Source organism: Rhinichthys klamathensis, unplaced genomic scaffold (genome assembly GCF_029890125.1).
Source record: "Rhinichthys klamathensis goyatoka isolate OS25496 unplaced genomic scaffold, OSU_Roscu_1.1 h1tg000501l_1, whole genome shotgun sequence".
Classification (NCBI taxonomy): Eukaryota; Metazoa; Chordata; class Actinopteri; order Cypriniformes; family Leuciscidae; genus Rhinichthys; species Rhinichthys klamathensis.
The window spans coordinates 155,419-227,507 of NW_026606982.1; the positions used below are offsets into that span (position 1 = coordinate 155,419).

Sequence of the window (72,089 nt, forward strand, 5' to 3'; positions counted from 1 at the left end):
TGACATTTCTGCAAATGTCCCCTGCAAAATTGTTCTGCAAAAAAAATATTATGTGTTATATTAGCTATGTGATATGCAAGTATCGACATACTGTAGCTGTTGCATCTGTTGCAAATATACATAGACCTTCAATTAAACATACGTATGTACACAGGCATTCATACACACACACAGAAACAGACGCACTGTGTCAAGATTTCCTTTTCTGTTTCCTCCACACATAATTACAAACAATTCTTGAGTTAATTAAATTGAAAAATGGATAGCATGAGTATCTTTCTACATTGATTGGCTGGGAAAATCCCTGTTCTGTGTTCCAGTGTGTGTGTGTGTGTGATATCTGTAGTGTCATGCCTGCTTCTAATATGAGTTCTGGTAAAGTCATCACTGCTGATACATGATATCACTTAATCTCAGCCACATGTGTGTGTGTCACCCTCCATAAACTCGAGTCTAACGTGTGTACGTGTGTGTGTTTGAATGGACCGGAGAGATTTATTAAAGTGTTCTTCCTTCTGTCTGAGCCTTAGATGCTCTTCTCTGGCGTTTGTGCTTTAGATTCTCCTGCCGGGAGAAACTATCTCTAATGAGGACACTGTGCCAGTGGGAGCCAAATATGGGATGGACCTGTTGTGCACATCCGAGACCATTCAAGTTCAAGGTTATATAAAAAAACACACACATATATATATATACATATTTTAACAAGGTAATTTAAACAAGTAGCAAAATTAATTTGAGTGTTGACTGAACATAAAATGTCATGTTGGGATGACTTAATGTCACATGCTGTCATCATGTAAAGTCACCATGAAATCAAAATTGACAATGATTTATCTGTGTTTATCATTATTATATATTTTTTTATGTGTGCTCGTAATCTTTAATCAAAATAAGTTAACCCCAATCTTGCAGTGACATCTCTTCTCTGATGATGTGTTTACTGGCGAAAGAGCGGGGCAACCTGTCACTCACATCAGATCACAGCAAATAGCAAACCACAACGGTCCAACAAATCCAAACAATTCCCAATGGACAAAATCAAGTCCCGGCCTACATTTTTTTTTTCTTGTTCGAGAAGCCGTTTGCCTTGAATATACGTCACAATAAAATACTATCCGTTTTTCAAGAATATGTCACAGTAGGTGAGAAAAGACTTCTGTTTCATGCCGACTTTTAAGAGTTGAAATTTGCATGGTTTTAATGGTTCAACTCTTATTGTCTTGAACTATTGCAACACCATATGAATCATCACATGAACTCATGAGACAAAGAAACATGAATACATTATAATGCAACAATCTCAGCGCTTGATGTGACCTATTGGGGTGACCTATTCACCCCAATGACTTTCATTGTATTGACAAAAACAGTTGAAAACATGTTTGTTCTGTAGCAGAAAGTCAGTCATGCAGGTTTGGAACAAAACGAGCCTGAGTAAATGATGACAGAATAAGAAGTATTTAGAAATATTGTTTATTCAAAAAATTTTTGTCCAAACTTTACTGAAAATTTTAATTAATTAATGAATCTAAATAAATTGATTTTATTATCGATTTAAAATATGACTGAATCTGTCAGAGCAGCAGCCTTGTGTTGCACAACTGTGCCTCCGGCGACCTGAGTTTGAGTCCCACCTTGAGATATATATGCATATATAGCTCCATGAACTGAGAATAACATAAGGGAGACTTACAAAATGTACAGAGTGGTGGGTCCCCAGGACCGGAGTTGACAACCATTGGGTTACTCTAAAAACAAACTCAATTAAAGGGATTGATCAGATACAATTGCAGGTTATCACTTTTTTTCAGTGCAGAAATAGATTGTGTTTGTATACAGCTATTTTTGTAGCATTAAGTCAATTCTAAACGAGTGATAAAGTGTGATAAAGTCAGTAAAAATGAATATGTGGATGGAAAAAGAGGGAAAAAATGAAGTGGGTTAAGCTATAAAGCAAACCTTACTTTTCATATCTCCACGTCTCTCTGTCTTCCTTTCCATTCACAAACTTAATCTTGTTCTTTCTCTTTTGAAGCCTGTGAAGTCTGGACATCATCCATGCACCCATTCCCTCACGCTGCCTACACATGTTCCCTTTTGGTTCTGATCTCTCGTATGTGTGCGTGTTTGTGTGTGCATGTGTTTGTAATTCATAAGGTCAGAGGGTAGCCCATAAATTCGCAGTGTGACTTTGAAAGTGGATTAAGGCAGACTAGTTAAACCACTGTGAACTTTAAAACAGGACGACTGATTCATTTTAAAATTCCACACATTCGGCTGCTGCAGATAAAGTCATAATGATCAACTTCTAACAATCTGAACACTTATAAAACTATTGCTGTGTATAAATAACACCTGTTCATTACTGTACTTGTCTGCTGCAATTACTATATATATATAATATTCATCAGCTTTTATATGTCATTGCATGTTCCCAGATATTTTATATACTTTAATTAAAGTTTTAATATCAAGCTTTGAGTTGTAGTGTTCACAGGTTTCTAGCTCGTTTGGAATCAAAAATGGATTCAGTGAGTTAACTCAAGAACCGCTCTGACGGTAGTCGGATTCACACTGGTTTAAAAGAACAGTCTCAAAAGAACGATTCGTCTGAGAATGAACTTGAACTAATTGTCATCAAATTTACAAAAGGAGCCACATGGATGCTTTGATTTAATAGACCTGTATCATACGCTGATGTTTAAATTGAAAAGTTTAAAGGAAAGTACTTGTCTTAAGTGTGTGTAGCAGTGATACTCAACTTTAGCCAGTTCAGTAACTGGTTAGTTGACAAACATCTTTTGTTTGCAATTTTCAAAACGCCTTCTGAAAATGCTTGAGTGTTGGGTTCTTTGTTTCATGGGGTTGCTTTGAATTTGATATGTTCAATTGTAACATTACTGCCACAAAGCAGACAGAGAATCTTCCCACACATCTTCCCACAAAGTTAGTAATCCTGTCTGAATGTTCGGTATTCATACTCAAATCTTCGCTTCAATTCATCCCCTGCATGTTGACAACCATTACCTAAATTATGTAAAGTTAGTGGATTGGTATGTAAAGTGACATGATTTGCAATGAAAGTTGATATTAAAGATAAGAAAAAACAAACAATTCTAGTGAAGAAGTGAAACTGAGCCACTGTCATTGACTTCTGACAGTTTCATATTTTACACAGAAATAACTGAATTATTGAATCAAACTAATTAATTATAATATCCACAAGAGATGTGCAAACACCTCAAAGTTTGAGAGATAATATCAAAGCTCATGAACGGTTTGCACAGTATAGTTTTAAATCAGTTGAAATACATTTCTTTTAAGGAAGATAAAATGTTCAGGCAAACACGCACAGAACACACTCTGCGGCAGCAGTGGTTTTCTCTCCCATGGACATTTTTAATTAAAGATGTCATTGTGATAAAATGCTCTGATGTCACATTTTCATGCCTTTATGTCAACAAAATATTTACGCCTCTCTGCTCTCAGCAGTATTTTAGTTCCTCAAAGACTCTTCAAACTGTTTTTCTTACTAGTCTTCCAGACTTTATAATCTGCAATATTCTTGCTCACTGACTCGTTTTTTAAGTTAGTCATTTCCAGAATTTTTATTTTTTTTGGTGTAGTTGTTGATGTTGGCAAAAAAAACAAACAAAAAAAAACTTAGATTAGACAGACCAGAAATATGTTTATTCACACAAGCAGTAGTTTAGGGTCAGTGATTTTAGGACACGTATAAACCTCGACTGTCTCAGCTTCACAGAAAATAAACCTTGCTCTTTAGACAGCAGCTGCCTATAGGAAAGGACAGATGGAGGGGAAATAGAAGGTGTTTGTGATTGATGCAAAAGGATGAGACACAAGTGACATTTCAGTCTCAGCCATTCGTGTGTGTGTGTGTGTGTGGCCTGGTAACCCTTCATTATGGGAACAAAATGTCCCCACAAAGATGGCAATATCCGAAATCCTTTGTCCTTGTGGAGACATTTTTTTGTCCCCATTAGGAAAACAGCTTATAAATCATACTATATGATGTTTTTTGTAAATGTAAAAATGCAGAAAGTTTTAGGTCTAGGGTTAAGTGATTGAATAAACAGTCTGTATCGTATAATAATCATTATGTCTATGGAATGTCCCCATAAAACATGGAAACCCAACATTGAAGGTCCACATTTAAAGTATGTGATTCAAAATCTAATTAATTAGAATTTTAAACAATTATAAAACGTGAAAATGTTATCATGTATGCATAAAAAAACATTTTGCTTCTGCACTATTTCTAGATCACTAATCAAATACAAACATTTGTGACATGAACCATGTGAGAGAGCACTGAAGCACAATATGCTTTTTGGATCATTCTCAAGTCATGCTGGAGAATGTGATCATCAGGTTTGAGTTCATGCTTTAAAGCAAAAGAAGAACAGATAAATTCAGAAATGTTCATTTTTAAATTAAATTAAAAATGCAACAATAAAAGCATTTTTGTGAGTGTACTTTTTAAACCTCACTGTAGAAAAGTCTGCTTTCATCTCTCTTGCTCTTTTTTGTGTTTTTCTGTGTTTTGTTTTGAGGGCAAATGTGTCCTTTGGCGAGGCTATTTGGTTCTTATCAACAGCTTTAGTAGCACCAGAACTGACAATCCCAAATTTAACACCATATTCATGAACAGTATGTATATTTGTAAGTGTGAGGGGTGAGAAAGAGATGTCTGTAGCTGTCATTGATATTTTGGGACTGAGAGTGCTAGAAAAAAAGGCTTTATCAGAGGACAGACCTCTCTGTGACCGCTGTAGCTTGATAAAAGGCACAGCATCCGTTCCAGTTCATGTCATGTGTCTTGGAAAGAAAAGAGGCAGAATCAAGCAACTGTAAAATCATATAAGGACAATATTTCCTATTAGCTATCGTCTGTCCACTATAAATAGGGAGATCTATAATACAAGCTATCAGTTAGCATTCCCATTCATCATTGGTGAAATCTTTCATCTTTGCTCATGGACACTGGATACAACTGTTGAGCTAATCACCTCAGCCATAAATGCCATGTGACTGATCACTCTGAAACCACAGGAAAATTACAAAAGCAAAAAAATCCACCTCAGTGCAACTACTTTAACTCTCTCTTTCTCCTTCTGTTCCCAGCAATCTCTCTCTCAGGCCCTGTTTACACCTGGTATCAAAAACAGTTTTGGTCGATCCAATCACAAGTGGACGACACAAAATTATGGAACCTTGTTTCCGCCACAGAATTTAAAAAAAGGTAATTGGGGCTTTTTATCTCACAATTCTGACTTTTTATCGCAATTGCGGGGTTACATCTTGCAATTCTGACTTTATAACATGCTATTTCGAGTTATAATGTCAGAATTGCATTATATAATGTCACATTTATGAGTTATAAAGTCAGAATTGTGAGATATAAACTTGCAATTCTGAAAAAAAAGTCAGAATTGTGAGAGATAAACTTGCAATTCTGAGAAAAAAAGTCAGAATTGTGAGATATAAACTCACAATTTCGAGAAAAAAAGAGTCAGAATCGACATTTGACCGGATTGCTTTCGTAGTGTAAATGCTCATGTGGTTGAATGCATTCGTATTTAGCGTCGTAAATGCTACAATATGTAATTTTGGGTTACTAGGGGTTACTAACTTCTTCCAATAACAAAGGCGTAGGTTGATGAAGCATAAGCGGAATTATGGAACTTGTCGTCATGCTGATGGATCTAACAATGTTTATGGATGAGTGAATACATTATTGTTTTTTAACATGACTATGAAGCAGGGCGCGATTGCTAATGAGAGACAGATATCAGCGAGCCTCGCGGATATAAAGGAATAACATTTCATTCTACCGAACTACCCGCAAGTGCTGAATTAATACTCACACTGGTCAGTTTATTAGACAAATGAAACTTGGGAGGTAACGCAGTGCTGTTTCGCTTTACATTGATTAGTTTTATGTACATTTGCTCACCTGTCTAATAAAGTGCATGCAAGAGTGGCGTCTCTGTCAAGTCGAATTTGTCACGGACGTGGAGCTCTCGGCATCTCGAGAACGCCACGCTGATATTGATCCTCGTTTTAGTTCTCCTTTTGTCCCAAAGTCTGCTTGCCACGGTCCATAATGTTTGACCGAAACAACAACAGCGTGAGCGTGCCTCTAGACGTAATGCAGTTGTCGACGTCTGTCGCCATGGTTACTATGGCAGTACGAGCGGAAACCAGGGAATTGTAAGTACACAACTGCAGGAAATATATCACACTGTGCAAGTGATTTTTGGATATTTTATTCCAAAAACCTTACATTTGTAGCTTTAATTCCAGGTGCAAACGGGGCCTTAGATCGAAAGATCTGAAAAACCCCTACATTTACCCGCCCATAAACCCTCCCCTCGAAGAAATCAGGACAGAAGTGGTCTAAGTGGACAAAAGAGACGGATTAAAACGCCACACTATAAAAAATGCTGGGTTGGTTTAACCCAATTTGGGGTCAAATATGGACAAACCCAAACGTTGGGTTAAAAATGTAATTTAAAATTTTAACCCAACTGCTGAGTTAGTCCATATTTGACCCAAAGTTGAGTTGAAACTATACCCAGCATTTTTTAGAGTGCAGGTGTAAACGGGAATGTGCCTCCCTCATGTACTTGTTATCCAAAACACATTTTAATACCAGGTGTAGACAGCACTCTAAATAATGCTGGGTTGTTTTAACCCAAATTTGGGTAAAATATGGACAAACCCAAATGTTGGGTTAAAAATTTATTTTCAAATTTTAACCCAACTTCAACTTTCACTTTCAACTGTTAATGTTTTAATTGCATTTTTAACCCAACATTTGGGTTTGTCCATATTTGACCAAATTTGGGTTGAAACAACCCAGCATTTTTTAGAGTGAGGGCCTAATTGGATGAAAATATGCTCATGCAATTTACATACGGACGCGAAAGGAGACAATGGAAAAACACACGGAGAGCATAAGGCTTATGGCTGTTTCTAGATGCTGCTTCATAATTAAAACCTCTGTGTTTCTCACAGACACATTTATGGCTTTAAAGGCTTTATTTGTGATGCTCAGATTATACCATGGCATATAACAGACTTATACTACGCCCTCTCTCTCACAGTCTTGTGTGATTTTAGCCCTCCAGGTCATCAGGTCGCTGTTGGTCGCTAGAAGGCATCATTAGTGAGCTGCACAACTGGCCACAATGTAAAAAAAAAGTGATCATTAATAAGAAGTGCTGCTAGTAAAAAATAATGTGTCATACTAATTAGACATGAAATCAGTTTTCTTGCTGCTAAAAAATGAACAGAGGAAAGTGTTTGTATATAAATTACAGCAGTGGATAATATATCATGAACAACATGAATCAAATATTCAAATATTTTTAATAAGACTCCAAGGCAAATGTTCTCTCAAAAGTCAGTTCTCTAATATAAGTGTCTGAGATGTTTAAAGAAATATGTTATCATCAGATTATGTAAGTGTTGTTTTAGTATAAATGATATACTATTATAGTTATATTTTGTATTTTCATTTGAATGAATTTTGTTGTGTTTTGTCATTTTTGTTTTTGTTGTTTAATATCTATAGTTTAATTAGGTTTTAGTTTTAGTTATTTTAGTATTTCAACTTAAATGTTGCCTTGGCAACTAGCTGAAATAAAATAAGCTTAAGTTATTTATATATTTTTTACATATTTGTTTATTTTATTTCAAGTAATTCAAGTTATTTTATTGTTTTAATGGTAAAAATGCTTTAATAAAATAACCCTGGATTATGTTAAGAAAATTCCTGAGTATTGCGTGTTGATTGTGTGTTGGGTTGAAATGCCACGTGTTTCCCGTAGCGTAACCGTAGGGTTGAGCAGCGTGAGTACTCTGTGCTGTCTGAGGACATGGTAAAGATTAAATGTTAACAGTCAGATCAAAGATGACAAGCTGTGGTGGAACATGTACTGAGTACTAAGTCTAAATTACATGAAACAAAAGGATAAAAGGCTCATTTCAGGATTTCTAAATAGATTCTCATAACATGATGTGAGCAGCATTACAAGACAGACGGCATCATCACCTTTCCCATGAGCAGGGGTTGTTTTGAAGTGTAGTTCATCAGAACTCGTGCATGAGAGCTGCCAAACAGAGACCATTGTGGAAAAAAAAACATTATTTCAATGTATCAGGTGATGACTATAGCCCGAATTTCCGTCAAACCCATCAGGGAGAGTCTCATCACGTTCAATTATTATTATTATTATTTTCAGTCTTTGGTTAGACATCTCAATTATTGTTGGGGGTAATATTTTTCAAATATGTTGACTTTTTCACGCAACAAGTAAACCAATACTGTACTTGTTAAATTTACACTATAATATCAGAGTTTGAAGTTGGTTACTTTTTTCTTTATACATTTCTTTATTGAAAAAGAATGTTTTACAAATGTTTAAAAGAAATGTATTATTAGTGCACCCTGAGATATGTTTTGATTTTATTATTATTATATTATAAATTATTATTATTATATTAAATGGTTTATATATATATATATATATATATATATATATATATATATTATTGCATTATATTGTTAATACATTATGCTGCATTCAAACGATTTGAACATTAAAAATGCCCAAAAATAGCAGTTTTAATTTAAAAAAAAAGGGGTCAAGCATGGGTTATTTTATTTTTTTTACCTTGAAATTTATTCAGAACATCAAAATGTAATCTTCTGGTGTAGCCAAGTATGGTGTCCCATACTTGAAATTTGTGCTCGGCATTTCAGCCATCCAAGTGCACACACACAGACACACAGCAGTGAGTCTTGAACACACACCATGAACACACACCCGGAGCAGTGGGCAACCATTTATTTGTTTTGTTTTTTGCTGCGGCGCCCGAGGAGCGATTGGGGGTTAGGTGCCTTGCTCAAGGGCACCTCAGTTGTGGGCAATGAGTAACTGCACTCTTCGGGTTACAAGTCCGACTCTCTAACCATTAGGCCACAACTGCCCCATCATGACTTTAATATAATAACAAACATAATTCTTACTTTGCTTGTTTGTTAACGCTAGGGATTTTAACATATTTTATCATATCTTCTGCTCAATGTTCTTATTGTATAATGGCTTCAGGCACTCATATCCCAAAACACAATATTCTGTTGATTGGTGTTTTTTTTTTTTTAATTATGTATGCCCAAAAAAAAGTGTCGGAACAGAAAAATTGTCAGAAAATTTGTAATTTCATCTCATTTGCTCCAGCAGTTTCCGTGGTTGTAAAGCATGTGTTAACAGCTGCCTTATATGAGGAACATAACATGCACCTCCTCACCCAATATATTCTGTTGGTGATACCTAAAAGTTACAGGCCAAAAAGCCGGCGGAGTTAATGTTCCTAGCGCCTTGACCTCTTATTACTGTTTTAAAGTTTATTGGCCGCCACTCCACCACTATACAACCTCTTACGACCTCCCATAACGTTCATGAATGTTGTGGATTGAGCTTAAACATCATCTGCAGGACAGATGATTTGTACCTGAGTCGGACACTCCAGCAACACATCAGCCAAGTTAACATTAGCAGCTCTCTGGCTAATTTGCCTTGAAACACAACTTTAATATGCTTACCACATGCTTAATGCTATTTATCTCCACAGATAGGGCTAGCACACATGTACCATTCATCATCTTAATTGTGATTAATATTCAAATATCCTGGAGTGCTAAATGAGCTCCTTGGTGCAGAGTTTTCTCTTTAAATAAATTTCACTAGTTTGCCAATTAATATAATGCATAGGAGGAGAATAGGGATAGAGGAAATGAATGAGGTTCGTAGTCCGCAAGGGACTAAAGTAGAACCTAGTTTGACACAGAAGCAAAAGTAGAATTCATATCACATACAGCAAAGATATCCAAAGCCAAGATAGTTTGACTTTTGTTGTTGTTGTTGTTGTTGTTGTTGCTTTGTTTTGTTAGATTTTGTTTCATTCCGTTCTGTTGAATTCATATCACATACAGCAAACTTCACCACAGCCAAGAGAGTTTGACATTATTTTATGCAATTTAATTTAATGCATATTTTTATGTATTAAACAGATGTGTGATGGTTAAAACATGTAACTTTCCATTATGTCTTGTATTTATAGGGGAAAACTTATTGACGGTGGTTGTTTTGGCAGAGTTGCCAACAAATTTAATTTCATACATCATCATTACTTGTGCATATTCTTGGCATGTTGTTTCTAGACAAAACAACATAAATAATTTCATCAGCTGGTTGGAACAGATGAAAATGGAAAGACTAAACTATCATGTGCTGATGAAAACCAATATGATTATTGTGCTGCCTGTGCATGAAGTGTGTTTTTTTGTTGTTGTTTTTTATATATATTTTTTGAGTATTTTCCATCCCTAAGTGACTTTTATCTGCATTCAGATATGTGCTAAAGAGCCTTTGCTGTTTTTCGAGTTCAACAATGAAGGAATGACGTACTTAACTATATTTCTTGTTGTATATATCAAGTAAATAGTCAAAAAATGTGTTACTTTGGCTGATGAGTTGTGCTCTGACATCAGTTTGTTGTTTTCGCTCTCCTTTTATCTTTTGATGGGTGAATAGAAAGAGAGAACACAAAGTTTGTTTTAGTCAGAGCAGATCTGTATGACAGTCTTAAGCTATTCCTGGAAAACAAGAAATGCGATCATCTCGTACAAAAACACACAGAAATCAGGCAATGGCAAGCGATGCATATTTTAAGAATATAATATCAGGTTTTTATAAACAAGATTAGCCATTGTCCAAATGAAATCTGCTGAAACAGTGATTTCACTTCGCTGGGTTCACTTTGACACGCCTGGCAGTCTGATTGTATCCACAGAGATCTCTGTGTGTGTGTGTGTAACACATTGACATAACGGCGAGTTGGTTTATACAGTCATATAAATAATCTTATCTAACTTCATACACACACCTCATCAAAACTCTAAACACTCATGGTCTCCCAAGATGATACCACGATGAGCTTATAAGTCTGGCTGTCAGCAATGCCGCCTGGGTCTCATATACAGCGAATAACAGCATTAACATAAATGGACTGATGATTGGTGAATTTCAGGGTGTTCTGCTGAGAATTTGGTCCTTTGGTGCAGATTTGTCAAAAGGTTTCCACAGAAAACAGGATGCAGTGGCGGTTCATGAACTCATCTGTTTAAGGGCACTATTTCAGAAATGAAATCTAAATGACTGCAGTTCATCGGCCTTTCAAAAATTTGTAGAAGTCCACTTCACAACATGGCAATCATAATAAAAGGCCTGACCCGTAGAGCACCTCTCTTTGAGAGAGAGAGAGAGAGAGAGAGATGATTCATATGGGATAAGATTAATTTGGAACAGGGTTTGGTCATGTTTCACATCCTGAATAAATCTTTAGTTTTTCATAAGTTGCACAAATCTTGTTGATTTATAAGAACCATTTTTTTCTTGCTTGTTTTCAGGCCTCTCGGAATCTTTCCATTTGCCATAAACCTAAAAAAAAAAAAAGACAACAACTGAATCTTTAGTCCACATAAAACCTTAATTTATATATTCTTAATGTTTTGTGTAATCCTGCTACAGTGCATTTGGAAAGTCATTCCTGAATTAGAGTTTCAAGTTTGTTCACCACCACCATTATGAAATGCAGAGAGCAGAACGTCAGAGTCCGGCCAAGGCTTTTAGTCAGTCAGACTCCAAGAACATTATAAGTCATTCTGTTTCAGTCTTTTATTTTTGGATTATAAATGATAATATTTATGTATATTTATGCATTTTTGCTTTTTAATTTCGTAACAAGTATAAATGCTCTAATTATCAGGCACACCTTATTTTAACCTCAACAAATCCTTTTTGGAAGACACTCAAAAAAAAAAATGAATGCAGTGCAGTCGGTTGCTGTTTAAATAAACAAACTCATAAACTCTCTCATTAGAGAGATGCTCTGGACAGTTCATGACCTCTCATCTGTTTTATATGCTGTTGGATATGCTGTATATGCAGGTTTAGGGGCTAGCAGGCAGTGTGTGTGTGTGTGTGTGTGTGTGTGAGAGAGAGAGAGAGAGACAGTGAGCATGTGGTGTGGTATTTAGGTCACATTTCCAGCAGGCTGGTTTTCCAGCGTCAGACAGAATTTAAGAGTGAGGTTCTGCAAGTTCTGGACGAGTGTTTCAGCCTCAGAGTGAGCAAGTAAAGCAGGTTCCTCATTTTTGCTATCATGTCCGTGCGGCTTCATCATAAATCCATTAAGATTTAATAGGCAGTGGAGCAAGCTACTCCCAGATGAACCTCTGCGACTACGGCCTCACTTTTCATACAGTCACCATCCTTTAAAACTCAGGAAAGATGTTTCACACAGACACACACAAAAATATAACTGCCTTCTCAGATACACACCCTTTAGACAATTAAAATGATTTACAGTTTAGAAATTACTTTTGGCGTGATACCAATAACATTTCAGAGACATGTTTGTGCACTTGTGTAAGAAAGAAATAAAAACATATACATCTATAATCTTGGTAAGTATTTTGACACAAATAAAGTACAGGCTTAATTATAATTACATATACATGAAATATATGTTAACAACATTTGGTGCACTGAATTATAAATGGCAAAACCAGGTATTCAGGGGAAAAAAATTGAGAGACAGATAAGAGAGAGAGAGAGAGTGGCTACTCTACTGACATAGACAAATGAGAGGACATGAATGAAACCACCCTGAAACTTCCCCCCTACAGATCACTGGGAATTAGAGTGAGTTAGGGGGCAGAAAGAGCAGAGAGACAGTGAGAGAAAGAGAATTCTCCTGCTGCTCCCGCTAAAAGTGTCCTACACATATGGAGGAAACAGTGATTTAGAGAAGGAAAGACTTGTTTCTACAGAGCTCGTTAAAAAATAATTAACAATTAAACCAAGTAAAATAGAGGAAGAGAATGAAATAACTGTATAATCCCTCGACCTCCATCTCTGTCTGTCTCTTACTCTCCGGGCATCAATCTCTCCTTTGCAAGGTAGCAGACGTTATAGTTCAATATTTATCTTATTCCCCGACTGCGGCTCTAATTCACATATGAACCTTTCACAGAGAGACCAACGAACATCAGAGTGGGGGAAATCGTCAAATTTATATGTGTGTGTGCGTGTATATATATATATGTATAAATGTATGTATGTGTGTGTGTGTGTAATATTTCACATTATTACAGTTTTTTACTGTATTTTTGATCTCTCTATAATATGGTATTGATCAACAACAAAAATTTAGGATTTATTGACGAATAGAAAGTTCAAAAGAACATTTATTTAAAATAGAAATCATTATAAAAGTCTGTTTCTTTTGATAAGTTTAACGCATCTTTCTGAATAAAAGTGCTGTACACTAAATAAAAATAATAAAAACGATACTGTATAATATAATTTATACATTTCATATAGATTTTTTTAAACAGACTTTGTATAATACTTAATATATAATAAATATATAATGAATGTGTGTTAAAAAAAAATGAGGCCTTCTTATTATGCAATCACATTTGGCTAAAAATGGTTTAAACATTTCAAATGGTCAACCAACCAAAGTAAGCACTTTTTTGGATAGTATTTTGAGTATTTTGAAATGTGAAATGATGAGGATGCGGGAACTTGTCTGGAAACAGGAGGATGCCATTTCTTAGGATAATAATCAAGTGTGTTCTGATGGCAGCGGCAGGGAGCAGTTCAGTGTTCAAGTCTGATTGGATTACTGACGAGACGAGGGATCTCAGGCTTGATTGTTTCTCTTCATCTAACGCTGCATCATCAAACAGATGATAAAATAAAATCAGTCTTTCACAGATTTACGTATATCTTCCCTTCTCTTTCTTTCACTGTTTCCAAGTCTTTCCACTGATGTCTAACTTCACCCGTTGAACTCCCTCCTCCGGTTCTCTCGGTAGATTCTCTCTCTCCCTCCCTCTGGGGTCTGTAATAGTAGCAGATAGAAGCTTGCAGAGCCCACGGCATTTACCCAGAATGCACTTGGGGTGAGTGGGCAGTAAATCTAATATCAGTCTTGTGCAGATTGATCACCTGTCACATGACTAGCCTAATACTCTCTAAGTCTCTCCTTGTGTCTCAGTCTCGCACACACAAAACTTTAGTGATATTTTAGTGAATATAGTAAATTGTTTGTCATTCCTAAATACAATTATACAGTATCTCTGTTGCTGACCTATAGTTTGGCATGTTTATACATCTGTAAGAACTACTTCACCCCAATAGTCAAAATAGCTGTATGGCGCGTTTTGTATTGCAGTTAGCATTAGCATAGTATTTAGCTCTGTACTTCTCAACCTAGGCTCATTGAAAATTGAGTGCTGGAGGGATGACGTATTTTTGTAGGCCAAAACCCAGAAATAAGTTAGCATTTTAGCATTTCCAGTTCCATTGTCCCGAAGCCAATGTTTTTTTTGTGTTTTTTTTAATGGGTTTTTGGTTAAATGGCTGAAATTAGGTCTGTGGTTAACACAATCTCGAGATATTTTCACGTTTTATTCTAAGACATGAAACACCAGTAATACCCCACTTGTGATTTTTTAAAAAGATTTTACGTGTCGAAAAAAGTTGCTAACAGTTGGCTAAATGGGACTACAGACGTTGTTGGAGACATTAAACGTCATCACACTCAACAAAATCCTCAATGCATTACTCCGCTTTCACAGCCTCGTTTAGTTTATAATCGCACTCTTGCAAACTAGTTTAACTTGCACTTTCTGGGATTTTTTCTTTTTTTTTAACAAAGACTGAAAGAGTTGTCGGAAGCTTGGTGGTGGTGACATAGAAGTTGAACGACCCTGGTGTAGTTCATTCATAGTCTTAAGGTTAGCTTTTTATTCCTGGCGATTGTATTTCAGCTTCAAAATTCATTAAAGTTGTGTTTGTAAAATTATCTTGATGGACAAAACGTGCAAGAATCATAAACTTTTGTTGATCAGAGAGCTTATGTTTTGCGATAATTCAAAAGCCTATGGAAAAATCCTATTGGGGATTTTGTCGAGGGACCCATTGTGATGCTAACATCCAGGTTGGCCTACAAAATACATCATCACTGCAGCACTCTATACATGCCTACCCATGTTTTTGCAAAACTTCAAAAACGTACCTATAGAGGATTCTGGTTCATATCCAGCTGAAATGAACATTAGAGGTAGTAAAACGGCAACAACTTTTATTCCTTTTCAAACAAATTATGATTATGGAGGCAGATTATAAATCAATTAAGACATATTTGCATGTATTGCTACTTGTGCAATACTGTGGCCCTGTCCCAAATGGCACCCTAAGCACTCGCGGTCTTATACGAGTCCTACGGCTTGGCAAAAGTGCGCATCGAGGGTGCATATTGACCGCGAAGGGGGTGCTCGTGGACTTAACGGACACGAGCTCGTGGCAGCCATTGTAAGTCCTCAAGACCGAAAGTGCATATAAAGTGTGCCATTTGGGACAGGGTCTTATCACCTCAAAACGCTTTTACCACTGTGCATGATTTGTAAACTGATATATTTTGACATTTGTATCACATAACCAGCTCCATATATATGGTTGTGTATACGTTTTTTTGCTAGCTCAACTGATACAGTACTGCGCTTCTGATGCAGACATGATAAAAGAGCTCAAAAACATGTAAAAGCCATTTAAAATGGTATGGTTACTTTAGAAACTGTGTTTTATCTCACATTTGCTTTTGTTAATACTATTTGTTAAGTTAAGACTTGAGTTTAGGGTAGGCAGTACAAGTTGCCATGATAAATGTTGAAAAGTTGCCATAAAACGGAAGTTGCAATAGTCTTTTCTTCCATATTGTGATATCCCAGTGAAACGACTTCTCAAACAAGAAGCTTTGGGACTTGATTTTGTCCGTCAGGATCAGGAATCGATTGGATCGTTGGATTGTGGTTTGCTATTGCTGTGATCTGATGTGAGTGACAGGTTGTCCCGTCCTCGCGCCAGTAAACACTTCATCAGAGATGTTGTAGCAAGAGTTAGTTTTAAGTAAAGATAACGGCACATGATTTAAAAAAAATAAATAATGATGTTCACAGTTAAATCATTTATGATAAACACTGTAATATCCCATAATAAAAAAAGAATTGTTCATTTTGATTTCATGGGGACTTTGACCTTTTAGCGCCACTCACCGGACATTATTTTCACACTGCCGGGATATGTACAACAACCAACATAATAAAACAAGGCCAGATTCACGTTCATCTGTTCCGGGTAAAACTGAATGTGCTTTTAGAGCGACTAATTGGACATTTCAATTGAAACGTGCAAGAAGCAATGCAATATCAGTTTGCAAAAATGTCACCACATGCATATATTTCCAATGAGCCTGGGTTGGTATTTCTGCTCTTTGAAAAAGTTCACTTTTGGCAAAAGTCTTCTGATGATCTCATAATCTTAAAATCCCTTTCAAAAGTCAACATTTTATGGCCAAACAAAAATGAATGTGCATGATAAATCAGAAATATTGTCAAAAGTTTTAATATAGCATAACGCAAACCTGCATCAAGATAGCAGACAGCAGAATACTTCCACAAATACCGTTAGACATGAGACAGAATGCTTTTGCAGTCCAGCCACTCAATGAAACTTTAATGCGCTGAAGTCAAACAAGAGTGTTTGTGAGTGAGTCTTGAGTGGCCGGGTACAGATACCCAGAGGCATTATTAAATATTTGTGACACAGAGAACGTCACTCGCTGAGACAGCTTGTTATGTTTGAAAAAGCAGCACAGTTTGTGTTTGTGTGTATTCAAGACAGAAAGACCGATATATAGCATGAGTACATCGGACAGAAAATGACTGCTGCAAAAACACATGCAAATTCATTCATTCTCTCTCATTGTGTCTCACATAGACAAGAGGTCACAAACACAAGAGACAAGCAGCTTCCATAGGAAAAAACTTTATTTATCCTTTTAAAATGCTTTCTGAGGGCTGAGACTTTGCTTTAGTGTCATATATCGGGGAACTCTGAGGACACTGTGAATTCTACCAAAAAAAAAAAAAAAAAAAAAAACAGTCGCCACGGGGGCGTCAGCACTGCCAACACATACATCAAAACTTAAATCAATAATACTGAAATCTGCAACAAAATCTTAGTAAAAGAAAATTATAACAATAATAATGTAGTTCACTGAATAATAATAAAAAAAAATCAGCAACAGCAGGAGGAAACATTGTGCAGCACAAGCTTTTTTCTGAACATTTTTTGTGGGAGTCGCGGTTGGCCTAAGGCCTCAGCACTGCACTGACCCGCGCTATGAACAAGTAAATTTTGTGAAAGAGTGGATGAACTGTGTGTGATGGGGATGAATCTAGGCCAGGGAAAAGGTTTTCTCATTAGATTTGTCTCTCTCATAATATTGTGTTAATCCTCACAGGGTCAAAAGGCACCACCAATCTGTCTCTTTGCTGGGGGAGGGAGGGGTGTGTATGTTTGCGTGAATAAGTTCTCCACAAATAAGTTCAACTTCATTGGGAGAAATGCTATTTACAGATGTCTGAATGATCCACACAACATCACAGGTGTCTAACCGCAGCATTAGGGAGGAATCAAAGCCTCAAGTCTATTCCGGTAAACAAGATGGCTGACTTTTTTTCACTCTATTATTGTGGTACAGACAAACGTCAAAGAAGTGTATTCCTTACAGCTGCTAAGAGTGCCGCGAACCAAATGTGTAAGCTAAGCTGCAAAAAGCCTGCAGCAAAAGACAGTCAGTCACTGAATAAGTTCCCACCACAGCAGTGCTGATCCATAAACTACACAAACTATTCATAGCTTTTGCTGTTAAATAATGTACAGAGATGCCAAAATTGGGGTAACTGTTTCTTATGCACTGCAAAAAAAAAAAAAAGTAAAATATCTAAAAACTGATTTTTTTTTTTTTTTTTTTTGCAGTGCAATACTTCGACTTGTTCGCTTTCACAAGCTGACTGGTCAGTACACCCCTGCATTTCAATGGTAAAAACAAAGCCATGAATTTCAAAAAGTGCTCTTCTAATGTCAATCGTAAAGACCTGATCTGCCATAAACACTCAGACAAACATACATAAATATTCAGTTTAGTTGCACAAGCTGTTGCTGGTTTAAAAAAATTGTTTAATGTAGTTTGCTGGTGCTTGCCCTGTATCTAATGGTGTTTATATATACTGTATGTATATTGTGTGCTATAAGAATGGTATGTCAGTCTGTAAGTGTGTGTGTGAGTGTGTATTTAAGCATTTCTTGAGTAATAACTGTCTCTCTCACCTCTTTTCCTCCTCCTTGAACCAGGTCATGGAATATTTGACCTGGTTCAATCACAGCATTTGTAAAAATGAAACAAAACAAAACAAAAATACCATCATTCCCTTGTGTAATAGGGAGGATAAAGTGTGTGTATGTGCGTGTGTGTATGTGAAGGGACTTGCATGTCTTTATGCTTCTTTAGGCTGACCTTTTAAAACCCGTTCTACAGGGACCTCTAAGTCTCCTTAATCAAAAACCAACCGAAACGAAAAAACAATTTAAAATAAAAGAGAAAACCATGAGACAGGAAACATTTTACTTACAAAATGTCTTTTTTTTTTTTCAAAAAGACTATTTACAAAAGCTTTTGCACTTTCAAAAATCCTAATTATATTTTAATTAACAGGGTCTATAATAAAATGGAACTTTATATTCAACATTTTTTCCCAACATACATTATTTACATAATCTCGGGCTTTAGAAACTAAATTAAGAGGAATTGACAACAAAAGACAAAAGCAATAAACCCTAATCGAAATATAATTTCAAAAATCTATTTTACGAGAAAGCTACAGAGAAATATCGGGCTTCCTCTGATTGGCTGCGCTGGAGGCCAGATGCAAATGCTGCTAATTTTAAATTAGCATAGGCGTAAACACACCTGCCGCCACTGTTTACTATTTATCATTTCACGTGCAGTCCATATAAAAATAGATCTAGCACTAGATTTTCCAGGATTCGTAGATGATTACGGGTTTTTTTTTCTGCGTGTGTTTGTATGCAAACAGGGATATTTTATGTGCATATCTGAGAGGATGGAGAGGTGAAGGCATAATTTCACATGTATGTCGATGGATTTTTGGCTTCTGCATGGTACTCCACATACACACGGTCATACTGGTTAGAGTCCACGTCTACATCCAAACAGCGAGACATGAATTATACACACACAAAAAAAGACGTTAGTGAACTAAATTATGCAAAGATATGCGTTAGCATGTTTTGTGACTGAAAAGAGGTCATAGGCTCATGGTGTAGAGGCAAATCACTTAAGATTTTTTTTGACCTACAAACCTTTGGAAATAAAAAATAATGGCGAAATACAAATATTAGCACTTCACGCATCACTGACAACGGATATCTACTTGTCTTCGGCTGAGAGGAGAGAGGATTTCAACTGAACTGTTTCTTAAATGAACAAAAAGCAGACTGGGAGTTCTGGAAGGTCTGACACTGGTGTTTACATATTAAATTCCCTATTTCACTCACTCACTTTTCCACCGAGAGGCTGTTTGTTACTGACCCATGAACACCAAAGTGTATGTATGAGTGTCAGTGTGTTTTTGTTCAATTGCCTCTACAGCATGTACAATGAATGAGTGTCTGGAGAGACGCTAGGAAATGAGATGAGAGGACATACTGAGTGTGTGAAAAAGAGATCGGCATTAGTAACAGTGCTTAAGACATTTCTTTGAGCGAGACTGTGAAAGCTGCAAGAATTGGATTGATACTGATAAAAACAAAACACTGATGGAGTGAGAGATGAAAAAGAGGCAAAAACTAAGCAAAGGGTTGTAAAGGTACAAAAACCACACACGAATGAGAGCTTCCTGCTTTGTGATGTCACTGTAGTGTCCTTCTGTGATTGGTTGTCGGCTGTTCTTCAGCAGTGAAGTCCGTGCCTGAGTGCCACGCAACTTGGGGAGGTTTTCTACCATTTCACGCACATCGAGAGCGACCGGCACACACACATACACACAGTGTAGTGTTCGGAAAAGGGATGGAGGGAAGGAAATCTGAGAGGAATATCATCCACGTAGTCTTTTTCATTCCTCCTTTCCACTTCTCCCTCTCCATCCTCTTGCACGCGGAGCAGACGGGGTTAGGTAATGAAAAAAAGAGTCAGAATACCTTACAAAAACAGGTTCTTATTGCGGTTGCTTCGCTCTCGTTCTCGTTCTCTCAGACTTTGTAGTAGATATTGGCAGGGCTCTGGGGTGGCATTTCCTGCACTATGTAGACGGGGTGCCCATAGTCACCACTCACTTTTTCATAGTGTGGACAGTAGTTATTCTCTGATGTCCGCAGGGGGATGATGATGTCACTGGGTTCTGAGCCAGCCTGGGCGGATCCTTTGGGCGTGGCCAGAGTGCTGAGTGACAGGGCAGTCCCGCCCCTGGGCTGCGAGTGCTTGCGGGTTCTTTTGCGAAGCTTGAGGAGCAAGACGATGAGGATGATGATGATGAGGAGGAAGATGACACAGCCGGCTCCAATGGCAGCAAAGAGAGCTGGTTTAGAGCCAAAAATGCCTTCCACTGAACCAGGACTGTTATCCTGGTTTCTCGTGTCTGAGAGGGAAAAAGAAAGACACGTTATGAATGGTGCACACTCGTTTTTCTTTTTCATTGTAATTTATTGTTAAAGATTATGTTAGCAACACACACACTGATTATCAGTGTTTAGAGTCGCGCTCTGTTGTCAGAGGCAAAGATAACAGACAATGGCTGTAGAAACAAAACTTTGTGTTTGTTAGCAATGGCACTGAGCAACTATTAAAGTGAATAAAACTGTTGCTGTGTTTATTGTTGCGCTCTCAGCTGAAACAGCTACCGATGTCTCCTGAAGCTAAATAGGCGTTATGAATACACATTTTTGCTTGACAATAAAATCCACGTTGTCAAGTATATTTAACAGCAGTATGAAGCTAAACAACACACACCCAGACTGGAATAATCCTTCCAAACGGTAGTCCAGCATGTACAAAACTGTTAGCACTGCAAACTTGCCTTGCATTTACAATGTCTTACAAACAAAATTTAAGAAGAATTCATGGATTAATAGTAGGGATGGTTCACGATGGTCAACTTGTCATTCTTAGTAAGGTTAAATCTCTACACTACCGGTCAAATGTTTGGGGTCAGTATGATTTTTTTAATGTTTTTAAAATAAGTATTTTAATCCTTACCACAGCTGCATTTATTTGATCGAAAATACTAAGTCAAAACAGCAATATTATTACAATTATTTTAAAATGTAATTTATTTCTGTGATGTCAAAGCTGATTTTTCAGCATCATCACTCCAGTCTTGTGTCAAGTGTCACATGATCCTTCAGAAATCATTCTAATATCCGGATTTGTTGCTCAAGAAACATTTCTTATTATTATCAATGTTGAAAACAGTTGTGCTGCTTAATATTTTTGTAGAAATAAAAAAAATGAAACGGCTGAATCTTTCACAATAATATCAATAACATGCTAATAGAAAATAGATAGTGAATTTACATATTATGCCGACTTTAACTGTAACAAATGTGCCATAAAACCCTTGCATTCTGGTTTATTTTGTTTGTCTAGCTATTTTTTTAAATCTTATGTAAGCATGTCCAAATGGAGTCATTTGATCCTGAACCTCACTTAATTATACCAATTAGTCGACTAGTTGTTCAGATAACCCGCCGACTAGCCAATTTTGAGATGTAATAGCAGTTAATGTCTGAGTGTCCTCTCGGAGCAGAAGAACCTGACCTCAAGAATCTGTGTGGTGTGATCACTGCAGAGATGCAGCATGAGTCCCTCTGTTCTTTCTTAATGATTCTGTCTCTGTTTCTCTCTTTCTTTCTTTCTCTCCTAATGAAGTTTAGACCTCCCGTAGGTTAATGGCTGCTAGGACGTGATAAAGACATGCTACATTAACTCCTGTCTCTCTCTTGCACACACACACCTGCCTGAGGGAGGCAGTAGCTCTGCATTGCTGTATTTCATCTGCTGGTTTTCTTGGTGAAATTTACTGTGGTAGACCTTCACTGCTGAACTTAGATCAGTTTGTCCTCTGAATACCCAATGTCATTTGTAGGAAAACCCCCATCATGTTCCCAAACCAAGTGACGTAAACACAGATGATTTGTGTTTCCTCACCTCTGTCGGGCATTATGGATCCGTTCCCATCTATGTCTCTCTCTCTGCCTCGGTCTATCTTGCGGGAAGGGCTGGTTGTGGGGTCCTTGATCTCATTGTCCTGGTCCCGGTCTGGGAGGTCCGTTAAATCTGGATCTGGTGCATTTGGATCTGAAACATAAAATCACATACATAACAAATTAAGAACAAAAAACATTCAAGGAAATCAATTTCAGTACAGCATATGTTTGAATGTATTCCTTTAGATTTTAAAATGTCCAGTTTCTGGTGACGAGACAGGCGCCTTAGAGTAGAGTACAAATCCTAGAGTCAGAAACTAACTTGCTAACTTGGATCACGTTCAACTACAATCTAATTGGTGGTTAATGAGTCAGCTGACTTAATCATTCACCAAATGGGGCTTAAATAACTTTACCTTTGGACATGCTGAAGATAAAGAAGGTGTGTGTGTGTGTGTGTGTGTGTGACTCACCTTGGCCCACTTTCATGATGATCTTCATAGATCTCGTGCTACAAACTCCACCTTCTCTGTTTTCCAACCCTTCCTGTGTTCCATTAGAAGTTGCTGGAGAGAGAGAGAGAGAGAGAGAGAGAGAGAGAGAGAGAGAGAGAGAGAGACAGAGAGGGGTTTAGTGATTGTTGGGGTGAATTAGGTTTACATTTTTAGGACGTTTGATTGGAGTTCTTGCTGCAAACCAAAGCAGGAAAAAGAAACCCTAATTTACCTCTATAAATCACACGCAAAACACAAGCACATGCAAACACATATACACACATAGTCTTTGGCTAAGGAAATGCTCATTCTGCCCTTAAATCAGACATTGCAACTTAATATTACCTTAGAAACATCCAAAAACAAACTAACGTTTGTGTGTGTGTCTCAGAATATGGACAAGATGAAAAAAGCTCAGTGTATTCTCCTGTTACTAGTCCCTATGATAGTAATCTGATCCCATGGGAATGCACAAACACACACACACACACAGAGAGAGAGAGAGAGAGAGCAATGCAGTAAGAAAAGCCATGTGTATGAATTTTCTCTTTTTCTTTCGTAGGCCCAAAAGCCTCAACGATTTCTACAGAATGATCCTTGTGAGTTTGAAAAATATGCCACAATGCAGTGAGGGCCCTGTTGCGTCTCTGCTATGTGTCTGAGAAAGAGGTAAGTTTGAGAAAGTGAGTTAGCTCTGAAAAAGAGACACACGGATATATACAAAATGCACAAACACACACTCCCATTATGTAGTTAAATAAACCGATATTGTCACAGCGGGTAATCCACCATCATTCAATTTAACCCCCAATTACACTCGCACAAGGTCACGCGCACACACATACACATTATTAGCTTCTATTAGTTTGTGCTCATTAAGAGGTGTGAGTGAGAAGTGTGTACTTGTGTAAGTGTAAGCACTAATGAAGAACTACAGAACAGGTAACATAAGAAAATATGCTTATTCACTAAAATGCGCACTCATTTACAGCTATCACACAGACTAAGAGTTCCTCACTGGCTTTGTCACTTACAATTAGGAATGTTTTTTTCCGGAAAAGTTTTTGCACTTCAAACAAGAAGATCATTTTAATTTAGGAGCGTTTCCTCATTGATTGCTCAAGTTAATCAAGGAATAATATAAAGACAAAAGGTGTGTCTCATTTCACACACTCGTGCATTTTGTAGTAACAGTGTACGTACTGTGTTCGCACCGAATAACGGAGTAAGGCGTAGTTCACTACGAGTATCTGTTTTAAAACATTCTAAAGCTAACAGAAATATATCATGTGCATTAAACATAATTTCCTTCAAATGGAACAGCAAATAAGGTCCTCGCTCAGACTACAACTAAAAGAGTCGAAAATACAAAACAGAAAAAAGCTGTGACTATAATTTAAAATTTAGCCACTTACGACAGCCAAAAATGACAAATTACATCTGAGCGAACTGTAATATCCATTTTGCTAACTAATGACTCTTATGAACCAGTTTGCTTTTAAAAAGATCTTGCTTGTGAGTAAGCAGATTGATCAGAATCACTAGTTCTGTGTGCATCGCTGAGAGTCGTTACGGATATTGCAATGAACTCCCTCACTGAACTGTAAATTATTTTTCAGTTATGGCTGATTTGAAATGAACCATGAACCATTACTAGTAATTAAACATACATTTTCACAAAAAAGTTTTGTAGATGACATGTTTTTTCAAACAGACATAAATATTTTTTCAAAACAGAGTGATATTTATAATGGAACGCATATAATCAGGTGACTGCATTAATGACAGGTTCTGTGATTTGTCAGCTAAAAAAAGCTTAAATATTTTATTCCCTAAAAATGTTAGGCTCCCTCTTTGTTTTTTTGTTTTTTTTGGATCCCGCGAATACCGACTTTCTTGCTTTCAATTTCAACATTATCATCACTTAAAGAGCAAGAATCTAGTTATCATTCTTTGGACCAGTATTGGCTTCATGAAACTTGTAGCAGAAGTATGTATCCTTGTTAGGAAAGAGCTGCGAGAGACTCCAGTGAGGGAGAAAGGCCAGGGCACAGTGATTGTGAATGGTCCTTTGTGGGCGTGTATGGGGGAGGGGTGATGTGTGTGGTTGCTAGGAGCTGCTATGATGTCATGCAGATTGAGATGTATGGCAGTAGGCAGAGTGCCAGTCTCCTTACGGTAGCGCCATGCCAACCTGTCACCGTGCCAACCACGGAATAGCATCACACGGTGCTGCTCTACGCACACACACACACACACACACACACCACCCTGACTCCAGCACACTCTCACTTCAGGCTAAAACACAACAGACATTCCAGACAGGCAGGGTAATCCCACCCTGTGTACTGTTAGCAATGGGATGGACTGGCTATGAAGCATTTTTTGCGGCCACATTCTGTTGTCACTACATCACTGCTGGATTTTAACTGTTCAGAACGTTTTGGTCTTAATAGTTTCCTGCCTCTGTGCACAAAAAAAAGAAAGAAATTTCTGCATGGATTGAATAGACTCTTCATTTCTAGACAGACTCATGTCGAACTGAATTCCAAGAAGTGCAAAATCATTACTGAGAACACAGCAGGTATTTCTAAAAAAGAATATACCGTAAACACAACACACAAACACATAAATCCCAGATGACCATGCTGGGAGATTAACATGATTTAGATTTAAAACAAGGTGTAAACACACATTAAAAAATGTGAAGGGGTTGGGGATTTACCATCTGCCTCTCTGTGTGTGTGTGTGTGTGTGTGTGTGTGTGTGTGTGTGTGTGTGTGTGTGTGTGTGTGTGTGTGTATCAGTGTTTGTTTGTAGCTGTAAGCTCATTCTTCTGCCATCATGGAGCCATCTCATGCCTGCCTCATCTTTTCTCAAACATGCACACAATCCCTGAAGTAGAAAAACACAGTATTATTAAAGTATTTTTGGCCAAGATTTTCATTTCATAGTTTTGCAATGAGTTATAGTGATAGTCCAATATATCCACCAGGCTGATTAAATGGCTGATACATTATAAAATATAATAATTATATATATATATATATACTGTCAAATATTGTAATGTTTATATAATATGTGTATATATATATACACACATACACACACACATATTATATAAACAAACTTTTATGTTACTTATATATGTGATCGATTTGACAACAGTAATATATATTAGTATAATATATATATTATATAAAGCAAAAATTAAAACGGTAAGAGGAAATGAGAAGGAAATAATAATAATACATTTTGTAATAATGTTATTATTATTTTATTATCATTATCATTATCCAAGTCTTTTAAATCATTGTATGGAATTGTCTTATTATTATGATTATCATTCATAATATTAATAATAATAAATAATTCAAAACAGTGGCTTAAGATACTTGGAAAATCATAGTTAATCTCCCTATTTCCAAAATACTAAAGATTCTAACATTCAGGACTGAAGAATAGTTCAGTTTCAAAGGAAGCGTTGAATATTCAGCAGCATGTCTCGGGTTTTTGTACCATATTTTCGAATATGATCATCCAGCTGTTAAATGATGGAGTTTTGGTTCCTTGCCACTGTCGCCTTGCTTTTGGCTTGCTTAGTTGGGGATATTTAATATTCAACAATATTATTGAACTGTGTTGTACTACTTTCATGTTATCACTGTGAAGCTGCTTTGATGCAATCTGTATTGTGAAAAGCGCTATATAAATAAATGTGACTTGACTTGACTTGTTAAATCAACACGACAGGCCCTGATTGAGCTGACGTTCTCCCATCACGTCTCACAGAATGAGAGAATCCAGACCTCAATGAACACTTCAAATGTTCACAACCACAGCTGAGTCAGGCTTTCAAAGCGAATATTTTTAAGCAGTAACATTTTACGTTTCAGTCGGCAGAGCCCAGTGCTGTTTCCCTCGAGTCTCTGATTGATGAGTAACTGAAACAAAGAGCAGAAGGAAAAGACGCCTCGCTGAGTGAGTTAGCCACAGTAGCCAACAGCTCCGGGCTGAACCTTCAGGGAAAAGACCACTGCGCTCACAGAAAGATCTGAAAAACAGCTTTGTGCGAGACAAACAGACAACGTATAATGTAGATGCTAAAGGTTTTCAATCTTTTGGTGGGTGAGCATGTGTGTTTGTCTGTGAGATTTGGGTCAGTGTTCATTCTAATGCAGTCGACATAACACAGATAGCCAGTGACAGGTCACTCCACATGCACACACACACACACACACACACACACACACACACACACACACACACGTACACAACTCATCAGATCAGACACAGCTAGATTAGATCTTCTTTTGCTTCCAAAAGCTCATCCAATCAGATCGCTGCACTGCTCCAGCAGTCGCATAACGGCCGACCTTTAAATCCGCAGGACGAGCAGCTCATTGGGAGAGTGTGTGTGTGTGTTGTGGAAGAAAATTAAAATGCAATAATCATCCAACCTCACCGACTTCCCTGTGCTTGTACATCCACATACAGACAGAAGTACTCAATCCGATTAAAAAAAAAATTCATAGGTTCAGTGTTTGTTTGAGTGGGCACATCATAATGGTGTGTGTGCGTGTTTTAGGGGTCATTGTTTGTTACCTTCAACAAAGCCTATATTGTTCCAGTAGAAAATCCTTCAAAATGAACCAACACACTCGTGAGGTTTGAGGAAGGGAGGAATGAAACAAGAGGAGGCTCGGCCTGCTGTTCCCCCCTCTCTCTCTCTCTCTCTCTCTCTGCATGGATCACTGGACTGATGGAATTCAACACTTCTATCATGTAACCACTCACTCTTTTCTTTTGTTTCAGCTCCTTTCTTTTTTCTTTCTTTCTGCTTGTTTTTTTTGTTTATTTGATCCCTTCTTTCTGTTTATTTTTTCCTTTCTTCCCTTTTTTTACATTTCTGTTTCCTCCTCCTCTTCCATCATTCTTTCTGTTTTTCCCCTCCACTTTCTTCCTTTCTTTCTTTCTGTTTATATCTTCATGTTCCTTCCTTTCTTATATTTCTTGTTTCTTTGTTTTGTTGGTTCCTTCCTGCTTGTTTCTTTCTGTCCATGTCTTTCTGCATTTCTTGGGCTTCTTTCCTCCATTACTTCCTGCTTCTTTCTTTATATTTCTTTGTTTCCATCCCTCTGTTTCTTTCTCTTTATATTTCCTTACTGTTTCTTTCTTTCATTTCTTTGCTCTTTCGCTCTTTCTTTCTTTAGTAAACACTGCCACCCATTCACTCAAATTACCTGTAAGTGAAGAAAATGACCAGCACATTCTGTTACTGATCGAAGATGGCTATCTGTGTTCTCGCAAATTAGCCCATTTCAAAACACCAGCACAAACCATTATGCCTATTATATTCAGACTATATTAAAAGCATTTCTGGGTAAAGCGTTTTGTGATTAATGAAGCAGAGGGGAAAGCAGAGTGTGTGTGTGTGTGTGTTCTCGAAGGCAGTAATCCAGATCTCCCAGAATTCAACATGTACAGGAGCACGTTTCATTCAGATCCTGGCCTTGAAGACCTGCTTGCCCTCGTCATATTTTATCCTGTGTGTGTTAGAGAGAGAACAGAGACTGTGCACAATGGGAATGTAATTAAACGTCAATTAGTCTCTGTTCTAATGTGGCTCACACACTCGCTATCTCTAACACACACCCAGACAAACACTCATTATGTGCGTTAGCTCCATGGGTAGTGTGTGACCCATCATGCATCACTGACCTTCATCGCCCACTGGGACATCCGCATGGGCATCACTACAGCGACAGTGGCCATTACTACAGCAACCACATCCATACACACACTGATCGTAAGACAGAGCGACATCACACACACACACAGCAGAAATCTTGCTCGGTTTGGTGCACCTGGTGCCCGATGTCCCATAAGACAAAGAAAGATGAACTCCCTGTCTTATATTGCTTTCTTTCTCAGTCTCTTTCCTTTTCGCTCTCATTCGCTTCTGCCTCAAAGGGGAGAAAAAGTTGTTTAGCTGACTATGTCTTTTTGTACTAGTACTTACTTGCCAAAGAGGTCAGATATACCACAAGCACAGAACTGAATATTCAGCCAGTGTTTGTCTGCAAGGCACCACAGATTTAGAGTGTGTTTGTGTGTTACTCTTGTGTATGAAGATTTCAAAATGAATGCTTACAATAAGAGCTCACTATAATTTAAAAAGCAGTTTATGATTCAGTTGACCTTACATTTGCACGTCAACAATGCCTATTCAGAGTTCTGAAACTTGGCCCTCTCAGTCACGGTGAAGTAACACACAGAGGAAGCAGGATAGATACTATTATTCCAAACACCAGAATACCTAATGATAAGAGTAAAATGTGGGAAAGTCTGCCAAACCGTGTGCTATTTCTGGCTGTGTATAGCACCCGCCACTCTGAAGAACAGAAGATCTTTGATACAGAAGATCTCAACGTTAGAAACGGGCACCTGAAGTTAAGTTTTAGCAAGATCCCTGTTAAAAATTGTAAGCTAAAAAATATATTGGACTACAAAGCAACCCACACAAGTCTTAAAGTCCCCATGAAATCAAAATTGACCATACTTACTTTGTTTGCCTAAATTGATCATTTTGTTGTGAACAGTTCATCCATGCAAGTCAATCCACACAAACAAATGTTTTGGCTTCGTAATATTTAATCAAATTTTGAAAATGCCCCTCCCCTCTGCATTGGAGGACCTTGCCCGATGACGTAGGCTTTACGGTTTGGGTGTCTGCTTAACATCCATAACCACGCCCCTCCAACTGACAGTAGACAGGCTGAATGAAAACACCTACTTTTCTAGATCCAATCAGGTGCTAGTTGGAAAAAAAGCCACGCCCACTATTTTGCCTCATTTAGTATTCCGTTTCTCTCGGAAATACGTCACAACACTGGAGAAAAGTCGTTTGCAACTTCCGGTTCACGGGGACTTGAAGGACACAGCAGCAAAGACCCAATTGTAAAGGTCAAAGAGAGAGTGGAAAATTAAAACAAAAGAATTACATTACATTTTATTTTATATATATATATATATATATAAACAATTTAAATAAAGAAATAAATGTATGATGTGGCCCCAACCATCCAGGATGTTACTAAAATAAAAAAATTTAGCTTTGAGGCAACACTGCAACAATAAAAAAAAGAAACAAATCAAATGGGGTTTTTTTATATTAACATATATTTGTTCAATTATATTATTTGTTAGTATTATTTGTGAAATTGAGTGAATATCCAATTTGTGCATGTCAGAATACTAAAATAACTAAAAGCAAAGATCAATCCTATTAAACAATTTTACTATAATAAACATTAGTGGTAACAGTGTGACACAACTTTACATTTACAAAAGTTAAAATCTATAACATGCTTTAATAGCGGGTTAAACATTTCAGAGAGCAGAATATATCAGGCTGGGTGGATATTGGATTGTTATCCAATAGCCCTTTGCAATAGGAGCCATTTTCTTCTCACATTACAAAGCGGCTAAAACCAACCGTTTGCTCTTCGTTTTTGTGCATGGTAAAGGGGTAGTTTAAATTAGGCATCTAACACACACATACACATACAGCTCGATGTGATATTTGACCTCTCTCACCCTAGAGCGACCACAGCGAAATGAAGCCACTCATTTTCATACTTCAGCTGTGGCCTGAGAGACAGTTATGGTGAGAGGTTACACAAAGACCCACATACACAACACACACACACACTCATCATTCTGGTGCAGCGGTTTGGTCAGAATTACTTCAAAGCTGGACTGTCTGAAATCAGAATCATATGTTGCTGACACAGCCTTAATACAAAAATACACACAGAACCGAACGCACACCAAATGCTCTCTCGCACACACACTCGACACAGTCACAGGGAAGAGAAGCTCACCCTAAACACCCCTTAATTTAGCCCTTTTTAACGCTCTTAATCCTGAAAACATTGCATACACCATTAGAGCATTTCTAGCAGCCACACACTTGTGTGTCATTACGTGCATTTCATGCAGTTATAATCGCAAAATCTTGTGACTGCTCACCATTTTTTCACTTTCCATCCTTCGCTTTTTTCTCTTTCTCTTTCCATCATCTTTAGCGCTCCCTTGACTGTATGACGGTACTGTTTCCATTGTCATGCTTTTCGAATCAACTTCTCAAACACACATACATACTGTACACAGCTTTTTTGAAAATTTGATATCTTTCAGCAAGATACGTTTATAGAGGTAAAATTTTGATGAATGAGTAAATGGTGTGGTTTGGTTTCTAAATCAATTTTCTTTTAAACGTGGGGTCAGAGCTGATCTCTGTCAAAGTAAATATCATGATCAGGTCCCTAAAATTCAGAAATCGTTTAGAAACGCTACTAAATCACGAGAAACACGAGAGCTCAAATCACTTTTATCCAAATGGTTCTGAATTGAATTCAGGTTCTGAAGCCGCCCTCAAACAATGAGCCAGGATCCATTTCAAACCTGCACTGCTTCATGAATCCACACAAGAGTGACATGATCAGCACAGTGTCTTTCTGGAAGACATACTGGAATTAAACCAGGCCATAAAAGACAGTGAATTCTCAGAATCTCTCTTCACAATTAGAAACAGACACAGAATCTGACCAAGCACAGACTTACTGACCCCAGTCCAGACATAGAAAAATACCCAAACAATAAAAACACACATAACTTAACGCATGTATGAAAGCGATGTCAAAAGGACTGCATATTTTTGTACTTATGCCTAAATGATTTTGATTACAAAAGAACCTAAATAAGAAATATATTTTATTTCACTGGTTAGTATTACCCGAATGAGCACCACACAACTTTTTTCATCTACATTTTTATCTTGTTTTCCAATAAAAAGCAAAACATCCTGAAACCAAAAGTATTTAAATGATATTGGGTTGTTAATATTAGTTTTGAAATTGAGTGACTGGCCAACTTGTTCATGTGTCTTAAACTAATTTAAAAACAACAACAATGCTAATAAACAGTTTTATTTACAGTAAACATTATTGTAACAGACATTACATGACAGAGTCTGGAAACAAAAATAGAATACTAGCGATTTGAGATGCAATTTAATCTTGAAGATTATTTTTCTCACCCCAGTGGCTAACTGTTTTTAATTGTTTTGAGCATAAACCTCACTTTTCAACCTTAAGCATAAACTAAATTTGTTAGATTTATGTTTATGTGAAATTTATTTAAATAATGCCAATGTGGTAAGGGAAATAAAATGGAAGCAAAATATATTCTCCGAAAACAAGTCTTATAACTTTACACCCTTTTGCAAATGTAATGTTTTTTAAAGGATATTTTTACTGATTAAAAAAAAATTATAATAATTTAGGGAACAGCACAGGGTGACTGGAGCACTTGAGCTAAATGTTGCGGCACAGCTAGAGAGGATAAAGTTAACACGTATGACTCGGAGGCTGAGACAAAGATACGTGAGCGCAGACCCGGCCTGCTTCAAAGAACCTCTGCAGACAGACTGGAGACGATTTGACAAATAGTTACACGGATAAAGGAAAGGAGCGAGGAGATTTCAAGACGCTGAGTTGGCCTCTGGAGCCAATGCACTGAACCTCTGTAGGGACTACATTGTCTGCATATCGACTTGAGAATCCTGGGACGTGTGCAGCCTTCTATATATGAGCCGATCATTCAAATCTCTAAATCTAGATTTATACTATAACATGTCCTGAAAGATTTCAATTTAAATTACAGACGAAATGGAGGGTGCAGCTGAACTATAAAGAGAGAATCAAAGAGCTCGACAGTCCTTCCTCAAATGGATTAAAGGGGCCGTTTTAGGGTACGACGCGGGTGGCATGACGATATGGTGAGTGTTGATCTCTGCTGGAAAAGGAAACATAGTCAGCAAGCATCATAGAAATCAACATACTGTGAGGGTACAGGAGAGGCACAGAGGTTGAGAGAAAGAAACTCGACACCAAGCCGAAAAAGTATAATATAGTGACAGGAGAAACAGCAGATTCTCGTGGACGGATAAAAAGCACCTGGAGTGACGCTGTAGCAACCAAAAAAGCCTGACAGACACCCTCAAGGCGACGCCTAATGATGTGTCAGTATTAATGAGGTCTGCAGCTGCATCCATTTGCTCAGGCACTATCACAACAAGCTAAATGCTAATAACTAACTATTCATTATCAAACCACACAACAACATGGTGCTAACAAAATATCATTAATGTAATAATTAAAACACACCATAAACCTTAACCACAAGTAGTGCGAGTACGACGGGTATAATTCTACACAGTAAATGCTTTTTTACTTAGGAATTTTGAGAGCATAATTAGTTCAATATGCTTTTCTTGAGTTTGTGTGTGTTTTAAAAAAGGATTCTAGTTTGAGTGGTCAGTTTAGATGTCTGGAAACATCCTGCTTACATTTAACACACAAACGGGGAGTTTTATATTAAACTGCATCTACACTTATGCCAAAGTACAATCAGTTCAGGGACTTCACTGTATGTAAACAATGTAAATGCGACATACCAATAGCACACATTGTAGAAAAACAACTCAAGAGGCTTTTGCTGAGGAGCGAATGGATGCGTGTGAAACTGTCACGCTCTAAAGTCTCTCGCTGAGTTATTAACTTGAATGACCAGTGAAAACAAGATGACCAGACAGCAAAAACCACTGAACCCAGAACACAAACACATTTCAGCAAAATTATTTTAACCAGACTCATCCTGTTTACCAGAGCAAGATAAAGGAGCTGGTTGCTAGGGAGTGTGTGTGTATGTGTGTGTGTGTGTGTGTGTGCGTGTGAGAGAGAGAGACAGAGAGAGAGAGAGACAGAGAGAGAGTGTTTTACTGGATCTAATAGCAGCCCTGCTGCTTTCTGGGGGTGTAGTTGTGGTGATGGGTCAGTGGAGGTGAAGTGGATTATGGGACATGTCTGGGCATCATGGCCAAGAGACCAAAAACTCAGTGAGGCAAAACAACCAATGAGACATGCCTGACTGAAAGTGTCTCTACCTCCCACCATCCTTGGGGAAAGAGTTAAAAAAAGAAAGCGGGGTAAAGAGAAAAGGAGTGTGTTACATTTACCACGCTGTTCCCTGCTGTTTTCATATCGCATGCTAAGGGTTTAGCATGCATTTATGCTGAATGTGTTAGAAATCTTTAATTCTGAATGAATCATTAGTCAGCGCTTCAGTTCAACTGTTGCGTGCTGTTTGTGGCTGGAAAATCATCCCTCACTGAAAACCTTTCACAAAAGCTTGACTGTGGCATTTGCAGATTTACACAAACATACTACCATTACTATGAAAGCCTGTTCGTGCCTTTCTAACTCTATTTGTGACTTAATTGCCCACACGTTGTATTACAATGTGAGTTTATTTATCCCTTATTTTAAACTATTTCAAATACCCATTTTATTTTTTACTCTAAGGCAGAAACGGCTTCCATATATTACACACACACACACACACTTTCCATTGACTTCTACTGTTTCTATATTGCGCTAATGAAATTTTCTATTCCTTAACCCTACCCTAAACCATCACATAGTCTGAGGGCCTTTTGCTGGTCCACACAATGGGTCTCATTCATAAAACATTCGTAAATATACGAGTAAATATGTGAGTGATTTGCGCGTAAAGAGACCTTCCCGAAAACTCTTCTCCTGATTCACAAATACTTCGTAAACGTCAGATGTGAGAGTGAAATGTGTGTGTGTGTGTTAATGAATTCCAATCAGTCGTAAATGGGACGCGCGTGCACGCTCATTCTCAATTACCATAAATCCCGCCCATTAAATCCGACTGACAACTATATATGGGCATCATATTCCCATACGTTGCTTTTTTATTAAATATGGGAGCATAGAGCAGTGTTGCGGACATTCCAATTCCTTTTACATCATATTATGACACCAAACGAAGGATTTCAACATGTCTTCTCAAAAGCGAATGAAAAAGAAACATTTCTCAGATGCTGAAATTGAAGTTTTATTATCAGAAGTTCAAAACGCCACATTTTATTTTCAAGCGTAGGCTACATAGTGGCGTATCAGGTCCTAAAATAAGGAAGCTTGGCAGCATTACAGATGCAGTGAATGGAGTTTCATCTGTTAATATCGAACAGTCCCAGAAGTGAAAAGAAAATGGTTCGACATGAAGCTTGACTGCAAAAAACAAATTAGTTCACTTCGAGAAAAAATGCTATTACTGGCTCTCATAATAAAAGTAAAAAGAAAAAACTTATGTAATTACTATATATAATATTTTTTCAAGATGCTGTGTAAATATGTACCCGATTAAGGTGAATTAAAATGCAGCTAAACGTTCGGATGTTAAACTCACTATTTACGCGTGGCTGGGAGCAGGTGTAGATTTCTTTCGTACCAACTAACATTTGGAAAATACGAACATTTTTACACAAAAATTCGTTCTGCTCGTGTTTCATGAATGAGACCCAATGTGATTTCCAGTTTTACTAACATTTTGGGGACATTTGGACCCCATAAGGTAGACAAGAACCTGACCCAAACACACGTTTAGTAAGCTATCTAAAATACAACAGCTTGTCCACGGGGCAGTAGCCTTAGGGCCAAATTTACTAAACAGGGCAAATTAGCGTGAGAACGCAATTCCAAAAATGTGCCGATGGGAGTGTAAAGTTCTGCGCATGATCTACTGACAACGTGCAAATTAAAGAACACATACGCAGCCGGATCATTTCCATAATGACTAACGCAATCTACCGAGAGCAGCGCAAATTAGTGTCTGGTTTAAGACATGCTTTTTTGAGTGGTGAATAATGGCGCAAATACCAGTCAATTGATGAGCGCAAACCTTAGAAAATCACCTTGCATGATTCATTTAAATACTCTCCTCCCATAAATTTGGCTTCTGAAAGGGAAACTCCTATAAATGCATATGCAATAAGGTCAGCCACAAAAATAACCCTGTCCACGTCTATTCAGCGCTAATTGTTCACTGCGTGTCTTTAGTAAATCCTGACAGTAGTTGATGCCAAAACAGGGTTTGCGCTGGTGCAAGCTGTTAAAAAATCTGTCCCTAAGGGTTCTAATATGCAACTTTTAGGGGTAAAGTCCCTTTAAGGGTACTGCCCCAGCAACAATATGTTGCATCCCTAAAGGTAAAATTTTTGCAAATATTTCTGAATGAATGCAAATTTGTTCCCAAAAGTAGAGGTAGGTTAGACAAATACAGAAAAGCTGGATTTACTTACAGGTGATGTAATAGTTTGTGAAGCGTTTGAATTCAAGTCCCATGTAGTTTGGACTGAACTCCTGGAACTTGATGGTGAATTTGATGTCTTTCTCTGGTTTGTTGCAGGTCACCAGAACATTGGGGTCCAGTATGGTGCTGCAGGACTCGGCCTGCTCTTTCTTCACCAGGTAGAGTTTATAAAACTCATACGGTCTCCCAATGTCCCCTTTGGGGCAGATAATGTCCAGTTTGTCACCAATTTCCGGGTAGATCACCAAGCCCTTCCCGGACACAAACCTGCAACACAAAGCATATAAAGTTACAATAAATCACAAACACATTTAAACAATCCTCTCTGAGACTGAATGTCAGTAGAATCTGCATCTCTGTGGACTCAATCATGAGAGGAAAAACTTGGGTTCAAATAGCCCTCTGAGTAGTCCAGACTGCCAAGAACCTCCACAAAACGCTCCAGAGGGACTATCGGCGTTTCTTTTTTCCATTTAATAACATATTTCAAAATATTAAACAATTCCAAATATGAAAGAAAGAGAGCAACAGAAGAGCAGAGTCAGAAATGAGCTGGATGGAGATGGAGCTGAATCTGCTGACTAGGATTTATTGGACAGGGAAATAGAAGCATCTCACTTAATTTATTAGAGTTTATAATTTATTGTTCATGTGCTGATCAACCCTGCTCGCACATTCAGGGAATATATTATCCATTCTTAGTAACACTGACTAGTTTGTGTGTGTGTGTGTGTGTGTGTGTGTGTACACCCCCATCAATATGTGTCTGTAAGGAGAGACGATTACAACACAGTCCTTCACACATTTTACTGCTAACCGCACACAAACACACACAAGAACAAAAGCAAACACACACAGACATGCCCTAAAACTACATATACACATATGCACAGACAAAAACAGAAATCCCCTAAAACTACAACAGCGTATGCAAAAAAAACACACACACGCTCTAATGAAAAAGACATGCACACATACAAAAACACATCAGGAGAACGTATGTTTCCCTGATATATGGCCCTGATCAAACTCAAATATTGTCTCTGTATAATGTAATTCTGCTGTTTTTTTCTGTTCTCGTGTGCACACACTCTTCGCTGCAGGCTGTTCGCTGGTTTAACACACATAAGAGCGCACAAAACATCTTCACAGACGGATTAACAACAAAAACCTTTTACTGGGGCACAGACTTCCGTCTATTTCACAAAACATGCTGTATGTGCGTTCACATGCTTGTGTCTGTGTCTGAGGTGTGTGCAGGATTGTGAAATCCAATTATGACTGAGTGATTATGGCCATTGAGAAGCACAATTATGTTCTCAGTGAGAAGAAGGGAAACAATGGGGAAAGATAGACTTATATAAACAAGAATACACACAGTTATGATAGCTTACAGTGCTCTCATTGAAAAGAGTAGAGAGGAAATGCATCAATAGCTAAAAAATGTCATTTAAAAACAAACCACAGCAAATAGTATGCGGCATGTAAATTCGGGGATTTCAGAAAAGTGTGCAAAATATATCAGTGCCATATCAGTTGTCAACCAATATAATATTAGAGATTTTTAATGCATCGGTAAAGGTTGTTATTGGATATATAAACACTACTGTTGAGTCAGTAAGATTTTTTTAAAAGAAATTCATATTTCTATTCAGCAAGAATGCATTACATTGATCAAATATGACATATTTTTACTGTTACAAAAGATTTCCATTTCAAATAATGCTGTTTTGAATGATCTATTCATCAAAGAATCCTGAAAGAAACAACTGTTTCCACAAAAATATTAAGCAGAACAACTGTTTTTAACATGGATAATTATAAGAAATGGTTCTTAAGCACCAAATCATCATATTAGAGTGATTTCTGAAGGATCATGTGACACTGAAGACTGGAGTATTGATGCTGGAAATTCAGCTTTGCCATCACATGAATAAATTAAATTGTAAAATATATTCAAAAATAAAACAGTTGTTTTAAATAGTTAATATTTCACAAATGTACAGTTTTTACTGTATTTTTGATCATGCTGCCTAGGTGAGCATAAGAGACTTCTTTCAAAAACATTTGAAATCTTCAAAAACATCAAAATTACTAACCCCCAGCCTTTGAAGGGTATTGAAAATAAAACACTAAATACCAATAAACATACATATATAATGGGTTTATTATATTAAATAACTAATGATTATCTCTGACATATTAAATAGTGATATACATGTGCAAAATGTATCATATTATGAGGTAGTAGGCGAGCAGCCCCAGAGATTAACGATTCTAGTCAAATGTAGCAGTTCATAAAAGCAGATATGAGGCGTTGACATGCAGAATTAGAGAATATCTGTGTGTGCGCGTGAGAAAATAAGAGATTAGCATGACTTAAGAAGTTTTGCAGGGTTAAACTCTTTGTGTGACATTTGCCTCCTCTGTCTGCGGCCTCTTCTCTGTTCCTGTCTATCCCTTTCTTTTATCCCTCTGTTTCTAGATTCTCTTTTCATCCCTCTCTTTTTTCCCCATCAATGAAGATGTCAAACTCGTGCCCTTCCTCTGACGGCCAGCTATGACTGAACAAATCAGAAACAGAAAGAGAAAGCGAGCGAGGAGGAGGAGGAATCTGACCTCCTCAACTTTGAAGAAAAGACTTCATCACTTCCTGTCAAATCAGCAGCTGCTGCAGACTGAGAATTTCAGAAGCAGGACCTGAGAGGGATTGTTTGCGAATGTGTGTGTGTTGGAAGCTCAGAGGAAACACACAGCGCCGATTCTGAGAAGATCTCACCAGCAAATTTATAATCGTTTAGGTAACCCTTCCTGTTCCTAGAGGAAGTTAAGAAGTTTGTGTCCCTGTGTGTGTGAATGCGCCATGCGTTTGTGTTGTGTGCGTCAGACATAGTGTTATTTTATTTTTAATTAAGGCTTGTTTACTCCACTCCAAAGTTGAATTACTATTAAACTTTTAAATCAAAATATTGATATGAATATAATACATTAATATACATAATTAATTATAGTTATTAATAATTATAGAACTTTCAAATTATTCCTAACTCAATAACAACCATTATATAATGCATCATATATTTCTTACAGTTTGATTGTGCATTAAAGATCTGTTCAGGTTTATATAAAGTAACAATTCTCATTAATTGTTATACATGAAAGTTACTCTTACGTGTTTTACACTGTGTAATTCAAATGAATGTAAAAAATTAAATATATATGAAAAAATATTTAAGGAACCAGACAGAATAACAAAATTCTAGAAAGACTTGGATAATAAACAAACGCTATTTCCTGCTTAAAATTGAATTAAATCAGTAGCACATTAGAGAGTGGGGGAGATGTCTTAATTCAAATTGTAAATGTAATTATCCACACACACACACACACACACACATACACTTCAGTTTCTGTGCACTGTGTGAAACAGAGTTAGACCCACAAGCTTACACACACACACACACACACACACTCAATAAGAGGCCTCCTCGCTTTTTAAACAAGTGAACACGGGATTAGACCAGGACTGAATGGCACCAATTAAATACTGAATACAGCAGCCATGCAAATCAGCCTCATTCAAGAGGGAGGGAGAGAGAGAGAGAGAGAGAGAGAGACATAGACACAGACACCTCTTAACACACAAGCGCCTACATTCTGAGAAGGGGCTGTAATCACATGTCTTGGCATTAAGTCTAACCTCCACAATGGACCAACAACGGCTACTTATATATACACAACACACAGACCATATTTTACAATTTAAAGACTGGAAAGTTCAGTTTTATTTTTGGTGTGTAACATATCCAACGGGAAAATGTAGTCACCTATCTCTCATTAAACAGACACACACACACACACACTCAATATGGAGACGTCGGGTGTATGTATAGAGTGCGGTGGTCATGTGATTGTCCACTCTCAAGGCAGAGCTCCCACAAGTGGCTCTTTGTCTGCGAGAGAGAGAGAGAGAGAGAGAGAGAGAGAGAGAGAGAGAGAGAGAGAAGAGAGAGAGAGAGAGAGAGAGAGAGAGAGAGAGAGAGAGAGAGAGAGAGAGAGACAGCTTACACATATCCCACTCACAATAACAACTGCACACAAACTCACACACTCCAAAAACACACAGAGCCTTGGGCATCTTGTTGAGAATGAGAGAAATGAGTGAATGGAGTCTAAGAGAAATGAGGAATCTCCATAGCAGAGCCCCCCATCCTCATTAATTCTCTCTCTCACACACACACACACATTTTTTTGAGTATTTTTTTTAAACTATTTAAATATTGTTTTTACAAATAAGCACAATTCCCAAATTGAGGTTATGTCAGATTTAGCTGACTTCTGAACTGAAGTATAGCTATGTACACACACACACACACATATCATTGAGGCCTATTGTTTTTAAACATGGCTAAATATAATTACTACAGATTAAGCCAAAACCTACCACCCCAAAAAAAAAGTTTAATTTTAGTTTCTGATTTAATTGAAAACAGTATTTATTTAATTTATGAATCGGTTTCTTACTTTAACACAGCTAAAAGTTTAATGAAAGGTTCATATCCTGCATGAAATCCTAATCTAAATTCCTTTCATATCCTATCTGATTGAAACACAGAATGCAAGGAAAGGGGATTTCTGGGACTTTTAGTCAACGGGCAACAGTGCACTTGGATTTTATCAGTCGGCCTTGGAGGGAAATGATGACTCCCCATCACACAATCAGACAGAAGTACATTCTTTCACTTGATTCGTTTCCTGCTCTCCTCCTCAATGTCTTTAGCTGCTGTTTTTCACCCATATTACTTTCACCAGTTCAAAGAGGCTAGAGGTCAAGCTAACGTTCCCTACTGAACTATCAAGATCTGCAAATACATCATGCGAACAGACAGAATTCACAAGAACTTTTCCACTTTACTGTTTACCAGTGTCATAATAACACTTCCATTCGCCCTGATCACCCAGGACTGGTGCTGACGGTACGAGTGGAAATCACCAGGGATCCCAAAAAAGAATAACAAAACTATTTTTAGTTTGCATGTACATTCTGCATTTTGAAAAATTGTGACAGTTCACATTTTTTATTGGACTGCTGTACGAGTTTCTTGTGACATTTGATAGTTTCACATCAAGCTTACAGGAAGACATCTAAATGACAGGTCTTCCCGTAGTGCAAGAAGATATCTTGCATCTGTTCAGCCCTGAAACAATGACTTTAGCTAGTGTAGGATTTTCTAACCTCCGAGTTAACACAAGAGGGGGGAAAAAATCTACTATTTAAGTAACCAACTTTACTGAACCTCTTCATTTTGTTACAAATGCCTAATGATGATGATAATATTAATAATAGCAATATTGCTAGACTATACTGCATTACTCAATGGGTAAATAACTACAAGTAATGGCACTACAAATTTTACAATGGCATTTTTACCATTTATATTATTATAAATATTATCACCATCTTTCAGGCAGCATCATATAAATGTGGGTGTTTTGTGAACATAAAAAAAAAAAAATCTATTTTAAGCTATCCTCCTGATTTTCTAAAGAAATTATCTAGTCTGACATATCATTTTAATATTTTTTCTCCTTCAAATAACCAGCAAGCTAGCTACTGTTTGTAGCTAACTTTTTTGAGCTTGACTGCAGTCTAACTAAACCTTATAGTCTACAGTTTCAAAGTATCTTCCAACACTCCAAAATTTCTCAGTTTCTCAAAATAATAACTGAATAACACGATGTAATTTATAACAGCACTCATAACCAAATTTAAAAGTCCTTGTCTGAGCTCAAAATGCAACGGCACGGTGGTAACAGTTGCTATGGCAGACAGTATGTATATTTAGTGTGCAAATGGAAAAACACAGCCAGAAATGCTCATATTTACTCTGTCTCTCCTCTCTCTCTCCTCTCTCTCTCTCTCTCTGTCAAAGTCTGTCTCCCTCTCGTCTCGTCTTCTCTCTCACTCACACACACACACTCTCCCACTCACTGTCAGGAGTATTGTGTTTGTCTGAGTGTGAGATGAAAGGTATGAATTCCTCCAGAGCTCCTCCAGGATACCACCGTTAAACACACACAGAGAGAGAGAGAGAGAGAGAGAGAGAGAGAGAGAGAGAGAGAGAGAGAATAATATCTGCACTCTTAATGTGTGTGTAGGGGTGTGTGTGTGTGTGTGTGTGTGTACAAGTCACAGGTCAGTGATGCAGAAACAGTTTTAGTGTGTATGTGTGTTTTTTCTCACAGAATCTCACATTTCAGAGCAATTAAAGCAACTGCAAACACACACACACACACACACACACAAACAGGTTATACTTGTTCGACAGCTCACTCTGAAATGCCTGGGAGAAACAGCAAAAGAAATCAAACACACACAAGAAAAAAAAAGTCATTTTTCAAATAGCAATGTCAACGCATTTGTAGTTATTTATGATCGCATCACTGATTGATATTTACACCTGAGAAATATAATAGGAGAGATAGAGAGACTCTTGGGAACCAAAACCAACACGAGAACAATGACAAGTTGTCATTAGACTAAACAACTCCATCATCACACTTTTGTGTTTCAGCATGTCTGTCGTGGTAATGTGGATGTAGTAGCCCCTGTCCTCATCTTCATAAAAATATACACAAACACATGGTTTCACTATATTTCACGTTCATCTAATGTTTACCTTTAAGAACAAAACAATTTCATGGAATATTTCCATATCTTTTTTTAAAACATTTTTCCAGTGGTTGTTAGTGTTTGGTTTTCATTAAACATTTTGGGTTCGGTAAGATTTTTAAAATGCTTTCAGAAGAAGTCTCTTATGTTTACCATGGCTGCATTTATTTGATCAGAAATACAGTAAAAACTGTAATACTGTACAATATTATTTTATTATTTTAATATAATTTAAAATGTACTTTATTCATGTGATGTCAAAGCTGAATTTTCAGCATCATTACTCCAGTCTTCAGTGTCACATGATCCTTCAGAAATCATTCTAATATGCTGATTTGGTGCTCAAGAAACATTACTATCTTGTTGAAATTTTTTCTGTTAATGCTATTTCTGAAAATCCTATTAATATTTTTGTGGAACCTGTGATATTTTTTTTTTTTTTCAGGATTCTTTGATGAATAGAAAGTTTAAAAGAACAGATTTTTTCTTTCACTGTCACTTTTGATCAAATTAATGCATCCTTGCTGAATAAAAGTTCTTTAATTTTTTAAAAAGAAACAAATTACAGACTCCAAACTTTCAACTATATTTAGACAAAGCAGTATAGAATTTTAATATTGTCCATTTCTCAATTATCGATCATAACATGAAATATGGATCAGTCTAACGCGCATCCCTAGTCATCACACAAACTTTTTGATATTAGCAGATTCAAAGATAAACATGATTTATGAGCCTTTATAGTGAAGTCCACTTTTCAACAGGTTTCACTGCGTTTGTGAGGACATTTCCAAAAATCGCAGAGCCAAACACACGCAGATGAACAAACTCCCTTTCTCTCTCTCTCTCACACTCATGTTTTATGAATTGTGTATTTGTGTCAAGTGTGTTTTCAACATTGTTTTATAATTAGATTTTCCATGTGTTCTGTCCAGCTGCAGGCAGAGATCACTGTCTCACCAATAATGGCTCTAAACTCCTTCTACCCTCCATTTTAAATAATAATGAGCCTTTAAAATGGCTGATTCAGACATATCCCTAAAAGCAGCTTTCCGCAGCTCCTGGACCAGTAAACAGCTTTCAGCCTGATCTATCTGTGGGCGTCCTGAGCCTGATATTTGGGTGTTTTCAACCAAACCTAAGATCAGTGAGGAGAGTTTGATCTCCCGTGTGCGTTCAGAAGTAAGTCTTCTAATGGCAGGTAACCCTAAGAAGCTTAAAACCGCTGCGTGAGAGAACTGTTCTCAGGTCAGCTGGAGCTAATAAAGGTTATTGTGATTTGAGCCTGCATGCAGAGAGCGCTGAGCTCAGATCAGCTGGAGATGAAAGCAGGCTGGAGACTTCAGCTTCTCTGATGCATTATAGCGGCATTTAGCTGACTGAAAGCGTGACCATTTCTCCGGACACACACGCACACACGCCGGCAAGGAATGATGGGTTTAGTGAGTGTGATGGTCTGAGCTGTCGACTGGAAAGTGGATAAAAAGGATGGAGGAGCTTTGAACTCTAAAAGGGTGTGACTGATGGCCCGCTGTGTGTTAGAGTATGTGTGTGTGTATACGTAGCAGAATTTAAGCAGGTTTTGAGTTGCTACTTGCAATGCCTCTCTTTGTTTTCACTACGAGTATAAATGTGTTTAGGGTAGATATATACCCATAATCCACCAGTGCGTACTGTCTCACATAGTCAAAAGAGAAAGCAAACATGAGAGTGTGAATGTGCACACGGAGAACTGAAGGAACAAACAGATCGCAAACCTCTCCTTACAGAACACTAATCGTTTTCCACCTCACACACTTGTGTTTGTTGTGTGTGTGACAGGCTATCTGAATATCCAAAGTCACTTTGCAGGAAAGGTTGCAGCTGTTGAATAAAGGGAAGCCTGAGTGTGTTGTTACGGAGAGACACATTATGGTCAGATCTTTCATGAGATGGTTGAATCGTGATGATACAGTGCTCTATTCCCTCTTTAAAAAGAATGACAGAGAAACTGGTGTTTAACGTCTCGGGTTTGTTTGACGTTTATGAGTCTAGGTATTTGCATAATGGGAGATCAGAAGAAGGAGAGAGGAAACAGTTCACTACAGAGGGACAGGGATCCGGCCCAAATGTAATGATATATTCGAGCACCCGCCCTAAATCACAGCACTGTAGTGATTTTTACCCAGCAGCCTCAATGGAATCTTATCACGTTCTCATGGCAGTTTGGAGGTGAGAGTCAAAGCAAACTTTAGGTATATAACATAGAAGTGGGTTTAACTACAATTTAAAATTAAACTAAAATATTTGTATTATGTATTACAAAAAAATCTAAATGTACAGCTACAGTAATTTCATCCAAAAATGACAAACCACCATAAAGTGCATTTGACTCGCACTATATTCCACGCGACAGCTTTGTGTCAGGAACAAACACAGATTATTAGTGTGTCTTCTTGAGGCAGGGAATTTTGAATGGTTAATGTGTAAAAGATATTTGAGTGCTTTGGAGGAGGGGATGTTTTTCAGGGAATGCCCACTTAAATTTCGGTCTGTTCCTCACACGAAGCGATCACATTGCTTCAGAAGACTTGGAATACAGCACAAGAGTAAAAATTACTTATTTTATTGTACTTTTATTGTTCTTTTGCCATTACTGGAGCCCGACAGTAAAATCAGTCTCTACTTTCATTGCAGCTTGGTCATTCTGGGATTTAAAAAAACTGATGATTACATTTACTCCCCTAGGGTTAGGGTTAATTCTCATTGTAACCCTAGAAGTTAAGGCCTTGGGTAAAGTAATGAAACCCTCTAAAAAGAGTTGAAATGCACAATAGGTACATGATAAAAGACAGGACAAAGGAGGAAGTAGAGTGGGACTGTTTACAAAACGTTTTAGCTGTTTACAAAAAAGAAATGAGGGTGTAATGATATGGCGATATTATCAGATAGTATTACTTTGAAACTATTTACCATATATATATATATATCTCGATATACATCAAGACACTGAATGATTAGCATGTTCATGAACCACAGAAACCACCTTAAAGGGATAGTTCACCCAAAACTGAAAATTCTGTCATTATTTACTCAACCTCATGTTGTAACAGTTTTGCTTACCATTTGGTTGCTGACTTCTACTGTATGGAATCGGATAAAAAAAAACACGGAGACAGTTCTCAAAATATCTTTTATGTTCCACAGAAGACATTAAGTCATAGGTTTAGAGTAGAACGACATGAGGGTGAGTGAATGATGACGATTTTCATTTTGGGGTGAACTATCCTTTTAAAAAATTAGCAGACGTCACTGAAATCCCCAAAAAACTGCTTACACATTTACCTAGCTATCTAAACAAGGGCATTCCGGCACAAACTTCTACTGTTTATAAATAAAGCTAATTATGATTACAGCAGACTAACCATAACCCAAACCCTATTAGAAACCGTTTAGCCTTTTTACAGTAAAAAAAAAAATTACTTTTGCATTATTTATAAATGATTTTGACCTCTGAGGGTGTCCTGGACCTCCCCAATGGGAGGTTTTGTCAAATTTAGATAACTTCTGGGACAATTTTGTCCCTAAAGTATAACTAAGTAAACCCACCCCCCAGCAGCTGCCACTGCTCCTCTTCCGTCGTGTGCTCCAACAGACCCTACAACTACAAACATTACAGTCCTTAAAACAACACGGGCGCTGGGCTCGGAGCGCGTCTGTGCGTGTGAGAGCCGTTTGAGGAGGCTGTGAGAGCCCGGCGGTCATGCTTGGTCAGGGACAGACAATGTGCGTTTGTTACTTAAGCACTGTTGTTAATGAAGCTCCCCATGCGCACACACACATGGATGTACAATAAAAATTAGGTTGCATGCCAACCCCTCTCGCTTTCAATCTCTGTGTTATATAACGACTACAGAAATACGGTTTTAAGTTGCAAACTAAATCCCCGTTAAAATGTACATGCGTTATAGTTAGACTCTCAGGATATGGCATTAACAGAACGCAACTCGCTCACACACACATACACTGACAAACATCCACAACACCGTGAAATGCTATCAAGGTGGAACAAAAGCCACTTCACACACACTTCAGAGAGGAACAGGTCTGTTGTGGAAATGCCGGCTGAGACAGAGGGAAGTGTGTGTGTGTGAGTCTGCGTGAGTCCTCTCTTGCTGTTCAACATATTGAAACTCTGACAGAGTTAATCTCCTCACTGTCAACTCCTATTATAACACCACTGATCATGACATACACACACACTAACTCATGCATACACAAACACACGCACACATGATTCACGCCTACACACTCGTAAATGCACACAGACAAATGATTGAAAGTAACACGACTCGGAGAATAATTATTACTGCCGTGGATGACTGAATGAATATATGCCCAAACATGTCCTAAATGATCCTGACCAGTCACACATGAATCCGTTACTTTGATCGCAGTTGAGACCAACATAATCCCTGAGAAGGTCAAAGGACATTTATGTCTTTTCATGTCGTAATAATCAGACTCAAAAAACTTGCGTTCAGAAATTTCGACATTTTAAATGCGGCGAAGCAGTCAGCGTGTGTGTTCACAACAGGTTGGAATCGCTCAAAGAGATGCAGGTTCGAGTCTCCTTTATCGTGTAATTATTTCTTGAAAATCCAAGACCAACTGAAAACGGTTTCACCAAACTTTTATCAGTGGAACTTAAAGATATTTTCAAGACTGTCTCAACTGATTTTGTCCATACAATTAAAGTCAATGGGGTCCAGAACAACATTGTTTTGTTGTGGAAAAGAAAGTCACAATTTTTTTAGCCAGTTGATCTTTACATTTTTAAAGAGTGTTCATGAGCTAAACAGGATGTTTAACTGCTGCTTTAGACGGTTATATGTGCACATAGAAGTTGCTGATTAAGACTAATTGTGCACCACAGAGTGTTGGGTAAATGAGCGAACTTGTACGCTTGAATACACACTCACACACACACATAAGTAAAGTACTTCAGTAGCATTTTTGAGCTAATGAGAGACAGATTTCCAATTAGCTCCTCATCTCCTCCCTTAGCACTGGAATATGGCCAAAACACACAGTGACATTCATACATGTATCATGGATTCCCTCTTACTTTGTTCTTTCAAAATCCAAAAGGAATTTAGGTAATTTGCAGTCGTTCATCAGAAAATTGTTCCTAAACAGCTAGAGTGTTTTCTTGATAAGCGAGTGGCTGCCAAGAACTTGAATGAAGTAAAATTATATTAATTTGTAACTAAGAACTTGATGATGTAACTGGGAAGTAAAGAGAGTTCTCATTTTGTTGTTTATGTGTGTGTGTGTGTGTATAGTGTTTGACACATTAAGATGATAAGACATAACCTGAAATCTGTGCCTCAATGTGATAATTGTCCCAATGATTAGCTACTTTATTCTCTCTCTCTATTCCCAGCAGAATCCACTTCTCTTTTCTTCCCTCAAGGCAGAGGAAGGGAGGGGAGGGGTGTCGCTTTTACATTTTTCTCAGTCCAAATTATAGCTGTGAACCATGCAGATAGGAACAGAATTATACATCTGAAACCAGCAGTAAGTCTGTGTGTGAGCACGTATATGTGTAGTTGTGTCTAGAAGTAATTAAATTTACATAATTGTGTCAACAGAATAAATCAGTAAAGCTCTTGTTCCACCAAATGTTTCTTCCAGAGAAAACGCAGCGGTAGCTTCAGCATTCAGTAAACTTTGTGTTTTGCTGATATAAATATCAGAGTGCTGAGGGGTGGAGAACGCAGCCAGAGTTTTTCTAATTTTACAGTCCTTCAATTATATTTCGCATTCAGTCTGAGAGAGGTCTGACCTAAAACACAAATGGCACATTATTATGGGTAAGAGAGCTGTGTGTGTGTGTGTGTATGATGGCCTTACTGCTGAGAGTCTGGTAAGAGGTTTAAAGGGTGACTTGGACTTAGTGGTGGTGGACGCTCCCATATGTCCACTGCAGAGATAGAGCCCGGAGAGTGTGTTTGCCTGAGGCCCATATGCCTTTATGAGAGTGCTTAGGATAATCTTTGTGTATTGAGTTATTGTGCTGTGTTTTAATGAGATGTGGGATTGAGATATGCAGACATGTCTCTCGTAAATCTCAAAAACAGTCACTAACAAACGGTTCTGATATTCTTTTTCTCGACTTCACACACTCTTTCAAAGTCGATTCCTCTCAATGTACTGTGGGGGCCTCTGAACTTGTAACTAACAACACACACACGCTCATGCACAGGTGCATACACACACATTCTGTAAGTAAATAAACATTAAGTACTTAAAACAACATGCAGCAACTGTGATAAAACAGACCAGGCCAGTTTGAGCATCTGCTGTGCCGTGGAGCTCAAAGCTTTAACGGCAAACACATAGAGGCAAAAGCAATTGATCTGAAATTTTCTCTCGCAGGACGAAAAGCTCAAATGTGGCTGATTTTTTTTTTTTTTTGTTTATCTCTGTAATGGGTTTAGCTCCTACATAAAATAATACAATTAAAGTTAAAAAAAGAAGTATAATTCTATAATTTAGAATAATAATTAGTCTTGAGGAAGTGCTTTTGCATGTAGCAAGCAAGGTGTATTGTTTTTTTATTTAAAAAAAAAAAGATTCACTAAAATGAAAAAGTAATAAATAAATAGGCTATATGTAATGTCTGAATTAAGGAACTCTATTAAATTTCGTAAAACTTTAAGTATAACTTTAAAAAGTATTTTAAAACTTTATGCAGTGCTTAACATATATAGTTATTGCTGATTCATAAATGGTCCATAACATTTCTAACTGTTTGGATGTAAATTAACTAAAGATTTGCTACGCATTATATAATGTAGTAATGTTTAACTATATGAGTTTAAAGTTTTATAAAGTGTTGCCAATTTCTAAGCAGTTAACTGTTTAGTTTTCCCCTTTTTCCTTTCTTACTCAATTTTCGCACGAGAACTTTAAACATGAAAAAACAAAAACACCATACATTTAAGTTCATTCGTAATTTAGGGTGCGGTTTTAATTTTAAAAGCACAATTTATGATTTCGCGTCGACCCTCGGGTTCTCACATGCTAAAGTTTTCTAGTTTTTTGCTCATCTTTTACAAGCCCAACCGAGAGATCCTAATTAAAATATTCCCCTCGAGATGAAAAACACATGTGCACTATTCCTGTCCCCCTGTTTACGCTCATAACTCAGCGGCTGTGTCTCAAACCCTTTTGAGCTGCCTACCACAACGAGCCCATGGTGCCCAAAATGCTGTCTAGATGCCCCAAAACTGCTGGCAGTGTAGGCAGCCCATTAGGTTTTGAGACACAACCAGTATTTCACACTGCACACAAAGGCTCAAAACAAAGACAAACCATCATGTTAGTCAACTAAATAGTCCAAATAAAAGTAGCTTTTTAAAAATAAAAACAACTATAGCTTGTTTTGCAAATGCAAGACTCAAACAACAAGCTTTGTTATTCTGTTGAGTCAAGCTTCAGTGGCGCCTTAAGCCATTATTCAGGTTAAGTAAATACGTTGGACGCTCCCTAGAACGTTTTATGAGCAGCAATCAGAGAGATTTTATGAGCGTCTAGGAAACCCCTGCTTAAAAACCTATTAACTCTCTCGACACAACTCTGATTTGATCAATATGACAGGCGCAGAGAGCCACTGTGCCGCCGGGATTTGGGCAGGCCGGTGGCGGAGAGTCACCTCGCCTCTCCTGGGAAAAGAATAAAAGATGGACACGCCGATAGAGATAAAGAGTTTCGTGCTAAAAACAACGAGGAACAGTAGCTGATCTATTTCTAATTTTTAAAAGTAGGCTATTGTATGGAGAAATAAGGCCCGCGTCAAGGCCACACGTTAAATTTGTGTATCCGAATTCGTAGTTAAGAAAGCCAAGAGATTATTATTTATTTATTTTTAACTACGATATTTCGCATTAACATTTAACAAAGTTGTACTAGTATGAAATTGTTGTCGAATCCCCGCACAACAAGGGATTTTGCGAGTTGATGAGATGCGGCGGTGGAGGATGACAGCTGTGTGTTATATCCCGGGAGAGCGCGCGCTTGATCGGTCACTTCAGGCTCGAGCTCAGCGCGAGCTTCATGTCATCATGCCGGAGAGCGAGCCGTGACAAGAGTAACGGAGCTTTGCACATCGGATTGCTCAAACTGTATGTCTATTTCATGATCAATACAAGTCGAACTAGTAGGCTAATATCATCAATCTGAGACCGTAGTGATACACTTCAAGTTCATACGCTCTTTAGGGGATTTTAAACACGCGCTCGTGCACTTACTTTTGATTTTGTGAATTCCACACGACAGACTCCAGTGATTTGGCTGCGGGTAACGCGTATCTGCACATGGTTGTGAGAATCCAGAGGTAATATTTCCACGAGCCGCCACTTCCAGCCATCTTACAGGGTTCTCGGAGAGACACGAGCCAGCAAGAAGATAAGATCCTTTCGATCGACTGTACTCCGGGTTACCGAACCACATGCAAAATGAGTAGGTTAGGCGTCCAGGCGGAGGGGCTCCATGGCTCAACTTCCAAATCCAATTTTTCTATCGTTGCTTGGAGGAAAAAAGGTGTCGCACATGTGGTTTTTGGGCCAACGTTTCTCTATTACCAAAATCGCTGCTACCTTGTACTTAGGTAGACTGCAGCGCGTGACTGTTTTATTGTAGTCATCTATTAGTGAGCTGGTAGCCTTACAAAAGGTCAAATCACACCAGATTGGGGGTGAGTGACGTGAACACAGGTATAAGGACCATCAATCCCGTGTTGGGGTTCGGGTTTGTGAAGAAATCCGGTCCTGGTCATGTGTCAGATTTAAAACTAGACTCCTTTCGCTTTTGATCCCAGATCATAGAGATGAGCTTTAGATACGCAACAGTTCTGTCTGAAATTTACCGACCTAAATCCATGTTCAAAGTGTCCAGGAACAAAGCTTAACTGTCAGTCGCAGGACTGCCAAAAATATCTGTCCAATTCCATTTGGATTTTCTTTCAAAAAAGGCACGAGAAATAAACTCCCGAGTTTTGCGGCTGCTTATATTGAATGATCTGGCGTTTCAGTGCATGCTGATAGACGGGGTATCAGCTACTGTCCGCTGCTGGCTCGTGTGCCAAAAGGAGCACACTGTTTCGTCTCAAGGATATAAAAAAAGATGGGGAAACTCCAGCAGTTCGGCGCTGTACTCGCTTCCTCTGCGAGTTAATGACGCGACTTTTAGCCTTGGATCTTGTTTGGATTTGTTCGGCGTTCGACCATGGATCCGGTGCGACCGTAGTCAGTCCTGCACACCGTTCACAGCGCAGTGACTCGCGATACATCACCTCCACTCCCACCGAGATGCTAAATCCCGCCCCGTTCAGAAACGGACCAATCGAAGCGCATGTTTAGGGCGACGTCACAACATGGTGTCCCTCTGTGTACAGCGAGTTTCGGAGAAGTTCTGCAACTGCAAGAGCAAGACTGATGTAGGCTACAAACATAGTTAGTCTGTCATTCTTTTAAAGATAAGACGTTTTTGAAAAGTAACGTTAGTTGAATTTAAGATACCCATTGTCATCAGTTTTTTTTGTGCAGATTTACTATGACACAAATTAATGTTTTCTTTAGAAGCCGTATAGCGAGATTGTTTGTTACTATGGTTACTCCTAGATACGTTTATCTCTTATGTTGCATTTTCGTTTTCCCTCTCAGTTTATACTTTTCGCCAAGATATGCACTTCTGGAGTCATATGAATACGTAAGTCAGTTTTACATTCACAACGCATAACGGCTTAAAGCTGAAAACACGGGTCTTCACCGTACAAGTGTTTAATAACAGATTTAGTATCATTATCCCAAAGACATCCAAGAGAGTGACACTAATGATATTTGATGGTCAAACAAAGATAACGCTAATCCTTTCAGTAGTCAATAACGCCCCCTATTGGCTATAAAAATAATAATTTTAATATTTCAACCTGTAACATTTCGTTTTTTGGACTTGTATTTCGTTTTTATTTTGTTGTTGTTTTAGTGGAACACTGGCAGATAGTTACAATACTGTACAACAAACGGTGGCATGTTACAATATTAAGTGTGTCATAATTAAGCTGGTTTACTTCTTAATAATTTCATTTGTCCATGTCTGCTAACAAAACTATCTGTAAATAAGGTCTATGGCTAATTTGTTTCCTCCTCCCTCAGTAAGATGTGATTCTGAGTGACATATGGTGTCCTGTCCTGTCAGTCTACTATACAATGTGTGTGTGTGTGTGTGTGTGTGTGTGTGTGTGTGGTTCTTCAGAGAGCCATATGTCTTGAGATGGGTTAGTCCTCTGGCTTGTGTTTAGATAACATGAGTGTGGTGCAGCTTTTACTCTTTGAGCTCTTGTGTGTGTGAAATGTCAGTTTATTCATTACCCACATTTAGATCAGGTCTGAAAGACCAGCCACACATTTAGAAATGATATATGTGCAGTCATGTGATCTGTTTAAGGCAGAGAGAGGAGTTTGTGTTCTGAGATAGATGACTTTAAAAGTAGTTAGCAGCAGCACGTTTTTAGCTGTTTTCCGTGTGATTCTTTCTGGAGTTTTGTGTGTAATAATGTTTGCATGTCCCTTTGCATAAGTACAAATATCTGACCTTTTCTTATTTCACCAGTACTCAGAGCTAAATATAGCCCCCACCTTAACCTGACTATTATTGAGACCTTTCAGCTAGTTATACGCCCTCTTTTTCCTCTCATTTTTCTTTAATGTGCTCTTTGTGAATCTGAGATGATCTGACGTTTAGTACTTCTAGCCTGAATTGAAATATTCATTGCATCAAGCTCAGAAAGAGCAAAACCACATACACGCCCAAGGAGAAATTACTGCCATGCATTTGTCAGCAGCTATTCACTAATATGTCCACACTGCTGTCTGAACACAGTTACTAATAAACCTAAAGCGCACATGGACACACAGACCCACACATACACACATAAGCACTTTGAACTTTGCATACAAAGATGGTAACTAAGCACATACATGCACATATTTATTTGTAGGGTGTGTGTGTGTGTGTGTGTGTGTGTGTGTGTGTGTGTGTGTGTGTGTGTGTGTGTGTGTGTGTGTGTGTGTGTGTGTGTGTGTGTGTGTGTGTGTGTGTGTGTGTTTGTTTGTGTTTGAAATAAGTATTTTATACTTGTCAAGGCTGCATTTACAGTATTGTATATTATTATAATTGAATAACTGTTTTTTTATTTTAATATATTTTAAAATATGATTTATTCCTGTAATGCAAATCTGAATTTTCAGCATCCATTACTTGGACTTTTTATCATTATAATGTTTATTTCGATGTTTACTTCTAGATTCATTTTTTAAACTAAAACTAAAAGTCACTCCAGCATATACATCACATTTTGAAGTAGCCTAGTACATACTCTATACAGTCAATCTATGTAATCCCTGTTTTCCTGTGTACATGCTTGAGTGTTAAAGTCTGAGCACTTGTTACCAGGCAGCAAAAAGTTTAGATAAAGTCGATTGGGCGGTAATGGTGGCTTAACGTGACTCTGCCCTTATGAACTTTATTATATTACTAATTGACATCATTGTTAGTTAAGCTAAGTTAGCATTCATGTCTGCATGTGTATAAAGGTGCATATGTTTGTGCATGTTTGTATGGGCGAAGGCCTTACATTGTGTAATGTTGAATTTGGTCCAAAATACAGTAGATTAACTAAAGAATGTTTTGGAATAGTCTCACTGGGGAAGGTGTGTGTGCGTGTGTGTGTGTGTGTGTGTGTGTGTGAGAGAGACGAGGAGGTGGAATGACTGTAATGGAGGGACTCAGGAGGGTGTTGATGGAATATGCAAGCAGATAATAGACCAATTTCACACACATCCCCCGCTCCAGCACACACACTTCTCTCTCTTATTCTCTCTCTCCTACACTAGTCAGTAGGGAATCATGAATGACAATCCAACACTGCCCCACCCAGAAAGCCCCCGATAGGCCTAGCTCAACACACTGAGAACTGCTCGGACCAAAAAGAGACACATGCATATACAGGCTAGTTAAAAAAGCACTGGTAAAACCAGACACCTACACATGCACATGGACCCGCATGCGGTGTGCCAGTCCTCTATGAGTATGTGTATCTGGGAACACAGCCATAGGCAGATGATCTGGTTGTCACAGTGAGCAATGGGCTCAAAAACTTCTGTGTCAGTATGCGTGAATAAGTGTGTGTGTGTGCGTTTCTGAACCGGTAAACTTGGCGTGAAATTGTGGTGGCGACTGTGACGGATCTTCATTTCCACTCTGACAGTGGTGCTCACACACACACATTACTATACCTTTGTTCTTAGACAACAGGTTGTAGAAAGAGAAAAGTGTGTGTGTGTGTGTGTGTGTGTGTGTGTGTGTGTGTGCTGCTTGCATGTATCAAGTAGTACTAAATAAAAGTCGTGTTAAGTGCCCTTAATGATTGTTTAAAAAACCCATTATGTTCGGCAAATGGATCCTGTATTGATTTCATGTCATTGTACGAGTGTCCGTGTCTCAGGTTTGATCGTCTTTCCTGACTCTTAAATAATGTATTTCTAATGGACTCTACGATGCACTTACATACTCCATTTAAACGTGACAGGATTCCGATCAATCACCGATCAATAACCTTTAACCTCGGCATGCAGGTTGCTCTTAACCACAGAACTGCATTCCGTTCAGACACAGAGTCGGCTGGTGATTGTTTTACATCTCAACAGGGAGATTTTTGTTGCATTGTGTCATGGCTAAAGACCTTCCAGTCTTTCACTCCTCAGTTTTAGCATAATTCTTTTGAAATGTTGTCGGCAAAGAAATCTGTCAAGATCCGGTTTTGGTATGAGAGGACATGTGAGGTCATATTTATGCTACTAAAATATTTCCACAGAGAGAAAACAATTATCATAAGGTGAATTAGAGAAAGGTTAATGGATTGAATCTGGTTATAACAAGTTAAATTAACAGTCACTGTATAGTTTTAGTATGAGTGGCATAAAAACAGTGCCAATTTAATATTAAAGGACAAGTTCGGTATTTTACACTTAAAGCCCTGTTTTAAGATCGTTTCTGATGAAATAGAACGGTTAAGATTAAAATTTGGACACATGCTGCTGGCCCGAGAATTTCCGGTTTCTGTGGTTGCACCCCACCTCCACAATGGTTGCATAGGTGCACTGGAACAATCCTTCCTAAAACGCATTAAACTTTAGTTTACAAAGACGTTAAACTCACCGAGTGGTCAGGGGTGTTCACTGATATGCTCACACAAAAATCGCTGCAAAAGATGCTTTACAACAGGTTTTATCGTAGTTTTTGTCCAACTCCATTGACTTGAAACTATGATAAAACCTGTTGGAAAGCATCTTTTGCAGCGATTTTTGTGTGAGCACATCAGTGAACACCCCTGACCACTCGGTGAGTTTAAAGTTAAATATAGTATAAAAATAGTCTAGGTCTTGACTGAGTAAATTGCAAACTGCAATGAAATATAAGTTTTTAATAACTGTTCTATAATTTTTGTTTAGAATTGTTAACATTAATCTGAAGCTGAAAACAAAATTAAGACTGTACTAGCAGTTGTTATGCTAAACGTTTTTATGATTTACAATCTCTTCATAGTCAAGTATAATAAACTCAGTCAGGTTCAATAGACTTAAACATTCATAATCAATCAAGAATGTGTATGACGGGAAAAAGGCTATTATTAGTATTATTTTAATTTCGGTTGTATTCTGTTGGTCTACTGCATGTATGAATGTTTCATTGTTTGCTTAATCTGTTTCCACAGATATACTTTTGTGTCCAGAGAAATACAAGAATAAGATGGATGAACATGCATTTCATGCTTAATGAGAGTGCATGATGAAATGCTCTTCAATGATCATTATAAATCTATTAGTTTTATAGCTTCTCAAACCACGGCAGACTGACTGCGCAGTTCGTGAATAAACAAATGAATACACAGACACACACACACACACACACACACACACACACAGGACAGAAAGCGGAACACTGCTCTCAACACACAACTATCCAGAATTCCTTTGTAATTTAATATCTCTCTCTCTCTAGCTTTCTGTATCTCTAGAATAATTTAGGTAAATCTAGTCTGTGCCATTTTGTTCCAGTTTGAAAGATGGTCACACATCAGCCAGCAGGTATTAGCTTTTGATGTAATTATGCTGTAACTGTGTTTTTGAGTGGATTTGGTTGTATAGAGCCCAGTACTTTGGCACTGAGATGTCTGGTTACAGATATCAGTCAGAATTGTCTCCTCTTTTCGCTCTCTGTTCTGTTTCTGTGGTGTTGCCTGCAGCTATAGTCTGTGATAGATAAGATATTATCATGAAAGAAGTTGATGTGATTGCGAATGACTGTTGTGAGGGAGCCATGTGAATTACATCACCCTCTCTTTTCACATTACAGATAACTGATGTTTTATGTGCAACGCAATGGTTTCACGCTAGAGATGATTTCACAGCATGTGTAAAATAATTTACACATAATTCATTTTTCAGTGTGCACATGTGCGTTTGTGTATACATTTTAATGAGTGTATGATTTTGAGTGCGTGTCTGTACAAATGAGCATGTGTGTGTCTTCTGTAACCTGAGCTCTAACGACTGTCCTGTTTCTTTAGCACCTGTCATTCATTTCTAACCCCACCATACCGGCCGTGAACTCCTCAAATGGTTTTTTGTGTGTGTGCGCACATAACAAAACAAGATGACAGTGAACAAAACTCCCATATCCGTAAGAACCGACTAACATCACTCACTCAACGTTTGCACACACAGTCGTGTTTTGAAATTCCACCACTTACCGAAAGATTTGGTGGGGTTAAAAATAAACCCTGCATCTCCCTTTCAGCAAAACCATATTTTCTAATCTCTGTAATAATATTGAGAATTTAAACATTACGAAAAGTACAAAAATACCTTATTTAGAACTGTCTAGACTTTCTGGCTACAGAGATATGGACACAGACACATAAACGGTGTCCGAGGATTGCGTGAAATGACATTTCTGTAAAACACAACTCCTAAGAACCTGCTCTGAATTTTTTAAGTGCTCTAAAATCTTATTGTGTCTGAGGTTTCTGTTCTAACGAGACTGAAATACAATACAAGCCAATTATGTTCACAAGCTTAAAGGTGCCAAGCAAGCAAAGGACCCTGTCGTTCATTAACCCCACTCTGTTCGTGGTGTGTGTGTGTGTGTGTGAGCCTGTATGTGTTCATTAGTGGGTGCAGTAAAGCGTGTCTAAGTGGCACAGTGTGTAAGTAAATGGAGCTGAACTGCCTCTCAGCTGTGTGTGAGAGAGTATGTTTTTTGTAAGAAAGGGGGGAAAAGTAGTTCGCCTTTTCAAAGTGAGCTACTTTGTCGGTGTAGTTTTGCCAGTGAGATGTGCGTGTACCCAGCAAAGAAGCTCCCAAACCACATTCACACATTTTTTGCACAAGCTACTCTCCAAACAACAGTTTTAGGATGCAAAAAAAGGTAGAATGTGTATATTTCGGACTCTGCATGTGTGTTTTTCTCTTGTTCCTCAGAAGTGAGGGGACAGATGTCACAGATTGAGCCGGCCCCCCACCCACTGCCCCGCCTCTTCCCCTCCCTATCAAAGGCCTGGGAGTGCCGGAGTACACATCAATCATTCTGAGTGACAGGTAGGAGTGTGTGTGACATTGTGGGAACATGTATAGTGTGTGTTAGAGTGTGTTCAAACACAAGAATTCCTCTGTCCAGATAAAGGCACTTTATCTGCTGCTGTCTGCCTGGTCAGACATTATTTACTACTGCCCATCCCCGCACACACTCCCTCTTTTAAAGAGGACAAAATTGCCCTTCTCTCTCCCTCATTCTTTTTTAAAGTTCCATCACTTTCTCTTTCTTACCTGAGTATCTGCCAATCTTGTTCTTTTTAAGTCTACGTTAAAATGTGCATTTGCTTGTCAAATGCTTTTTCATCAGAGTACCATGAACGCACGGATATTGCTTTCTTTTGACTTCATCAATGCATCATGAATTAGCAAATGATTAAATTACTAATTGGACTCACATGGACAAGTTTATGACGGTTTTTTTTCAAGAATACTTTTATCTGAAAAGCCATGTATTTGCCACTTGCTTATAGCTTAACTGACAAAATTATTTTTACATTTTTCAGTGTACTATAAAGTTTTACAGCCTTATACAGATTAAAAACTATTACATATGAATGTCATGTAAGCATATTATGAGCGAGAGTCACTTTGAAGTTGGATTAGTTTTTAAAGGTATAGTTCACCCAAAAAAAAAAATTCTGTCAAACAGCTGATGGACTCCATTGACTCCCATAGTAGGGGAAAAAAATTCTATGGAAGTCAATGGGGCCAATCAACTGTACTGACGTTCTTCAAAATATCTTCTTTTGTGTTCATCAGAGGAATGAAGTTTGGAACAACTTGAGGGTGAGTAAATGATGACAGAATTTACATTTTTGGGTGAACTAGCCTATACCTTTAAATAAATTGCCCATAGATTTCTCATAGATGTCATAAAATGTTTGTTTTTTTTCGGCATTCTAGCTGCCTATTTAAGATATGCTAGATTGTGTGTTTGACCTGAAAAGGGCGAATCTGAGGTCATATGGGTATTTATATCCATCCAATCAATGGTAGCGGAAAGTTAAGGAAAGCAGCGATCTGACTGGTTTCCTTCCTGTGAAGGAGCCATTATGGTAGCATTATGGCATGGAAAGATTTATTATAATGATTTCATTATTTTTAGCTAAGTATTTATTTTGATAGTTGTTGCACAGATATATTTTAGTTATGTAGAGTTACATATACAATAGCGTTCAAAAGTTTGGGCTCATAATATTTTTTTACGCTTTTGAAAGAAGTCTCTTGTGCTCACCTAGGCTGAATTTATTTGATAAAAACAGTAATATTGTCAAATCTGAATTTTCAGCATCATTACTCCAGTCTTCAGTGTCACATGATCCTTCAGAAATCATTCTAATATGATGATTTGGTGCTCAAGAAACATTACTTATTATTATGAATGTTGAAAACAGTATTGTGTACAAAAAAAAGGATTTTTTTTTTTTTTTTTGCGGATTCTTTTTTACTTTTGCAATATTATCTCTTTACAGTCACTTTGGATCAATATAAGGCTTCCTTCCTGGATAAAAGTGATAATTTCTTTCAGAAAAATAAAAAATTACTGACCCCAAACTTTTGAGCAGTAGTGAAGCTTTATCTGAGATGTAAATGTTGGGTGTCTACAATGTTGCAGTTGATCATTTAATGTAGAGTCAAGTTTGTAATGTACAGTTAATAGTTAATTTAGTTGTTCATGGTTAATGGTTAATGTATTTTGTTAAAACGTGACCGCCTGAGTTTCATTTACCTCCTCCCTCTAAATGCGAGTTTATCATCTTTTACTCTTTGATTTTGTAATGTAATTATTAAATCAGAATAATAAATGTTGGGCGGTGCATGTAGGAGGATAGATTGAGGTTTGAGTTATTACACTTAGAATATACTTCTGTTGAGGTCAAACACACAGTGTCACGCCTCGGTGCTCACCAAGGACACAGAGAGGGAGGGTGGGAGGAGGAGGAGGATGTGGAAAGGTGGATCACTGAAATAGGAGGAGGACACCAGAGAAAAGGGAGTGAGAGGGTATGATATGGACCCACTCATGACCTGTGGTATCTCACTGAACATCACTGACAACTACAGTTGAATTAATCACCGGCCCTCTCTCGTTCTGTCTCTGTCTGGACAGATGTATTACTGATGTGGACAGTAACTCATATTAAAGGCTTTGTTTTTGGCCCGCTAAAAACCTTTAGCTAGTAGGTTTAGTTACTCATTGGGCTGAGATGTTGTTATTGCAAATCATACTCTCACTGATGAACAATTTGCACACTATTCTATATGATAGACAAAATTACGATTATCCCTAAATGTTAAGTAATAATTGATTTTAAGGTAGCAAATTTAGCTACATTCTAACATGGACATGTAAACATAAGCATTAGGCGACAAAGGGGTCCATTTTATAACATTCTGTTTTACCACTTACTTCTTAAACCATGTACTTTCATGTATCTTTTCTAGTGAAGAATGTACCTTTAGTGTAAAGTAGAATTGTGAATTGACAATCAACGTCTGAATGGCTCCTCTACACTGGTGTGTGTGTGTTCTTGTTTAACCTACACTAAGGACTAAATGTCCCCACAAATATAGTAAAATGGGTTAATTTTGACATTTTGGGGTCATTTGTTCGGCTGTTGAAAACATTAAAAAAATATATTTAAAAAAAAATGTAAAAATGCAGTTTTCTGTGGTGGGTAGGGTTAGGGGATAGAATATACAGTTTGTACAGTATAAAAACCATTACGTCCATGTAAAGTCTACGTAAAGATATTAAAAAACAAGTTTGTGTGTGTGTGTGTGTGTGTGTGTGTGTGTGTGAGAGAGAGAGAGAGAGAGAGAGAGAGAGAGAGAGAGGAGAGAGAGAGAGAGAGAGAGAGAGAGAGAGAGAGAGGAAGAGAGAGAGAGAGAGAGAGAGAGAGAGAGAGAGAGAGAGAGAGAGAGAGAGAGTGAATAGTTTGTAAGCCTAAGGATGTCGCAGTGCTAAGCTGTTTCTCTCATTACTCTGATGGACATTTGAATGCTAATCCTGAATTAGCTGGTAAACTATCTAAATGTTTGAGTGATGACTTAATCAAACTTCACTCCATCTGTGTGTGCCTGACAGTGATAGATAAGAACTGTGGTTGCATTGTTGTGTTTTCTTAATTGAGAAAACATCTGTGTTTTTTTCCTGTTGTAGGCATCAAAGTACTGGTGGGATGTGGGCTGGTGTTAATTTTTATTTTATTTTTCAGCTTAGTTTTTATGTGTATGTGTGTGCATATACTATATATATATATATATATATGGCTGCTTTTCACACAACACTGAACAGAAGACTGGAGTATGATGATGAAAATTCAGCTTTGACATCACAGGAATAAATTACATTTTAAAATATATTATAAAAATTTTAATTGTAATAATATTGCACAATATCACTGTTTTACTCTATTTCTGATCAGCCATGGTGAGCATAAGAAACTAGTTTGACCCCAAACTTTTGAACGATAGTGTGTATATATTCCCCTAAACAACCAGATGAAAATTACAATATTACATATAAGGATCAGTTTAGCTCTGGATAAGGATTTGTAGCTGATATATTTTAGAGCTGAGTTTAACTAGAACAATGTATTTTTACTTTTCCTGGTCTTGAAATCACGACTTAAAAGTTGTCCATGACCATGGGAACCATGAGGTTAAACAGTTTTAATGAAAATGGACACATTTGTGCATGTTGGCACAAAAAGCACAGCATAGCTAATGTCAAAGCAGCCAAAACAGAGAAAAATAAAACATCCTGAGGTCTGTATCCTTCCTTTTTGAATGTGTGTATAATTGTGTCTGCGTAGGTGAGTGTGTGTTTGTAAGAGCCATTAGGCTTTCTGTTATTAAACTCTTGTAGAGGAAGGACAATATCCAGACTTCCAAATTTAGCCTTGAAGGTCAGGGAAAAGGTTAGCATGCCTGAAAAAGACCCCCAAATTCTTGTGTATATGTGTGTGTTTGCTGGTGTGGATATGTGTGTGTGTTTGTTCAGGTGTGGGAGTGTGTGGGTGAGCATAGATGCATTTAAGTAGACTTAGACAGTAGTCTAAAGTTTCAATCTCATACGATACGGTTTAATCGTGCTCACTCTTAAGTGTTTACCGCTTATTGAGTGCAGCGAATTCTGGCATGGCTGTTGTCACTTGGCTGTTCAGTGGAAACGTATGACCTCCATTATGTCATTATGCCATTATGTCATTATAAACTGATTTAAAATCAGAACACAAATGCACATTGGAAAAAAACATACCAAGGTCATCTCACAGCTGCAACACGATGAACCTCAAAAATATCCTGTAACTTCAGTCTTGTCTATCGCTCCCAGCAGGGCAAGTGTGTGTATTGCATGTGCTGCAAGAGATGTGGGAATAATTATGTTAATGTCAAGCTTCTAGTCGAATGTGTAATTTTAAGTTTGCCTTGTAATGTAATTTACATGGTTAACTGCAAACATTCCAGATGTGTATGAGTGTGTGCGTAGACAGGCAAGTGACAGGTTATCACTGTTTACAGCTATCTTTATCAAAACACATTCCTCTGTTTCACGCACACACACACACACACACCCTGCTGTGTCAAAGACAACAGCTCTATACAAACTGCAAATGTCTGACCCGTCTTACTCCGAGTAGGGTCTCACCTGTCCGTGACCTGACTACTAAATCTTACAGACATGCACACATGTACACATTCTCAGCACAATAAATCAGCACAACTTTATAAATATGCAGCCGTTACTCACACACAAGATTACACACAAAGTGAAACATGAGTTTAAACCCTTAGAACCTTCTTCTAGCCCCACAATCCCCCACTGACACTGGCATGCACGGGCACTTTGGACAGGGTGATTCTGACAGGTGACCATAAACAATGACTATTTGTGGCTTTGTAGCATAACAGACATATCTCTTCCCTGCTCTCAGGGAGTTTTTTCTTGCCACTGTCACTCTTTCTGAACTGAGGACTCTTGGTATTGTAAAAATGGCAAACAAGTAAATCAGAATTGTGCTGAAGCAACTGAATAATAAAAATCAGCATTTTTTATAAATAAATGGTTAGTTTCATAAGGGTAACGTCACTCAAGCGACTTATGCTGTTACACCAAAACAACATTCATATGGAAATTCTTACTTCAGTTCTCACCTCCAGATTATCTGGTGTTTTAATGATGCAAAGTGCAGAAATGTGTTTAACTGTTTTTTTATTTTTTTTTATTTGTCCTATAAATGCATTTTTTTGGCATTCTTTTTCTTAAGACATTACTATTCCCAACGCAGTATCATTCTCAGTTTTCAAGGGATCATCTACTGACACTGCTGTCTTTTTTGTAAACAAGAACACTATTTTGGGGGGGGGGGACTTTATTAGTTGAAAAATTGTTTGTTGTAGTGGAAATCACACAATTGTGGGACAGCTGAAATTATTGAAATCATACGCATAAACTACAGTTTAAGAGTTTAGGATTGGTAGAGAAACAAGTCTCATGCTCAACAAGGCTGAAGTAAATAGTAACATTGTGAAATATTACAATTTAAAAATAACAGTTTTCTATTTGAATATATTTTAAAATGTAATTTATTCCTCTGATGTCAAAGCTTGTCAAAGCTGTTTTCAGTATCATTACTCCAGTCTTCAGTGTCACATGATCCTTCAGAAATCATTCTAATATGCTGATTTGCTGCGCAAGAAACATTTCTTATTATCAATGTTGAAAATATTTTTGAGTAAATTGTGATAAAAAATTATAATTCAGGATTCTTTGATTAATAAAAAGTTGTAGTAATACAAATGTTTTTACTGTCACTTTTGATCCATTTAATGCATCATTGCTGAATAAAGTGAGTGTAGTGAACAGTAGTGTAGAAATCATATACAGTAAATATTAAAATGGTTTATGATTATTTTAGTCTTTGTTCGGATCATAGCATTATTGTTTTAAACTAGATTTTGTAGTAGATTTGCATGAAAAAAAACAATAAAATCTAGGCCTACTTTAAATTTGAAAATTAACTCCTTTTGTGTCCTATGGCCAATGTCGCCAGACCTCGCTAGAAAAAGCTAGTGAACTAGTCTGACAAAACAAGCCCAAAATATACTAGGCTACTGGCCACACTAAAAGGAGAGAGAGAGAGAGAGAGAGAGAGAGAGAGAGAGAGAGAGATAGAGAGAGAGAGAGAGAGAGAGAGAGAGAGAGAGAGAGAGAGAGAGAGAGAGAGAGAGAGAGAGAGAGAGAGAGAGAGAGAGAGAGAGAGAGAGAGAGAGAGAGAGAGAGAGAGAGAGAGAGAGAGAGAGAGAGAGAATGTGTGGCCACTTCACTCACATTGCTCATGCAAAAACAGGCAAACACCAGTTACATTCGATATATGGAACAAGAGTGATGTTTTGGTGCAGGATAAGAGTAGGAATTGTTTGCTAATGAAAGTGTGTTGAATTGCCACAGTTCAAGTTGTAAATAGAATCAGTAATAAGTTTCTGCACGATATTGAAGAAAAATGCGATATGCAATAACTCATTAAATAATGCGATATTCGATATGCGATACGATAATGCTTAAAGTGTGTAAAATAAACTTAAATTATCTTTGAAATATATTTGCAAATTATATAACCAACATACATGTTTCACATTCTTTTTGTGACAATAAAACGTCCTTGCAGCTTCTGAAAGTGAACAGCAGTGTTTTACTGTATAAGAAGTGTTATTTTAACATCAGCGTAAACCACGGGGTTTAGGGTTTCAGGTAGGCCTACATTAGGTTTATTTAACAACAGAAATTGAATAATGTCTGATGTAATGTGAAATGTAAAAATAAAACACTGCTTAGTTTTCACTGTATTAATTCACTGTATTAATTAAATAAAAAGTAATTTGTATTAATTAAATACTTATTATTAAAGCTACAAAAGCTATCTAGCCAAGAGCAGTGAGTGATTTTCTCTTTGTCTTTTGTTCATGACCCCAGTTATGGCAAGCCATTGCGATATGCATATTGCGATATATACATTTGCGATATTTCGATAATTTCGATATATTGTGCAGCCCTATGAGTTTCCAACTTTTCCGTAAATATCCTGTTTAATAAAGGCTCAACATGACATGGTCTCTGAAAACTGACTTCATTATCATGCACACAGCCCCTGACCAAGCATCCATCAATTAAACAAGCCCTTCCCCCACCCCTCCGCTGGCCCCACACCCCCACTGAGAGCTCCCAGCAAGCTCTCTGAGAAGCATTCTTCCTTTTCTTTCCTTATGTTATCAATGTTCTCTTCTTCTATTTGTTTCTTTAGCTTTTGCAATTGCCCGGTTCCATTTTTCAGTGGGAGCAGCGAGCTCTGATGTTTCATATTTTATGAGAGGTTTCAGATTCAGTTAAATCCCAGCAGACCCTCTCTCTCTCTCTCTGTCTGTCTTCAGTTTATTAAGACATTGAGGAGGGAGTGACAGAGCTTGTGTTCTATAGACAGAGATGCTGTAATGGGACAGTATTTCATAGCCCCCACACTGAATAGAGACAGTTTGTTTCTCATTTCCTGTACCACTTCAGCTCTCAAGCCCAATTTCAGCTGTCATTTAGAATAGGTACTTTCTCATCTCCTTATTTATCTGCATATTATAGTCCATCATAGATGTGTCACATTAATCTTATGATTTATGAACGTTGTATTTAATAATGCACTAAAAGTTCCTCTCCTGAAACTGTGACAATCTTATCTTAGTCTTATTCCTCTGGAGAGTTCATTTAATGTTGCAAAGGCACACGTAACTGCACGTACACACAGATGAAGACACACAGATTCTCTTCCAAAAATTTGAATTGCAGGATTATTACGAAAACCTGGCAGGAGATGAGAGAACAACCTGGCCGTGTGTGTTTAGGGGTGATGATGGGGGTGGGGGAGTGATATCAGCGAGGAGGAGACCCAAAATCACGCTGCATGATTCTTCTCTCCATGAGGGGAAGAGAAACAGAGTGATATACTCTTCGTCGGTCTGGGGTCATTGTGTGAGTTTAGGTTAGCTTTCATCGCTGGAATGATAAACTGTCTGCAATATTCCATTTGTTCTGGAGGAGAAAGAGAGAGAGGAAAGAGGAGAGCAGAACTTTGATCTCTCTGCAGTAGATCAGTTTGGGAAGCGTTTCATTATTCTGCATTTAATCTAATGCACACACCTTTCTTTCTTTTTCTTTCTTTCGTAAATGGAGAGCTGCTGACTTCCTTCTATTTACTTATTTACTTGCTTATATATACTTGCTTATTTTCTTTTTCACTATTTATTTATTATTGGTTCTACTGTTTTATATATATTTATTTTTATACAATTATTTGTTTTTGTTTTTCAATTTAATAATTTTGAATTAGTTTTATTTTTATTTTCCTTCCTTCCTTCCTTCCTTCCTTCCTTCCTTCCTTCCTTCCTTCCTTCCTTCCTTCCTTCCTTCCTTCCTTCCTTCCTTCCTTCCTTCCTTCCTTCCTTCCTTCCTTCCTTCCTTCCTTCCTTCATTCCTTCCTTCATTCCTTCATTCCTTCCTTCATTCCGTCCTTCCTTCAATGGAGAGCTGCTGACTTCCAGCAACACGAGCGACAGCGATCGTAGGTTTTCCATGCAGCGACTTGAGAAAGTTGAGAATTGTTTAACTTAATGCAAATTAAGAGTGACTTGCGGGGACCACAACTAACAGTATTGAAGACTGTGTCAGTGGAGTTCAAATGTCACCCGTCTCGAGTGAAGGCATACAAGGATCATTTCTCAAGCAACTTCACTGTTCTATATGTCTGTAAACACATACATGGATATAATAAAATGATGATGTGTCAGAAAGAAACTGACAGTAGTCTTAGATTCATATGTTATCAGTTATTGTTGTTATTTTATGATGCAATGAACAATTTAGCATTGGCGCAGTTCATATTAAAACCCAAGGTTTTATTTTTTACTCAATTTTAAAGAACCCTTTATGCCAAAAAAGTTCAATATAAGGGGAAAATTCATGATTAGCGGGTTATTTGAATTTGTCTAGTGATAAAGTATGTTTACGAGCTGTTTAATTCATATAATTTAATAAATCCAAACAAAATTAATTAAAACTAAATCCATAAAATGATCCCATGATGGGAACCCCATTTATGAAGCACCTAACAGAACCCTTTAAGCCAAGGTTAAGGTTCCTTTTTCTTCTCAAACACTCACAAAGGCCAGAGATTGCTTGATATCTGCTTTATCAGTGTATAAAGAAATACCACATAACCAACTGCATGTGTATATGCTTAATCTGTGTAATGTAATGTAATGTAATCTGCTCTGTTAAATTTATTTTGAACCGTTATCAGAACAAATGAGCTTTGATTTATAACTGAACATTAGAGAGATAGATAAAGAGAGGGAGGGAGACAGGAGAGAGAGAGAGAGATAAAAAGATCTCTTTTACTGCCAGATTTTTCTTGTCTTTAATCATGTTTTCAAAAATCAACAGTCTTTTTCACATAGACAGTAACATTTGCTTTTGGACAAGCTCATTATGTTCAAAAACAGTAAATACCGCAAGTTCTGTGGCTCACACACATCTGTCTGGCTCTGTGTTGTTTAAGTTGGACGTTTTCTGCATTTTAGAATCTCTGACGTAATGTAAAGATTTAAATAACACAGTGGGATGGCAGATGTGATTGGGGGGATGTTGAGAGATTTCCCTGTGTGAAAGGTGCAGAAGTAGACTAAGATCCCGAGGGTGGAAGCTTATCTGTTTATGAAGCGTTACTGATTAACTAACCTCACGCATACATAAAAACACATGACGCACATGTAGAAATCTTCCTTGCTCAGCTTCTGTCTGCTGTTATCCACTTGATTTGGGCTGATGAGAGAGTTTTATGTCTGAAATAAATACATATTTGAAACCAGCAGTGGAATAAATGTCTCATAAAAGTAAGGCACAAGTTGTAAACTTGAATAAACAACTTGATTTATCCAAAGCCTTGGATAAATCAGTGCTCTTTAACCTATCCATGGCAGGACTTCTGGGAAATGCAGCAGCAAACGGTGGCATGTTTGTGACACGTGGCGACACAAGTTTGAGTGTGGCCTGTGTCATTTCCTAAACCCATTTCCTCCACTCTTTCCCTCTATACTTTCCTGTCTGTATCCTGTTCTGTGCATTAAAGACATAAATGTCTGTAAATAAATAAATAAAACACAGATTCAGTAGCAGTCCAGCAGCTGTACATCCCATGAGGCATCAGTGATGAGCCACTCAAGGGTATCTATGTTTTTAAATAATACATCACAAATAGTAAAGATGAATTCCAAGTGCTATATTTCTCCACAACAGTACAAACCTGCAGCTTTGTTGTGTGTGTGTGTGTGTGTGTGTGTGTGTGTGTGTGTGTGTGTGTGTGTGTGTGTGTGTGTGTGTGTGTGTGTGTGTGTGTGTGTGTGTGTGTAAAGAGGTTGCATAGAGTTCACATAATTAGCATTTATCCATTCTCTGTATTAATAGTCTGCTTAGTGTATTTCATACACATTATACTCTAACTAAATTATGAGGGCAATTCTCCAAACACTACAGTTCAAAGCCAGATATCATGAGACAGGCTAATTCGTCTGACACTAACTACTAAGAAAATTTCCCAAGGAGCCAATTGGATGCACTGGCACGTGAAGTGGAACTTGCACACATCTGGAATCAAAATCCGTTTTTAATCAAAATAGATCATATTTAGCCGAAAAACAGACGTGTTTTTCCATCTGAAATATGACTGGTGTTGGCACACTGATTACATTCTCATGCAGTTCAGGTTCCTCTGCTGTTTACTTTTAAAACATATTTATACATACATAATTCAGGGAACTCCAGATCTGTTGGCTGAAGAGAGGTTTTAATATATACAATATATGCCTAAATGAATTTGATCAGTGATAACTTCTCATTCGCTCTCCAGGATCCTTTTCATTTCAGTTTATGTGATGATATCAGTCAGCTAGAAAAGCTATGAATGTTATTAAGAAGGATAAAGTAACACAAAACTTTTCATTGTTTCTGTGAAACCGCTAAACCTTCATTTTCTCTTTGGGGTTTGAAAGATCCCGATGGGGCCTTTTAATAGCTCAAAATTTGACTTACCATTGAAGTATCAAGTTGAGACTTAATGGTTCTTTCTAACCTTATGAGAACTGATTATACACAAAATTTCAACTTGCTAACATGCTTTAAACATCCTCCATGAAAAATGTCTTTGGAGTCTAAGAGACCACATAAAAAGACAAAGAAATAACTGTGATGAACTGTATACTGTCAGTATTTCTATAGAGAGTCCCCACAAAGGTAGCGAACCAGTGTGTGTGTGTGTGTACTTGTTTAAACTACATTGTGAGGGCCAAATGTGCCCAAAAGGATAGTAAAACCTGAGATCACCTACATTGTGGGGACCAGTCAGCAGTCCCCACAAGGAATATGGATTAATAAACATATTATGCTTATTTGAAAATGTAAAAATGCTAAAAGTTTTCTGTGATTGGTAGGGTAAGGGGATAGAAAATACATTATGTGTACAGTATAAAGATGTATGTCTGTGGAGAGTCCCCAAAAACATACCGAAACCAAACGCACGTGTGTGTGTGTGTGTGTGTGTGTGTGTGTGTCTGTGTCTGTGTCTGTGTCTGTGTGTGTACATGCCGTTTCTTATTGTAGACTGGAGATGACTTACAACTAGTTTGAAGCCCTGTTAAACATGTACAATTTTTCACCTGCATACTCGTGTGATTTCAGATATTAACTTGTTTGACATCTCCTCCATGTGTGTCTGCCATGATTTGTTCTGGCAAATAAGAGAAAATCAAGCCATTTCCAAACAGGCAGACTGAGGTTTGTGTCTAGAGAGGAAAGGCAGTTAAGTTAATTTCATGTGATCGTAAATTTCCCTTGTAGTCTTGCACACATCGGTTGTGACTTGACTGTCTTGAGACATAACATACTCTTATGATCTCTTTCAGATAAGTCTTTCAATGGAATTTGCTGTCTTACTAAACGCTGTCTATCACATATCCGCTGTAATTTACTCACTCAAACGAGCGATGAGCCACTGATAAGTTTGATGAGGTAATGGAGAAGCAGCTGTATAGGATCACATTCTAGAAAAATAAGTCATGGAGTTTAAATTTGTCATTTGGTGTACCTTTAAATGGATAGTTGTGTTTTATTTTAGTGTATTTTTAGCAGTAATTATTAATAAGTCTATACCAACATACCATTATGAAAGCTTTAGAGACAATTTGAATGTAAAATTCACATTCCTGCTTGTATTGTTCAACAGGGTCACGAGTGTATTTTTTTTTTTTTTAAATGTGGTTTAAGAATGGAAGTGAAATAATTAATTCAGTCTGGAATTAAATCTAAAATTGAATTTAAATGAAATAATATTTAAATAATTGTTTTAGTAGTCATCGAGCTCTCATCCCATGGTGGAATAATTTGACCTGTGTGTGTGATGGAGAAAACATCCCACAGGCCATATGGTGTGTAATGGCAGTACGGACACTGATACTGATGACAAAGATGGACACAAATGAAATCTCAGTGGCTGGAAGGCACCAGCAGAGCACTTTTCATTCTGCTATAAAATGTGGTCCTTCATTGGATTCATTTTTAAGACCATTTTGTATGTTAGTATAAGTGCACATAGTCGTGCTGAAACCAAGTACCGTACATTTTGTGAACATTGAACTGTTTCCACTTGCTTTTGTGGCTGTTAATAGTTCTGAAGTGATTCTTTGTAAATGAAATGATGCTTCAGGGTCATAGGCTTTAACACTGTTGTTGCATTCAGCATGTGTCTTGTTTTCTGTTGGCCGTGCAGGAGAATCAACAAGCAGCAGACACATTAGCTGATAGGGTGCGTCCAGGGATTCCTGCAAATGCAGATGCTGCTTCTTTTCTTCCAAGTTCTTGCTTATTTTAGGGGTAAATTTTAATTTCAGTTTCTTAACTTCTTAAAATTTCTTAATGTCTTAAAAAAAATAACTAGAAATTGCCTTCCATAATCAACTGCAAACTTCAGTGAACCACATTCAGGTCTGGCTACATCACGGTATGTAACGCTATGTCCCATTTCATGATCCAATCTATTCCCAATGGATAAAATCTGGGTCTGGGTCTGAATGTTTAGTTTCACCTGGGAATACACTACCATTCAAAAGTTTGGGGAGAGTAAGATTATTTATTTATTTATTGAAAGAAATGAATGCTATCTGAAAAGTTAAAGTGACAGTAAAGACATTTATAATGTTACTAAAAGATTTCTGTTTCAGAAAAATGCTGTTCTTTTGAAAATCAGCATATTATGAGTTCTGGAGGATTATGTAACACTGAAGGCACTGAAGTAATAATGCAAGACTCATCTTTGCATCACAGGGATAGCCTACATTACATTTCAAAATATATTAAAATAGAAAACAGTTATTTTACACTGTAGTAATATTTCACAATATTACTGTTTTACTGTATTTTTGATCAAATAACTGTACACTTGGCAAGCTTAAAAGAGACTTATTACAAAAACATTTAAAAAAAAATGAACTGTAGTGTAGCCTATACTGCTGTGTTAAAATATGTTGTGAATGTGTTGACTTATACTTAATATTCAGTGTCTGAAAACTGTTTATCGCACATTATTATGGCTGTAGTATTATATAAAAAGAAGCATAACTAATATTGAGAATTTTACTCAGA

At 37.6% G+C, this 72,089-nt stretch overlaps 1 protein-coding gene across 1 annotated transcript; it reads right to left on the minus strand.

The window, feature by feature from the left end:
* Positions 1–19,767: 19,767 nt before the first annotated feature.
* efnb1 (ephrin-B1) lies at positions 19,768–51,224 on the minus strand. Its single transcript, XM_056237850.1, has 5 exons — positions 50,942–51,224; positions 35,964–36,241; positions 22,709–22,801; positions 22,237–22,386; positions 19,768–20,668 (listed from the first exon to the last, which is right to left on the minus strand). The coding sequence occupies exons 1-5, from the start codon at positions 51,058–51,060 to the stop codon at positions 20,283–20,285; spliced, it is 1,026 nt and encodes a 341-aa protein (XP_056093825.1). The 5' UTR covers positions 51,061–51,224; the 3' UTR covers positions 19,768–20,282.
* Between the last annotated feature and the right edge of the window lie 20,865 nt (positions 51,225–72,089).

Excerpts from the sequence above, each read along its gene's own strand:
- efnb1 (XM_056237850.1), bottom strand. The coding sequence starts at position 51,060 with ATGGCTGGAAGTGGCGGCTCGTGGAAATATTACCTCTGGATTCTCACA. Across the intron at positions 22,802-35,963 it reads CACAAACTATTACATCACCT|CAACTTCTAATGGAACACAG; the intron begins GTAAGTAAATCC and ends CTCTCTCTCCAG. Across the intron at positions 20,669-22,236 it reads ATCCATAATGCCCGACAGAG|ACACGAGAAACCAGGATAAC; the intron begins GTGAGGAAACAC and ends TTTCCCTCTCAG.